Source organism: Punica granatum, chromosome 3, assembly GCF_007655135.1.
Source record: "Punica granatum isolate Tunisia-2019 chromosome 3, ASM765513v2, whole genome shotgun sequence".
NCBI classification, from domain to species: Eukaryota; Viridiplantae; Streptophyta; class Magnoliopsida; order Myrtales; family Lythraceae; genus Punica; species Punica granatum.
The window spans coordinates 13456652-13528740 of NC_045129.1; the positions used below are offsets into that span (position 1 = coordinate 13456652).

A 72089-nucleotide genomic window follows, 5' to 3' on the forward strand; every position below is an offset into this window, starting at 1 on the left:
ATGTTATTGGAATCCCCTTACTCCACCTCTCTAGTTCACGGTTACTTTCTTTTGGTATTGGGCACTTGCCCCGTATCTAACGAAAAGAAAGAAAAATAAATAAATAAATAAATAAAAGGAAGCGACGCGTCTCCTCGGTCTCAGAAGACCGAGTTTTTCTTCCTTCCCAAAAAAAAAAAAAAGAAAAAGGAAAAAACATTAAAAAAAAATTAAAAACTGGAAAAAAGTAAAGGGGGAAAAAAAAAAAACCTCTGTCATGTTCCTCTCTCTATCTGAGAAAAGTTGAAGTCGCCTTTCATCACATGTTGAAACCCTAGAGAGAGAGAGAGATTGAGGCCTTCCGTTTCTCCACTCCCTTATCGTCTCTGCTCCTTCCTCCCCATCCTCCTCTCCCTCTCTCCATCTCCGGTGGTCTTCCAGTTCAGATCTTCGCTTCGATGCTCCATCTCTTCGTGTTCACAGGTCAGATTCATTCTCTACGCCTCTCGGTCGATCGATGTTGCCTCTCTCTTGTTCGAATTAGATCGGATCCCGATTCTTGCATTATTCGTGTAGTTAGATTCCGATCTGAATCGGCCTCGTAGCTCAAATCTGATGAATTCGCGATGATCGCTTGCAGATCTGGTGCGATTGTTGGGGTACTGGTCTCCCTTTGCTCGTTGACTTTGGTTTACAAACGGCCCTCGTTTGAGGTTTATGCGGGATTTCGTTTTCCTTTATAGCACAATTTCAGAGACCTGGGAATGTCGCTCTTGCCCAAGACAGAATCGGTTCAGATCCGCGAGGTATGGAGCGATAACCTCGAGCACGAGTTCGAGCTGATCCGCGAGATCGTCGATGAGTACCCTTATCTCGCGATGGATACTGAGTTCCCCGGGATCGTACTCCGCCCCGTGGGCAATTTCAAGAACTCCAACGAATATCACTACCAGACCCTCAAGTGCAACGTCGACACCCTGAAGCTGATCCAATTAGGCCTCACTTTCACGGACGAGGAAGGCAACTTGCCGACCTGTGGGACGGATAAGTACTGCATCTGGCAATTCAATTTCAGGGAATTCTACCTGGGGAAGGACGTGTTTGCGGCCGAGTCGATTGAGCTTCTTAAACAGAGTGGGATTGATTTCGAGAAGAACAACGAGAGGGGTATTGACGCGGTGCGCTTCGGGGAGTTGCTCATGTCTTCCGGCATCGTGTTGAATGATAATGTGCAATGGGTGACTTTCCATAGTGGGTACGATTTCGGGTATTTGCTCAAGCTGCTGACTTGCCAGAATCTGCCTGATACCCAGGCTGGGTTCTTCAACTTGATCAACATGTACTTTCCGACCCTCTACGATATAAAGCATCTGATGAGGTTCAGCAACAGCCTCCACGGAGGGCTGAATAAGCTCGCGGAGCTGTTGGAAGTGGAGAGGGTCGGGATTTGCCATCAGGCGGGATCGGATAGTCTGCTCACGGCTTGTACATTCAGGAAGTTGAAAGAGAACTTCTTTAGCGGATCACTGGAGAAGTACGCTGGTGTGTTGTATGGTTTAGGTGTCGAGAATTAACAGATAGACTACTTTGTTCAAGTGAATGTAAGAAATGTTAAAATAACGTGAAGTAAGATTATTAATTTAAAAGAAAAAAGGTTGTTTAATGGAAACATTTGTTCGCATTGCCTGCCGGTATTATCCTTGCCGCGGTATATGGTCGGTGAGGATGCCTTATGAACTTTCGACAGTCGCCCAGAGTTCATCCATACTGTAGAAATTGGGCAGGGGATGGGTTTGGGACTGCGAGCCTCTCCTGTCCCGTATCCGCACATATTTGGTACGGTCTTGCATCTTGGATAGTATCACTAGCTGTATTGGGGAAGAAGGTATTACCGTGCAAGGTGTTGAGCAATTTCAAATGTTGACAGCAGATAAATCACTGATGTAGTTGACAACACACTGAGGGTTTGGTGCTTTAAGCATCGTCTTAGTTTGCTGAATAAGTTCAGTGTTACAGACGAACCTCTGTATAGCGGACTCTGGCATTACCGCGCATATGACCGGGGCCGGCCCAAGCATAAGAAGGCCTATAAAGCCCTTGCTTGAGGCCCCCAAAATTATAGGTCCCAATTTGATTTAATTATGGCCCCAAGCAGAGAGTATTATCATATTAGGTAATATAATGGGAACCCTAATGACTATTTTACTTCGTAGTAAACTCATTCTCTCTCATATGCATTAATTAGGTCCCCGCTACCTATTTAATCACGCACTATTCTTACTTTCCCTCTATTAGTCCAATTCATTTTTTACTGTAACAGTACAATTTTGTTGAAAAGAACTTAACAATTTTGTAACAGTAACTGTGCAATTTTGAAACGATCCCTTTTGCAATCTAACGAATGATCAACAAATAGTCATCGAGTGGTTATTTAACCATGAGGATCTCAAGTGATTTTTTTAACAGTGAGGATTTCAGAAAGCATTGGCATTGACACTGTCCTTAAAATATAATAATTGTTGAAATTGATGGTTTAGATTTATTTTCGGAATTAAGGGTGCTATAATCAATTACATAAAAAAAAAACTTGATTCGTTTGGATTCATATATTGCTTGAATAGCGTTCATGATTCTTGTAACTATTGCTTCAGCCGAAACAAGTTTTTCGAAATTGAAATTACCGAAATATTATCTAAGATTTATGATATCTCAAGAAGTTTATTATCAATTGAAAGATAAATGTTAAAATGAATCTGTTTAGATAGTTATTATGCATATTAAAAAATTGATTAAATTGATTATATTTTAAATTCACATCAGTTTGTAAAAGGCCTCATCGGAAAAATTCGCTTTAGGCCACAAAATACTCTTGGGCTGGCCCTGCATATGACTGACAATAGCCTGCTTCAAATTTTTTTTTTTTTATAAATAAGATGGGGGTTATAATAATGCATAAAAGGTACATCGAGCTTTGGATAACCCTCAAACATACAAAAGGAAGGAAAATTTGATTTATTGCCAAGTTGACTTAAGTCATGAGCTTGAGAGTTATCCGAACGTGAAGTCCAAGTACATTTCAAGTCCCGGAAAAGAGCTAATAATCTAACGATATCGGAGACTAAAGGTTTGATTTCCCAAGGGGAGCGATGCAGAGAGATGATAGCGTCGATTAGCAGCAGGGCATCCGACCTAATCCAAATCTTTTGCCATCCTTGGTCAAGCACCACAGAGATTGCGAGCAAGACTGCTCGGGCTTCAGCTTGCAGAGGAGAAGCCGTCTCTGCTTTAGAGATCCATGAGTGTGATATGGGCATGTTTGGTTGGCTTCTAGTTCCTGCAAGGCTAGCATTTTCTGTGGTCCATGCAGCATCAGTGTGTATGAAGTTCCACTCTTCGGAGAGACAATAGCCTGCTTCATTTAGACTAAAGCGAAAACGCTCGAAGTGTTTGATGCTTCAAGCAAAGCATACTGCCCAGTGATGCTTTTCTGAATAAGTTCAGTCTTAGAGACATACCCCTGCCCAGAAGTCTGTGTGGTGAGCCGACTGCTCATACAACCAAGACAGTAGTCTGATTCTTTCAGACCAATTTAGTACGGTTATCTGTGCGGTGAGCTGACTGTACACTTTTCTAACTGTGGACAAATTCTTTCAGACGAAAGTTGATAACACTGGCATGGTTTGATGCTTTAGGTGAAGTACACTGATAGTTGCAATTTTGAATTTCCATTTGAATTATACGGACATGAAATTCATATCTACTTAAAAATTCAAGTTAATAAGTAGTGGTATCCAAATTTTATATAAAATCATGGTATTTCCATTATATTTTCCAAGTGGGATCTAATACGGGGTGCTCTTTTGACTGCACTCGGATATATTGGACCTGGCGTAGTGTAGGTGCGAACACGTGTGTGAACACGCATACGCGTAACTTATGCTCTGATTTGAAAGTTCAAACTAATAACTGTTGATATCCAAGTTTCATATAAATCAATGAATATTAATTTACTTTTTTCACGTGAGATTAATATCCTCAGCACCTTACGAAAAGATCTATGTAAAGTTGGCAGTGTGGTGATCCGACTCCAACATTAAGCGAATCATCATCGACTCCATAGCTACACTATTTCATGGGAGAGTTCAGTAACAGTCCCCTCGAACTTAAGCACACCCGCTAATTGTTCTTCAAGACATCATGGTATTTGAAAAAGAAGGCATACAAATTTGACTCGGCAGTTGTCGCGACAAACAAAGTTGCTGACTTGGTTAGTACCAACACCACCGTGAATGACCTCCGACCTATATATAGATATCTTCCTGTTCTTTTTTACTACGTTACTGTACGTGGCCATTTTTCATCTTTTATGCGTGTGCATTCTGTTGCAAGTTAATTAAATTGACTATAAACTGCAAGACCAATTTGAGGACTCTTGGCAATTTGTTTCTCAGCCTTCTGTATAAATGATTGCAAACGTGGGCATTACACTATATCAACTGAACTGAAACTGAAGAATCAAACCGCCAACTTGAATAAGTCCATAAAACGCCATGCAGAAACACATAAATAACACCAACAACTCAAAGAATGAACTTTTCCTAAGACATGCATACGTGATGGGTTATTGGGGACGGGTCCGGCCTGGAAGTGGTTTTCGCAACTAGAAGGTCTGACTAGACATGATCAAAGGATCCTATCTTGAATGGTGAAAATACCTTCCCCATGGTATCTTATCAATACAACGCCCACAGTGATAACCATGCGCAACCACGACTCTCCCAGCCATCGGCAAAGTCCACTCGGGCCAACTGTTCGTCATCGTTGTACTGTAACATCACATTGACCTTCAAGCTGAATCGGCCATATACATCGTCGATGTGGACCCAGTGAAAGTGGCCCAGCCTACATTCCCAAGCAAACATTAATAGGATGTCATGAAGGAAAAAAGTAAAATTTTTTAAAAAAAAAAAATGAAAAAGGATAGAAGACCAGAAAAGAAAACTTCGAAATGATCGGCAGTTACATAAATTTAAATGTACTAACCAAGGCCCAAGCCTGAGCATATGCGCCATGGGTGAATGTGAGGAAAGGTCTGCCATCAAAATAGCCGAAAAAAAATCTACTGTTCGATGCCAGTGGAATCTTCCTCATCACGAGCAAGGCTTCGACACTGACCACTACCGCTATGTTCAGCATGACTAGCACAATTGCCAAAATGGGATGACACATCGGATGGATACGAGGAAATCTGAACAATTGAAATACCTAAAATGTGTCATCAGTAACCATTTCCATTATCGAAGCTTTCGACTTATATGTAATAAGGAATTGTGGAATAAAGAAGTACATGCATTCACTTGACGAGCAATTGAAATCTTTTCAACGTACGCCGTAAGTGCAATTGAGTCTCCATCCATTATCTCAAGAAGCAATGCTGACCTTCCCGAAGCTATAGTTCTTGCACAACATATGATTATCCCTTACTCAAGTAAAGTGCACCATACACCCATCTCGATGGAACTGGGTCATTCGGCTCCTTATTAAGATGTTCAGCATAGCTGTCTGCGAATGGTTTGGGCAGTTCACGATACATATATATGTATGAAATGACAAATAAGGCAATCATAGAACCACTACTCCAAATATAAGACATATGTTGGACAAAAGAAGTTGCACTATAATTACCATATGCTTGTGCCTCTTGGGGACCACGATAAGATACTTGGAGGAAGAAGGTCCGGGTGCAGCACCAACAGAAGTCATATTGATTGGATAGCAATCACTAGTGCTATGGAAGAAGAATGTGTTAAGTTAAGAGTGACCCCTACTAACCATAATATGACTGGCTTACATAGTAAATTTCTTCACATGTGGCTGATTTCCTTTAGGTGTTTGCTAAGCATACATGTGGTTAGTAGTCTGTGCAGCCACTGATAGGGAAATTGGTTCGTAGCTGAATCAATGAGCACCGACGAAAGAAACTTTTCTTTTTATAAAATAGATACATCTATACATATAGTTGTCATTACAAGACATTGTCTGTTGAAACCACTAGACAAACTACTGACATACTTGACAATTCACACTTATCGACGCACCTTTAATGTACAGACTACTATCTCTTATTCGGAATAACTTCTGCTTTAAAGGGAGTTGTCTATACAGAGGACTATTATTTGGTCCGATTTCACAGATATAAGTGAACCGTGAGTAGTAATGCTTTCTGATTGATGTGGTCAGCTCATGCTGATGTTAGCAGCTCAAAACAAGACTATGCAACTCAACTGCTCCAACACTGATTCAGTCCTACACATAAAGGTTTGTACAACTTACTGTATGGATTTTCCATGGGAATATAAGCTGCACAGCAGGGAGATTCGCTCTGAGCTAATTCACAACTCAGATGGTTGCTGTTCTCGATAATCTTCCAGGCATGATCTAAAAGAAGCACCCATGCAGGTTGGTTGGTACTTTTTCAGGAGCACTGCCGCCTCGAAGATAACCATATGTATAAGCACTACGACGTGATCAGTTATTGGAAATGTGGACAGCCGACAAATCACATTGATGGATGGTCATTTAAGCAAAGCACACTGCCCCATATAGCTTTGCTGAATGAGTTCTCTCGCACAGTGGCCGTCTGGTCATCTGAGAACAGTGGTCAGAATCTTTTAGAGCAAATTGACAACAGTATGATGGTGGTTGTGCTCCAATGCAGCATCTTGTTTAATCCCCATACATATGCACACGCACAGATATATATATATATATACATACATACATAAACTACAGAGTACGCGTGGAATATATGCTACCACATGTCCCTGTTCTCTCATTTATGATAAGACATTCTTAAATAGAGTAAATTGACAAATTGGTCCTCTAAATATGCATGTTACATCAAATCTGACTTCAAGAAATTTTTTACATCAAATTGAATCTCGAGAGATCAAGTGTACATCAAATCCGACCTCAAGAAATTTTTTATATCAAATTGAACCTTAAGAGATTAAATGTACATTAAATCCAACCTCAAGAATTTTTATACGTCAAATTGGATCTTGAGAGATTAAGTGTACTTCAAATCCCTCTTCCGATTGAAATGTGAAGAAATTGTAAGAAATACCTTTTTAAACCAGACATAAATGGGGAATAATAAAAAAAAAATAGAAGAAAACAATCAAACAATTCCACATTAGCTGTTGAATGTCAAATTAGATTTTTTCTTCCATTTTGGACGGCATTCTGACGGAATGTCGGATTTGATGTACACTTAATCTTTCAAGGTTTAATTTGATATAAAAAATTTCTTGAGGTCGGATTTGATGTACACTTAACCTCTCGAGATTTAATTTGATGTACACTTAATCTCTCAAGGTTCAATTTGATATAAAAAATTTCTTGAGGTCGGATTTGATGTAACATGCATCTATAGAGGACCAATTTGTCAATTTACTCTTCTTAAATAATATACTGCAGAAACATAGATGGTGATGGTGTAGTTTGCAAGGCACCTTGCTATTTAACAAGCGGCCTCGAGTTCGACTAAATGGCGTCCTGTTTTTCTTGCTTTTGTGTCGTTTTTTACTTATCTTATGGAAAAATAAGGAAAGGATAAAGAAGGAAGCATAGGACCAAAAGTAGCCCCACTGGAGAGGCACATCAATTTTTATCTCTTGTGCGGAGTTTGCGCCTCTCCAGCACCTTGGTTGGTGTTTGTGTTTTTTTCCCCCTAACTAAGATTCTTTCATTCACTTTTCTTGGCCTTACTTGTTTGGTGTGTACGAAAAAAATAAAATTGAAAAGAAAAGAGAATAGTCGGGGCTGCTATCGTAGATTGATGTTGAGTAGATTATTCTTAAAATTTCATTTTCAAATGGAGCGTCGTTTAACCGAAATGATGTTTAGATTAAATTAAAAAGAACAATACATTAACTAAGAAGTACATCGTAAATCAGCATTCAAAGTGATGTGGATACAGTGGATGGACCAACAGTAGGACCGTACAACGTCAAAAAAATGATAAAAAAGGGACCAAAGAAACACCGACAGAAGAACACAAACACATATCATCGTATACATAGGCAGGATGGGGATAATGGGGTGGGGTCATCGAGATGGGTCATGGATAAGGGCGTCTTCCTCGCATGGCTGTCGAAGGAATGGGTCATTTGGGATAGGGTCTGCGTCCATGCATCTTCTATTCAATGGTAAATACCCCATCTCCTTTGTAAGTTATCATTACGCGGGAGCGCATGAGGTAACCGCACTCAAGAATGACCTGGTCCCGGCCTTGATCAAACTTATAGTGGTCGAAACGACCGTCGGGCTTGAAAACTGACTCTATTTGAACATCCTAGCCAACCCTATATGGGGCATTGTATTTCCCAATTCCAGTCATGTACCAAAGTGACATAATATGTATTTTCTCTGAAGGCCTATGATACAGTCGGTGACACCATACAATCAAGTAAATTACTAAAATATCTAGTAAGTTACTTGGACTTTTAGTAAATTACTAAATAGAGAAGTAAGTTGCACCAATTTTAAAACAAATTACTCATAATTTGAAGTAATCTTTACTCGCATTTTTAGTATTTTACTTGATAATTTCCTAGTATTTTCCACTACAACTGTCAAACCATTTGAGTTGCAATGGAGAGTGGAGTTTATGAGAAATAACATGATTAACATGACAAAGGGGTCATGTTAACACATTTAATACTTTTAGTTCAAGTGATTAGTACTTTAGGTTAAGTGTTCAGCATAACTCCTAATTGCACCAAGCACAATAACAGCCACTAATCTTTTTGTCAAAGGGAAATTCCATTAATTAACATAAAAAAAATCGTAGAGATATTTGAATATTTGAGACCACTTGTTAGGTAGTTTCCCGAACATATTTCATCAGTCCCAAGTAGAGAAGCCATCACCCCTAGAGTATAGATAGCAAATTCACTAATCTTCGATGTAGCAGCACTAGGATCAAAAGCGTATCAAAATCTCTAAAAGAACATAAGGGCTTCCCTTGATTGGGCAGTTGCTACACATAAGCTTCGTCGAATTCCATTTCCAATTTCTATATGGGAATCGGAGCTGATATGTTTGTCGATAGAACCAACCACAGCGCAATCCTAAGCATTCAAAAACTATTATTCCTAATAATATTGGAACAATCCAACTCATTCTTCATTATGTCGATTAACCAATAAATAGCATGTCCAATATTACATGAAAAGGAAACCAAGAAATATTCTAGGCCTAATATCTATGGCTGCCAAAAATATCGAATAGCAAATATATAGGATTCCGTAATATACAACTATTCAATCTAAAATATCCATAATACTCCCCCTCAAGTTGGAGGATGAAGATTGCGAAGAATGAAGCGGAAGCGATCTCGACCAGAGCCTTTGTGAAGATATTTGCTAGTTGAAGTCTTGTAAGCAAATAGTCGGTAGTCACGACACCTTACTTGAGATGCTCATGAACGAAATGACAATCTATCTCAATGTGCTTTGTTCGTTCATGAAATACAGGATTAGCTGTAATATGCAACGCGACTTGATTGTCACATAATAACTGAGTTGGTGTAGTCATATGTACTCCAAGAGAAGAAAGAAGACTTTGTCACTAGATGACTTCACTAACAGTTGCCGCCATTGCTCAATACTTTGCTTCGGTAGATGAGCGTGAGACTGTGGTTTGTTTCTTCATTTTCATGAGACCGGATAGCCTCCAAGCATAATGAAATAACAAGAGGGTCAAAGGACAACTTGCCCAATTCGAATCACAAAAAGCTTCAAGCTCGAGTGAGGTAGGTCGCAGGAAAATCCCCTGACCAAGAGATTGCTTCAAGTATCGAAGAACTCGCATAGCAGTATCCCAATGGTCTTAGCGTGATTCTTGCATATACTGTGCCAAAATATGGAGAGAATAGCTAATTTCTGGCCTGGTGATGGTCAGATAAATAAGCCTCCCAATCAGATGTCTATACTTAGCATAATCTGATAATAAGTCACTAAAACTCGTGGACAATCGATGATCCTGCTTCATGGGAAAAGGTGATGGACGCAATGCCAATATACCACACTCGGTCAAAATATCAAGAACATACTTTCATTGACTTAGAAAAATGTCCAAAGTCCATTTTGGTGACTTCAATGGCAAGAAAAAATTTCAAGGGCCCTAAGTCCTTCACGTGAAAGCACTTATCCCGATAACCCTTGAAAAAGAATCATAGTGGCTAGCACTGTTGCCCACTATGATTAAATCATCTACATAAACCAATATGCCAAGAAAGATGGTACCTCGAGTAAAAGTAAAGAGTGAATGATCCGCGCCTAATTGAATGAACCCATATTGTCAGAGTGCATCGGCAAACTTCGAGAACCAATTCCTTGATGCTTGACGTAGTCTATATAAAGATTTGAAGAGCCTACAAACATTCCCGTTCCTCGAAGTAGAGAAACCGGACGTAATTCCATGTAAACTTCCTCGTCTAAGTCCCCGTGCAAAAAGGCGTTATTGATGTCCATCTGATGGATTTGCCATTCCCTTGCTATTGCAACTGTCAATAGGCATACGCACGATTACCAGCTTGGCTACTGGTGCAAAAGTCTCATGATAGTCTACTCCCTCCACCTGTGTAAAGCCCCTTGCAACTAATCGAGCCTCATAATGTTCTGTGCTTCCATCAGCCCGACATTTCACCTTATACACCAACTTGCATCCAATAGGATGTTTACCAGGAGGAAGCTGGTCAATTATTCACGTTTTATTCAATTCTGGTGCGCAAATTTCATTTGCCATTGCTATTCTTCATCTTTGATCTTGGACGACCTCCTGATATGATGTGGGCTCTCTGTCAGAATCAATTGCAGTTATGAATACTTTGTGATGATCAGAGATAACCGCTTTGATTGCCGCAAATTCACTTCTAGTAAGACATCCTTCTTATCCATGCTTAGTACTTGCTTTTTTTCGTCATTATTCTCCCCGATTCAAATTTGAATTTTCCAAGCAAGAATCCGTTTTAGGCGAGTCTTCCAATAGTGGCTAACTCCCTCTCTCCTCCAGATTTCGGCCCATATGTTTTGCCGAGCCACTCCCCCTCACTTCCAGTTTATGACGCAAATCCTCCTCTGTTCGGCTTGTCTCTGAAATCTTCTGATCTGGACTGGCCCCGTTTCTGGGCCTCACACTCTTCCTTTCTTTTCTAGTTTTGGCCCGTGTGTTCTCCTGTCTGCCCAGTTTCGAAAAATAGTTGGGCTGGACTAAAACCATCTCTATCATTGGGCCTTTCTAGGCTTGCTGGGCTACCGCGTGTCGAGTTCGAACTCCTCATAAGAGTTGGTAGGCAAAGCCTCATTGAAAAACAGTAGACCCCCTTGTCTCATTTGCTTCGGTTTTGCATTTTTCGCGGTTAAGGGAAAAATTGTCTCACAAAAATGAACATCTCTCGACACAAATATTTGTCGATTCTTCAAGTCATAAAGCCGCCAACCCTTCTTCCCATGGGGATATACGATAAAAATACATTTATGATACCATGATTTGAATTTATCCTTAGTCCGTGTGTGAGAATAACATAATGACCCAAAGACTCACAAATTCGAGTAGCTAGGTGGTTTGCCGAAAAGTACCTCGTGTGGGCTTTTGTTGTCAACTAAAGACGATGGGGTGATATTTATCAAGTGAACGACAGTTGACACACATTCATCCCAGAACCTTGTTGGTAACGAGGCCTAACGCATGAGTGCCCGAGCAACATTGAGGATATGCCGATGCTTCCTTTCAACCTTGTCACTCTGCTGCGACGTATCTGTACAAGACTTCTGGTGTACAATGCCATGTGTAGAGAAAAAATCTTGTAGCTCCCTTGATAAACTCTCACATTATCACTTCTTAGAATTTTAATTGTGCGATCAAATTGATTTTTAATTAACTTGTAAAGATCAATGATAAACCGCCAAGCTTTAGATTTTTCTTGCAGTAGATATAACCACACACCTCGACTAAAGTTGTCAACAATGGTTAAGAAATAATTGGCTCCATAACTAACCTTAATTTTTTATGGCCCTCACAAATCACAGTGTATTAGTTGAAATGGGTACTCAATTTTATTCATACTCAAGTGAAATTATGAGGGTGTCTGCTTCACTCTAAGGCATATATCACACTCCCAATTACTTCTTTCGCCAAAATCCAAATTAATACCATTCAATTTCATCGTGCGAGATGGATGACCGAGCCTCTGATGCCATATGTTCGCATATTCCTCTATGATTGCTTGACATATTTGCAGTACGGTGGCCACTCGCCTCAGATAATAGACTCCCCTCGAAATTCACCCACTCCAAGGATCTTCCTCGAGGTGCGATCCTGAATAACACATAAATTGTAGTAGAATGCCATGTAACAGTTCATCTATTTTGATAATTGTGCAATGGAAATTAGATTGCAATTAAAAGTGGGCACATAGAGCACATCAGTAATTTCCATCAAGTCTGCAACCATCACATTTCCCATTCGGTTGGCTTATACCATGCCCCCGTCAGGGTTAAATACTGGTGCTCTGCCCTTGATTGGAACCGATCTTGAAAAATTTTCAAGACACCCTGTCATGTGTCTCGAAGCTTCTGTGTCAAAAATCCATTCATCCTGCAAAACTACAAAATTAAATTCATTACCAACAAGCCGGTTTGGATCCATGGTGTCCTGTGAGAGCATGAACAACAATCGTTGAAATTTCTGATCAAGAAGGGCCTCCAAACATTAAGCCCGTGATCCATTCCCTTGGCCCGTCTGGACTGCATTTGCTCGGTCTGGGCCTCGTTGGAATTGGGCTCTCACTTGTGGTCCACTGTTCTACCTAGCATGTCCATGTCCGGGCCCTTTTCCTACATTGGGTTTGGATTTGGAGTGCCAAGATGGGTATCCAATGAGAGCCCAACAACAATTCCTCATGTGGCCTATTTTTCCACAATGATTGCAGATTGGCTTCTCCTTTGAAAAGCTCTGGAATTACTGTTTCCTCCTCGCCTGTACTATGTTTCTTCCTTGGCGAGAAAGACAGCCGATTTAAGGACTGATTCTCGAGCACGTGAGACCAACTTCTGATTCTTGGCATCGGCTCAACACTGAGAATGGTGGACCAATCGTGTTAAATTCCGGGGTGAATCCCATGAGAAACTAGAAACATTTCTCCAACTCTCGCTGTGCTACAATCGTGGCACTTGCCCCGCAGCTACAACCAAGGTGTTCCAAGTAGAACTCTAGCTCATCCCATAACAATTTCAATTTATTGTAGTAATCCCGAATGCTCAGCCCTTCTTGCTTGAGAAGGCTGATTTCGGTCTTGATTTGAAAAACCATAGATTGATTGCCCTCGGAATATCTCTCCTTGAGATTGTCCTACAAGCTCTTGGCATCCACGGCATATGCGATAGTGGCCTGAAGACTTCCTTCCATGGTATTAAACATTAACGCCAAGATCGTAGAGTTTCACCTTTCTTACCTTTCTCTAAGGGGATTGTCATCTCCCAATTTCACGAGAGACCCACTAATGAACGACAGCTTGTTCCTTGCCCAAAGTGCAATTAACATGACCAGTGACCAAGTCAAGTAGTTGTCGCCGTTGAGAGTGCACCCGATTACTTGGGCTCCCATGCTATCTGACGACGTAAGGCAATATATTAGCGGGACCTCCATATTCCTCACTGAGTTGTCCTCTGCCTCCTTACTCTTAGATGAGTTAGAGTCTAGTCTCGGAATCTTCTCATCATCATTAACATCTGATGTTTTGAAGTCAGAAAATTTCAATCGGTCTAGGAGCGTAAGCGCTCTGATACCATGATAAGATTGGAACAATCCAACTCATTCTTCATTATGTCGATTAACCAATAAATAGCATGTCTAGTATTACATGAAAAGGAAACCGAGAAATATTCTAGGCCTAATATTTATGGCTACAAAAAATATTGAATAGCAAATATACATGATTTCCTAATATACAACTATACAATTTAAAATATCCATAATTATTTTGTAGATAAAAAGGTGGTAAATTGTGATGCATGAGAAAAAATTATGGCTCTATACTTAAGGATATGCCACGAGGAAGGTGGACAAGCTAGAGGACCTGCCTAATCAAAGATTGAGGCCGTCTTTACTTTTGAAGAATCTCCTATAAAAATAATCCAATTATTTAGAATTTTTTTTCAAAATGATAAAAAAACATATTTACCTATCAAAAAGTGGAGCAATTTTAAAAGAATTTTTTCTTCTCCACTTTTCTAGTTCATTTGGGATTTGAAGGACTTCTTTTTTGTTCTCTATACTTCTCACTCGAGTGGAGAAATGGAAAACACGGTCCTCCTAATGAAGGATTGTGATGTCCCTTTTAGTTTTTTTTTCCTACTTAATTTTATTGCATTGAGTTTTGATGATGATGGGAGCTTTAATCCCATGCCAACTTTCCTTTTTCTATAATTGCATTATTCTCTCTTTCCTAAATTGATTTAACCATAATTGAAACTTATGAGTTAGTGATATACCTTATTACAAAAAACAAATCTAAGTTTTTCGAATTATTTCATCTAAAGATCCATCTATTTGTTAATCTGTCCACATCGTTTCTAACCCAACTAGCATTTCCTTCAATAGGGATTTCGATTTCTTCTAACAAGGATCCATAGTTATCAACTAGTGTGTCTTTTTCCATCAATTAGGGATCCAAGTTTACCCCCATATCATACCAGTCCCTAGGCACCACTCGAACAACACCATGCCAACATAATATACTTGCTTTTATTTGAGATGGTAGCACAAATAGATCATCCTTGCTTGTCAACCGACTCAAATTCACCAATATATTTCCAAAATCATCCTTCTTTATTCTTCTTGGATGAACCCTATTACCTTTCAATGATACTACCTTTCTACCATCCTCATAATCTAACTCAATTAATTCATCCAAGACTCCAGAAAAGGTAACATTTCTTGAAATTGGATTTTTATCTCTAGCACTTGCCAAGCATGTCTCCGCAATCATGACATCTCCACTACTTTGAGTTTGTTTAGAATCCTCACAGTTCTTGGGGTAAAATTTACAACCATTATTATGGATATTTCGAATTGTACAGTTGTATATTAGGGATCTTGTATATTTAATAGTCAATATATTTGGTAGTCTTAGATATTAGCCCTAGAATATTAATTGGTTTCCTTTTTATATAAGACTACATAGTCTATTTACTGAGTTAATCGTCATAATGAAGTTCGAGTTGGATTGTTCCAATCTTCTCATGGTATTAGAGTGCCTACGCTCCTAGATCGATTGAAACTTTTTCGACTACGAGATGTCTAATGTCAGTGATGGAGTCCAAGGACGGACACTGGCTCGTCCAAGGACAAGAAGACAAGGGACGGCTCAGTAAGGAGCATGGAGATTCCACCAGTATATCGCATCACATTGTCGGATAGCACGGGAGTTTAAGTAATCGGGAGCACTCTCAAAGGCGATGATTACTTCACATGGTCACGTGCCATGTTAATTGCATTTCGGGTATGGACCAAATTACCTTTCATCGACGATTCTCTTGAGAAACCGGGATAGGTTGATCCTCTAAGAGAAAGATGGGATAGATGCAATTCTACGCTCTTAGCATGGATGTTCAACACCATGGAAGGAAGTTTGCAGGCCACGATTGCGTATGCAGTAGACGTAAAAAGCCCGTGGGATGATCTCAAGGAGAAATACCCCTGAGGGTAATCAATCTTGGGTTTTCCAGAGCAAGATCGACATCTGCCTCCTCAAGTAAGAAGGATTAATTGGTCAAATTATTATGCCAAACTGAAATTGTTGTCGGATGAGCTAGAGTTTTATCTTGAACATCTGGGTCGCAGCTGCAGAGCAAGTGCCACGATTGCAGCACAACGACAAACAGAGAAATCATTCCAGTTCCTCATGGGACTTACCTTCGAGTTTAATACAATTTGGTCCACCATCGTCAGTATTGAGTTGATGCCAAACCTAAATAAGGTTTATAAGATGGTTGCGAATGAGGAACGACAGAAGCTGGTCACACATTCTCAAGAATTTGTCCCTGAATCGGCAGTTTTTCTAGTAAAAGGAGAAATAGAGCAAGGGAATGCGGGAACCAACAGGTTGCAACGCTATTCGAAGGGAAGACCAACCTGCACTCACTGTGGCATGATGGGCCACTCGAAGAATTCTTGTTAGGCCTTATTTGGTTGTCCATCTTGGCACTTGAAGTCCAAGTCCAGTGCGGGAAAGGGGCCAAGATAGGGATAGGCCAAACAAAGCAGTGGGCCGCGAGGGAAGGCCCAAGTCTAGTGAGGCCTAGACCGAGCAAAGATGGTTCAAACCGTGTAAGCGAATGGATCATGGGCTGAACGTCTGGAGGCTCTCCCCGATGAACAATTCCAACGATTGCTGACCATGCTTTCATAGGACACCATGGATCCTCATCGACTTGTTAGTAATGAATTTAATTTTGCAACTTTGCAGAATGAATGGATTTTGGACACGGGAGCTTCGAGGTATATGACGAGGTGTCTTGAGAATTTTTCGACATCTCTTCTAATTAGGGGCGGCGCACCTGTTTATAACCCTAATGGGGGCATGGTAGAAGCCACCAAAATAGGAACTGTGATGATTGCAAAGTCTATTGAGATTATTGACATGTTTTATGTGCCCATTTTCAATTGCAATCTGATTTCAATTGCTCAATTATCAAAGGAGATGAATTGTTATGTGACGTTTTGCTCTAATTTATGTGTTATTTAGGACCACACCTCGAGGAAGACGCTTGGAGTGGATGAACTTCGAGGGAGGGTCTATTATCTAAGGCGAATGGCCACCGCACCGCTAATATGTCAGGCAGTCGTAGAGGAATCCGTAGATATCTAGCATCAAAGGCTCAGCCATCTATCTTGCAAAATAAAGTTTAATGGTATTGACTTGAATTTTGGAGATAGTAGTAAAAAGAAGTGTGATGCATGTCTTCACAATTTCATTTAAGTATGAATAAAGCTGAATACTCATTTCAGTTGATACATTGTGATTTGTGGGGACATATAGAATTAAAGCTAGCCGTGAGGCAAACTATTTCTTGACTATTGTTGACGATTTTAGTCGAGGTGTATGGTTATATCTGCTATGAGAAAAATCTGAAACTCAACAATTTATCATTAATTTTTACAATTTAATCAAGAATCAATTTGATCGCACGATTAAAATTCTGATAAGTGATAATAGGATGGAGTTCTTGTCAAGGGAGCTACAAGATTTTTTATCTACACATGGCATCGTACATCAGACATTTTGTACGGATACGCCACAGCAGAATGGCCGGGTTGAAAGGAAGCATCGGTATATTCTTAATGTAGCTTGAGCACTCATGTTTCAAGCCTTGTTACCGACATGGATCTGGGGCGAGTGTGTCTCGACTGCCGTTCACTTGATAAATTTCACCTCGTTGCCTTTGCTTGACAACAAAAGCCCACATGAGGTACTTTTCGGCAAACCACTTAGCTACTCGAATTTACGAGTCTTTGGGTCGTTATGTTATGCTCACATACGGACCAAGGATAAATTCGGGGCAAGGTCTCGGAAGTGTATTTTTATCGGATATCCCCATTGGAAGAAGGGTTTGCGACTTTATGATTTGAAGAATCGACAAATGTTCGTACCATGCGATGTTCGATTTTGCGAGACAATTTTTCCTTTTGCCACAGAAAATGGAGAACCAAAACAACAAAGAAGAGACAGCTCGCTGTTTTTGGATTAAGCTTTGCTTGCCACTTTCCAATGTCCTTATCAAGAATCTAAGCCTAACACATGGCAAACGGACCGATTTAGTGGGTCACCATAAAAACAAATCAGCCCGAGCCGGTCCAAACGAGCTGGAAAATGAAACAATTCCAGCCCCAGACGACAGCAGCAGCCAAGCCCAGAGACAGAAGAAAGGCCGAACGACGGAGATGGGTCCAGTCCAGCCCATCTTTTTTGGATATAGGCCTAGTAGAGGAACACGTTGGCTAAAGTCAGGAAGCGAGGGGGAGTGGGTCAGCATTGGGAGAAATGGGAAACTCGCCTAAAACGGATGTTTTCTGGGGGAATTTAGAGTCGAATATGGAAGATAGCGACAAGAATAAACAAGTATCCAACATGGATAAGAATAATGTCTCGCCAAAAGTGACTTTGCGGCGATATGAACGGGTTTCTAGTCTTCCCAAACATTTCAAAGACTTCATTGTTCACATTGCCCGCCATGAGACCCATTTTCCTGAATCATCCATCTCCTCCGACTCCTCAGGTATGTCCTATCTTATTGAAAGATTTGTTGATTATCCGAGTATCTCTAATCAACACAAATTATTCCTAGCTGGAATTGATTCTGACAGAGAGCCCACATCTTATCGGGAGGCTGTCCAATATTGAAGATGGAGAATTGCAATGGCAGAAGAAATTCGCACTCTTGAATTGAATAAAACTTGGACAATTGAACAACTTCATCCTGGTAAACAACTCTATCAGCTTTAAATGGGTGTACAAGGTGAAGCGTTGAGCCGATGGAAGTATAGAGTATTATAAGGCCCGACTAGTTGTAAAGGGCTTCACCTAGATAGAGGGAATTAACTATCATGAGACTTTTGCACCAATGGTCAAGTTAGTAAATGTGCGATGTTCATTGACAGTAGCAGTAGCAAAGGAGTGACAAATTCATCAAATGGATAAATAACGCCTTTTTGCACGGGAACTTAGACGAGGAAGTTTTCATGCAACTACCTTCGGATTTCTCCACTTCGAAGAACGGAAGTCTGTGTAAGCTCTGCAACTCTTTATATGGACTTCGTCAAGCATCGATGAATTAGTTCTCGAAGTTCGCTGACGCACTTTGACAATATGAGTTTATTCAATCAGGTGCAAATCATTCTCTTTTTACCTTTAATCGAGGTAACATCTTCCTTGGCATGTTGGTTTATGTGGATGATTTAATCATAGTTGTCAATAGTCCTAGCCACTGTGACTCCTTTAAAGGCTATATGGATAAGTTCTTCCGCATAAAGGACTTGGGGCCCTGAATATTTTCTTGGCATTGAAGTCACTAAGCTGAATTCTAGTCTTTTTATCAATGAACGAAAGTATGTTCTTGACATCTTGACTGAGTGTGTTATGTCGGCATCGCTACCATCACCTTTTTCCATGGAGTAGCGTCATCAACTATCCACGAGTTCTAGTGATTTGTTATAGGATCCAGCTAAGTACATGTGTCTAATTGGAAGGCTTATATATCTGACAATCACAAGGCCAGAAATCAGTTATTCCCTTCATATTTTGGCATAGTTTATGCATGAGTCACGCCATGACCATTGGGATGCTGCTATGCAGGTACTTCGTTACTTGAAGCAATCTCCCGGTTAAGGGATTTTTCTGCCTACCTCTCTCGAGCTTGAAGCCTTTTGTGATTCGAATTTGGCAAGTTGCCCCTTGATCCGCCGTTCTATTAGGGGTTATTTTATTATGCTTGGAGGCTATCTAGTTTCATGGAAAATGAAGAAACAAACCACAGTCTTTCGCTCATATGCTGAAGCAAAGTATTGAGCAATGATAGCAACTGTTAGTGAGATTATCGGGTTGCGAAATCTTCTTTCTTCCCTTGGGGTACAGATGATCGCACCAACTCGATTATTCTGCGATAATCAAGCTGCACTACACATTGCATCTAATCTTGTCTTTCATGAATGAACAAAGCACATTGAGATCGATTGTCATTTCGTTCATGAGCATCTCAAATCATGTGTCGTGACTACCAACTATTTGCCTACAAGATTTCAATTGGCAGATATCTTCACAAAGGCATTGGGTCAAGATCGCTTCCACTTCATCCTCTCCAAGTTGGGCATAGCAACCCTCATGCTTCAACTTGAAGGAGAGTATTATGGATATTTCGAATTGTACAGTTATATATTAGGGATCTTGTATATTTAATAGTCAATATATTTGGTAGTCTTAGATATTAGCATTATAATATTTTATGGTTTCCTTTTTATGTAAGACTACGCAGTATATTTACTGAGTTAATCATCATGATGAAGTTAGAGTTGGATCGTTCCAATTTTCTCAACCATTGATTTCAATTCCCTAGCAAGCTCATTTGGGCCTCATGATAACCATAAAATATCCTCACAAACTTGATCCTGTTGAACACGATCACGAAACCAAGAGGCGAAAATCTTGACTATGTGCTTGTGCTTCAGCCCAGGTTTGATTCCCACTTAACTTACCTCATGTTCCATGCCTGCCTTTTCTAATTAGTAAAAAAGATATGCAAAGTGACATAAACATTTACTTTCAACTTACCGCAGATAAGAAAAAATCTCTTCGCAATTGAACAGGACATATCGACGGGCCTAATCTACCAAGTACTTGTCCAGTGTCAAAAGCTCACCTCTTCCTAATGGATCGACCTTTTGTGAGAAAATCGACAAGCTCGATATGTCAGAATCATTTCGAACATGGGGGCCAAACTCATTCAAGCACTTGGAGCAAAAATTTAAGCATTCTTTTGACAAGCACCCCTCTACAATAGAACCCTCTTGACCACTTTTATTACGCACATAAAGCTTCAATGCTATCGAAAACCTATAAAGTAGAAATAATGTATTTGAAACAAATATGACTGCTTTTAATTACCTATTTATTTTCATACATTTATATATTTATATTATCAAGCATACCTTTCTATCTTGTACATCCATCGGTATTGGATTAGGCAACCAAACTTGGCCTCCTCTACTAAATGAATTGGTAGGTGCACCATAATATCGAAAAATGAAGGAGGAAAAATCATCTTCGATTGGCAAAGGGTTACAACTATATGGGACCCTAACTGAACAAGCTTTTTTACAATTAACACTTTGTTGCACAAGCTCTTAAAAAATATGCATATTCTACTCGAAGCTGATACAACTTCTTTTAGCAACACTTTTCTAACAGCTAAAGGGAGTAAATCATGCAATAAAATGTGGTAATCGTGGGTCATCAATCCTGATATCGTGCAACTTTCAAGACACACCTTTCTTGATAGATTTGAAGCATAATATTAGGGAATTTTACCCCCTTCAGGATTATACAAAATACATCAGCTTCTTCCTTAGTCATGGAAAAGCATATAGGAGGCCACAACATTCAATTTTGTTCAATTTCGATGGGGGTGAAGATCAGCCCTTACGCCCATATTTTTTCAGGCGAGAATTCAATTCATCTTTTGTTTTCTTGTCAATGGCCAACAATGTCCCTATCACCATATCACAAATACTTTTTTCTATATGGATTACGTCCAAATTGTGGCGTCCAATATGGGAGCTCAAAGAAAATACTTTTCTTCTTCGACAGATTTTCTTCTTCCGCCTCACTTCCTGTACGCTTTCCTATCTTTCGTTTCCTCACATTTTGTAGGGTTATTACTATCGAAAAACTTCAAATCTTTCGAGATTGTTGATCATGTTAGAGGAATAAGAACCGGTCTCAATTCTCTATTTCCATTAAAAAACCTTTGGTTATGTCGCCACCTATGGTTAAGTGGCAGAAATCTCTTATGCCCCATATAACAACACTTTTTGCTGTACTTTAACCTCCGAGAACATGTATCCTTATGGCAAGAAGGACATGCATATTTTCCTTTTGTTTTCCGTCCAGATAACATTGAATAAGCAGGAAAATCAGGTCCACAAAAGTGACGCATGCAACTTAAAGGTTTTACCTGTTGATACATCATATGTCTCCACCCTAGTGAACCGTAACTCTTTCATCCTCGATAAATGGTTGGAGGTACATATCAATTTTATCTCCAGGAGACAATGAACCAGGGATGAGTAAGGACATGATGAGATTTTCTTGCTTTAAGCACTTCCATGGAGGTAAAATATACGTGACTAGCATTACCGACCATGTACTGTGCTTAGTGCTGTACATGGCTCTAGAGCAAATTCACAATAGTTTTGATCAAAATGTTGCCACGCTTCAGAGTCTGCTGGATGTCTCATTATACCGTATGTAGTGCGACCTTTTACATGCTATCTCATTGCTTCAGCAGTTTTTGGAGACATATAGAACCTTTGCAGCCTCGGTAACAAAGGACAATGCCACTAGACCTTGCCAGGGATTTTTCTTTTCTTCATTGTTAAAGACCGTCCATTTCTTCTCTTAATTCACTACAATGTTTACATGAATCTAGATCTGAATCTTTTTTCTAGAACAACACGCAGTTGTTTGGACATGGATGAATTTTTTGGTACTCTAATCCCAAGGGCATGTTTGGTTCACTAGAATCCAGTTTTCCTTCCCCACGTATTTCCATGCGGAAATACACATTTCTTAGTTTGGGAAGCCAATTCTGCCGAATAGGAATTCCCAATCGGACATCCCATAGCGTTCATGTTGAATAACCATTCATCCCATGGACATGGAGAATAGCTACTCCCCATTAACCTCTCATCAGGAATAGAGGTGAAGACCCAAAAATACCCTCCAATTACAAAGCTGAAAACCTAAAATCATAATTGTTTGTTTTATCCTCCATCATAGCCAAAGCAAACCCTAGAGCACGATCTGCACAAAGACCTCTAATGGCCTTGACGAAGACTAGATCGATGTTGGGATCGTCAATCTAGTTAATCAAACTGCCGAGTACTCGAGATCCACGGTGGTATCGTCGATGATAAACCTCTGAAGATCAAAATTGACGTTGGGATTATTAGTCATCTTCTCTTCTCATCGATCCAATTTCTTCGAGAACTATCTTTCTTCCTCCAGCATCATTAGCCACTCCTTCAATCCTTGTTTTGCTGACCCCCCACTGCCTTGTCGCTCTCGAGGCTTCAATTGTTCCCAAGTATCTGTTTCTCCGGTCATGATACTGTACATATTGTTTTCTCTTCTTTAGGGGAGGACAAAAATAGACATTACAAATGTATCTTCCTTAATAACAATCAGCATAGTTTACCTAAAAATTTGATCTTGATCATTTTTTCTTCTTTTCATTTGAAGGTTGTATCTTCACTGTGCTGAATTTTTTGTTCTCTGGTTCATTTATGTGTAACACAAGCCAATTCTTGTTCTTTCTCCTTTGTTACTTTTCATGCTTTGTTTACATATGCTAGCTCCAGATATTATGCAATACTATATGGTGTATTTGAATCCTTTTTGCAGTTATGGCTCACTTGAGTTTGCAAAGTAAGAGCAAGAAGAGGAAAATCGTTGTTCTAACTGTGTGTTTCAAATTTGTACTATATTAAGAAATTTGATGGGCCTATTATTAAAATTAGATGCTCTATATGGCCCTAAGCTAAGCATTAAGTCGTACAAGTTAAGCTATTATGTCAAGAGGGATCATATTAGGAGGCTTGCAGATGCGGATGACATGACCTGTGCTGAACAACTTAGGATGTATAGAAATGCATTTTTCAAATTGTGTCATATGCTTCAAGATATTGGGGATTTGAAAAGTATAAGGAATATGAATGTTGATGAGCAAGTGACAATGTTCTTGTATGTTTTGGCTCATCATTTCAAGAATCGAGTTGTTAAACACTAGTTTGGTAGATCGGGTAAAACTGTAAGCTGATATTTCCACAATGTTCTCAGAGCAACTTTACGTCTACAAGCTCATTTGTATAAGAAGCCCCAACCAATAGCTGCTAACTCCCTGGACCAGCGTTGGAAGTGGTTTAGGTAGCCAAACTAATGCCAAATTAGGGAGCTAATATGGTGGTAACACTATATTTTAGTTCTTGTAGAATTGTTTAGGTGCTCTAGACGGGACTTATATAAAAATCAGAGCTCCTTTAGTTGATAAACCTAGATATAGGACTTGTAAATGTGACATAGCAACCAATGTGTTAGGAGTTTGTACTCCATATATGCAATTCACATATGTTTTTCCTGGATGGGAGGGTTATGCAGCTGATTAGAGAGTATTACGATATGCTCTTTCTAGAGAACATGAATTTACTGTGTCTATTGGAGAGTATAATAATTTTTTGACATTAAGAATATGAAAAGGTAAGCTTAATAACATACAAAGTGATATAGCTTTTCCCCCCTCTTAATATAGGTTGTTATTATCTCGTTAATACTAGTTATACAAATTGTGACGGATTTTTGACACCCTTTAGAGGTCAAAGGTATCACCTCAATGAGTTGCATCAAGGACATAAATCGAGAAATGATGAGGAGCTTTTCAATTTGAGACATGCATATGTTCGTAATGTTATGGAGAGATGTTTCGGCTTGCTTAAGATTCGATGGGCCATTCTTAGGAGTCCGTCATTTTATCATGTTAGAGTGCACAATGAAATTATAATTGCTTGTTGTGTACTTCATAATTTTATTAGGAGAGAGGTGGCTTTTAATCCTATGGAAGACCAACTAAATGAAATAGTTGGTGACAACCTTAATGAGGATGTTGATCATATTTTTGAGATTCAAACATCAAATGCCTAAAGTAATTGGAGGAAGCAGTTGGCAAGTGAGATGTTTAATGAGTAAAACTCCTCGACTTCTTAGTTATATGTTGTGGCTGGCAGTTCTAATGTAAACTTTGACGAGTAGTTTTTCTTTTGTTTCGGGATTTGTATGTAGCATTTTGATTGCTTTCTCAAGACGATGTGGATAAACTTGTGCTAAATAATTATGTAGATTTCATAATTATATTTTAAGATGCTTCCGTTGATTTTTATGATGATGTCATGAATCTATTTCAATGCACGTATTTATAAATTTATGAAGTTCTTATTTCCCCTTTTATATGTACATATATATATTTTTCATGCATATATTCACTTAACACAGCTCTTGAATATATTATTATTTAATCATTGTACAACAATTTATAGCATGTATATGCCCTTGATATAGAAAATGAAAGGGAGATCAGCTATGTTAATTTCCAGGTGACCAAGTAAGGCAAAAGAAAATGGACTCTGGCTGAGGATGCATCCCTTATATCTTGCATGGTTAATCTCAGGAATATGGGCACCCACAATGCCGCACAATATTTAAGTCGAGCTACTTGCCAGAACATGAAAAAATGCTTTGGGAAAAGTAGCCAGATTGTGGTATAAAAGTGAGACCTCACATTGAATCTCGACTAAAGACATTGAAAAAAGAATGGGCTATCATGTGTGATATGATGCTAAATACATCAGGCTTTGGATTGGATTCAACACGTAAAATGGTAACAGCGGAAGAAGATGTTTGGGGGGCTTATTTTGCGGTAATATATTTCTTGTTATATTTATCTATATGTAGATTGATGATGTTACTAACGCTCTCATGTTTCTGTTTTCAGACTCACAAAGAAGCCGCTCCGTTTAGACTTAAAAGTTTTCCCCATTTCGAAGGATTATCTTTGATATATGCGAATGATCAAGCTACTGGAAAGAATGCTCAAGCTGTTGATTATTGAAGATATGACAAATGAAGAAGCTGAGGTTGATATTTACAAAACAAAATGAATTTACTAATGCGAATACCCTCACATCAGAAGACATTTCTCGTGCTCATCTGCCACTTAGAGAGGAATCAGGAAGTGCTTCTTCAGATGAAAGAGGAAAAAGAATCAAGCTGACTTATCAACAATTTTCTGAGGCCGTGAACACCATGGCAGTTGATATGAAAAAAGCTTGTGTGATGCTCTCAAAGAGTTTTCACTCTGACATTGTTCAATAAAAGTTCCTTGGACTTCTGAGAGCACTTTGTGGTGTTGATGGCCTTACTTCAGTACAAGTGCGCATGGCCATTCGAAAGTCTGAAAAACATCCGAATGAAGTCCTGCTATTTTTTTGTACTGACCCTGAAGATCACTTGGAAATGGTTCCAGATTTTCTTGCAAATGATTAAAGGAAGACTACAAGTTGAACTTCTTCGTGGAGGTTTTTTGGGCTCTTACTATTATGGTAAAAATAAAATTGCTCTAATGTTGAAATAGTAGTTTAGTTCTTTTTTGCAATAATAATAGCTGTGAAAGTGATTTGGTATTTTTTTTTGCAGCTACCTTTTGAGTGGTGTGATAACTGGTGCAATGAAAGAAGCTATGAAGTTTCTTTGGTGTCACTGCTCCTTTTGTGTTGGTGGAAGAATGGAGTAAAATTGGCAGTGATGCTTTGTCAAAGTATAGAGCGAAGCAATGTACCATGCTGGTGGTGTTGTCGGAATTATGATTAGTATAGCTCCTATACCATTTGAAATGTGTACATAGGTGCAGAAATGACGTAATTGTTTTGTAAACTAATCACCCCTGAGCATTAATTCTTATTATTATTAGGGGTAGAACATTAGTTATGGTGTAAAACATGGTAACAATTTTGTATATAAGCTTTTACAGTTAATTTAGTGTTGTTTTTTTTATCGAAATATATTTTATGTGGAGTTTGTTCTAAGCTAGGTTATTTATCATTAGAGGCACCACCCTTAAGTGATCATTATTTTTATTAATTTATATCATTTTCATAAAAATTAAAATATTAAATTTTCTTCTAATAGTAATTTCTATTACTAATTAAAATAATTATTAATAATTAATTATTTAATTAATAATTTACATTAATTTTTTATTAAGAGAATAATTTTTATTAATGATTAAAATAACTATGCTTATTAATTTATTAAAATAATGTTTTCTAATAATTATTATTAATAATTTAAAAAATAATAATATTATTATTAATTTTTATTAAAATAATTACTTTTATTAATAATTTAAATTTAAATTTTCTTTAATTAAAATAATTACTTTTGTTAATTATTTAAAATGTTTATTTTTTATTAATTTAAAAAATTATCATTAAAGCTATCTATTTATCATATTGAAGGCTATTAGTTTGGCATGGGAGTATTTTTGTCTTTTTGTTGTATTTCTCTTCTTTCCATTCCAGCCAACTAAATTTAAGAATTATAATTCTCAGTTTTATTATTTCCTCCAACCAAACAAATAAAATTTTATCAAAATGTCTAATCTATTCTCTATCTATTCTAATCCATGTCTATTATATTTTGTATCAATTACATTCCAGTGAACCAAACGTACCGTAATGTCTTCATCATGGGTTTTTTTTTTCTCGCCGTAAAGCCGTTTCGAGCCGGAATAACAAATAAAAAAAACCGCCATGGCTTCAACTTGGCTTCCTCATCTTCCTTCTTCAAATCCGCCTCGCCTTTCAGATTCCTTTATGGACCGTTTAATTTTCCAAACCGATTTTATGATTTTAACTCTAACTTTAACTCTACTCACTACACAACAAAAGTTAATAACACAATTATTACATTTTCATTTTTTTCAATTTTTTTAACTATTCAATTCAATTTTTAATAATAAATTCTCTCAACTATTCATTACTTTTTCCACAATTCAACAATACAATCATTACTTTTTTTCAACTATTCATTACTTTTTCACACTTTTTCTCATAATTCAACATCACAATCATTACAAACCAATTAAAATAAAAAATGAACGCAACTCAACTCTAAAACCAAACACACTATTAACTATTTATCTTATTCTTTTTGGTTTGTTATCGGTGTAATAACATTATTATTAGGAGCTCCTTTAGCTCTGGCTCAAAACGTTTCCCTTTTGCACTTTTTAATAAACTTCAACAAATCCACGAATGATCTGTTACTTCAACCGTGCAACACCTTCAAATGATACAACTTCACGAGAAATGAGAGTTTATAGAACTTGCTAAGCATCTTCCATCAAGGCATAAAACTTTTTAGGCTTTGTTTGTGAATAGAGTGGAGTTTAACTCCACTGCATTTCAAGTATAAATAATTATATTTATTTGGGATGTTAATGATTGTGTTGTTGAATTATGAGAAAATGTGAGAAAAATAATGAATAGTCGAGATAATTTAGTATTAAAAATTGAACTAAATGGTTAAAAATTTGAAGAAAAATGAAAAAAGTAATAATTGTATTATTAAATTGAAGATAAGTGAACATAGCCTTAGTATCCCTAATGGGCTCATTTCTATGATATTGTTCGCTATCATAAGAGGCCCCTACTTCGTCAAAAACTCCAAATGCATTATGAACCATTTCAAATATATTATCACGTTTATTTATTTCATCTTATCTTTCAGCACTACCATACGAGTCCCCTTCATCTAAACCTTCCCCATGATATACCCATTCCATGTAATTATCAACAAATCCATCACATACCAAATGGTCATATACTTCTTTCATATTCATCCACAAGCAATTGCATCAATTCTTGCATGGACACAAGATCTTGTCACCTTGACATGAGTTAGTAAAAGCAAATTCAATGAACTTCTTGACACCCTCTCGTAAGCGTCACTCGATCTTAACATTTGCATCCAACCTTTAACCACAACCATTTCACGTCCTTTCTTTAAAACTAAAAGCATGAAAACAAGAGCAATAGTCCATTAATTCCGAGCAAAAATGTGAAGGAGATATAATAAAACATGAACGTGAGCCATTACAAACCTCTAAAAAAGAAAAAGAGAATTCATCTTTCGTTCCGCTAAAATATATCAATCAGCAGCCCCCAAAATCAGATTCATCTTTTGTTATCTCCCCATATAATTCAGGCCAATTTTAGGTGAGAAATTAATAGGCACATGTTCTTATATATAACCGAGCAATTCACTTCCTCAACCTTCATTAGAATAAAACATGTTCCACATATGCCAGATTTAAAGCGAATTTTCGACATGAGATATATTCAGGCAAAATAATCCATAAATGACTTATCAGCATACTCTTGCGGAGAACATTCCAAAAAAAAAAAGCAAGTAAACGAATAACATGAAGATGCAATAAGATCTGTAGAGCAAAAGCAATCAAACCAAATTATAGTATCATGGCATAAGCAATTCCACAAACACTTAAAGTGCATGAAAAATTAGAAATCGAACTACAACAGAACTAGTACCTTAACCTTCATATATGAAGCTCAATCTCTTCAAATTTGCCTGAATTTGAAAAAAAAAATTCCCAGTCGGTACAGCTCTGATTTCAGTGAGATACTGAGAAATTGTACAAATGACGGCAGGAATTGCGAAATAGAGAGTCCAAGAGAGAGAGTGAGGGAGAGACGAACCTGTAGATCAACCTGCTGAGAAGAAGTCACCAAACGACGGTGGCCGTGGACGGAGTTTTGATTGTTAGTGAGAGTCGGACTTTGTTTCAATCAGGCAAGCTCTCACAGGGAGCAATGTGAGTCGTAAGGCAGTGCGAGAGAGAGAGAGAGATGCGAGAGCTAGACGATGAACGGGGAGACACCGGTGAGAGGCTGGCGGCGATGAAAGATCGACGCATGAAACATTTCCTTTTGCATGTCTGGTTGGGCGGAATCCGGATTCGGTTCCGGCCCAATTCCTTCAGAATAAGAGAGCCCGCGATTGGTTTCTAATTTGGATCAGAATTCGAAATCCAATTCCGGCCCAATTCTGTATGGATCCGGATTTAGAACTTCCCCATAAAGGTCAGATTTCGAATTCTAACGAATCTAACCCACCAAGAATAAGTCCAAAACTCGAAACACCCAATGTGCCCTTCACTATTCATTAAATTTACGATTTTCATCACTCTTCTCAACCCCACAACAGCCGCCTGCTACCGCCGCTTCCGATCGCCGCCACCGCACCGTTGCACCTTTGCCTCAACTTTCGATGCTCGACCGACCTCTCCAAACCGGTCTCGACATGGGGAGGCCAGATCTGGCCTCGTCGTGGCATTAGCTCATGGGCATGGGTGAGATTCGACCCCCATGGGAGGGTCTGTCAAATATAGGGTTTTTATCCGAATCCGAACTCATTGTTCCCCGTCACTCCTGCCATAATCATTTCAACCCTTTTAGTTTGCTTTCACGACATCATTTTCTTCACTGGTGCATCCCGAATTTCTTGTTATCTGCTCCATCTTTTATGATTGTGAGTTCGGATTACAGGAGAAATTCTCGTCGATTCTCGGGTCTCTTGCATGTCTGGATCTTGAGTATTTGAGTGGTTTCGATCCTTGCGGTTTCAGTCCTTGTGGTATGTATGGTATGGGATCACCGTCTCATGGCTATATGCCGCTGTTCATCGAAGGAGATGAACAGTAGTTTTTTTTTTTAATTTTCATTATTTTAATTAAAAAGAATAAGGGTATAACTGTCAAACTAAATATAAAATTTCTAGTCTCAGTTTTGCTATTTCATTCATCCAAACAAACAAACAAAAAATTAGGAATTTCAATTCTATTCCGCTCAAATTCTATTCTTTATCAATTCTAATCCTTTTAAAATTCATTCCAGTGGATCAAATGCCACGTGAATTCTTTATGTAGCAAGAAAACAAGGTTCAATTTGAGTAAATAGGCAATTTGTCCCTAACTTTTGAAGGTTACATCAATTTAGTCCATTATATTTTGGTTACATCAATAATGCCCTTGAGTTTTGAATTGTTATATTAATTTAGTCCATCAATGGTGCATGGACATCAAGTAGTGCAATGGTTGCATCAATTAGGTGATTATGTGGTCTAGGTGCATCGATCGGGTCCCAATGAACCATCAGTTTGGTCCCTTGTCACATCAATAAGGTCCTTAGACATTTTGTCGTTAAGTATGAATATTGACGGTGTTAAATATTGGAAATTGTTACATCAACTTGGTCCTCTTGCTACATCAATTTAGTCCATGCGTTATTTTTTAACAAATTGAACTCTCACCTTCCTTCCTCCTTCCCCATACTGAACGAAGCCATCTTGGAGTAGTGGATGACCAATTCATTGCAGATTGACTGAAGCATGAAATTAACTGAATGAAAATACTTGCCAAAATAAAATGGAATTACCAAAATGACTATACAAGAGATTGTACATGTTTTTTTTTGTTACATAAATTTAATAAATGTGCTATTTTTATTTTATTAATGAGATTAGGGCTTGCAATACCTATTGTTCAGTCTTGTTCTCCCTCTTCCTCTCGCGCTCAATCTGTTGAAGCTCATGTTGGGAATTGGTGTATGCCCTAGAGGCAATCTATAATCAGTTTTGTAATATGATATCTATTTCATTATAAAACGAGGCATATCTGTTATTGTGTAGATTGCGCTAAATATGATTTTACACAATAATGTCCTTGGAATAGTAGGTTCAATAGGCATCAAGTGTGACTTGATTGTGAGATCCTATAATTACTGAACATTATTCCTAAATGTCCATAGTCAAAGTATTATCGTTAATTAGGACAACGGTAATACGGTTAGACTAGTGTGAGTGTTGATTGATGACCAAATCTCATAGGTCATGGATATGGAGATATCAAATCACACCACATGTATACATTAAGAGTAATGTGTATTGGACTGACCCGCCATGAGATTGCTACATGGGTTGTTACGTGACTGTCATTAGCATATCTCAAAGTGACTATAGTGTAATGGTCCTTTAACTTGAGGTCACCATGGATTCCTACATGTAATGTCATATATTTTGATACTGTCAAACGCTACCGTAACAGGATGGTTATAAAGACAGTTATTGGGTATATCACAGAGCATGGAAAGGAATGTGAGTAACCAAGATAGGATTTGTCCCTCCTACGAAACGGGAGCGATATCTCACGGCTACTTGGTGGTTAAGTCTAAAAGCGTATGCATACCCAAATGAGTCGATATAGCGATATCAAACTCATTTGTTCTGATAAACTTACCCGGTAAACCAAGAAAGAGAGATATTGAGCCATACAAGGATGTCATCGACCATGCCTTGGGCTCAATAGAGATATAGATGACAAATGGATTATATTACACGGTAACGTAGGTCACGAGGTTCGTCGAGAAATTGACTTTCCAATTACTTGAGTAACAGTGATGCATTGCTAGATGCCGCTCACTGTTTGTAATATTGAAATAGAGATTTCGATATTACTATCAACGTAATTGGGAACCTACAGGGTCACACACGACGACTAAATCGACGGGATATTTTAAAACAATAAAACCGTCTAATAGAGATTAGATGATTTAAGGTGCGACCGATTAATCGGATATTTAATGAGATTAAATTTACCGATTAATTAGACATAATTTATTAGACCGATTTATACATACACATGGGCCATTCATATGTCTACATTTAGACATACACATGGGTCATTCATATGTCTACATTTATACATACACATGGGCCATACATATGTCTACATTTATACATACACATGGGCTAATTAAATGATGCCATTTACCTAGACACATGTCATGTAGGGAGCCCATGTAATTCTAATCCCACATCGGTGGGATTTGAATTTTCTTCCCTTCATGTTTGTTATATATAGGGTACAAAGCATACAAATATAGATATAGATGAGATATATATGTATGCATGTGTCTGTGTACGTTTACATACGCAAATATATAAGATATACATGTATGTATATAAATGGGCATAATTGAGTTGAATTGTTCAACTCATTAGGTCCAATTAAGTCTAATAAATTTCTAGGGTCGCACTAGTGTTTCTTTCGAGTGTTGGTCGCTAGCACCGCCGATCTCGAAGACTCGTCGACAAAGTCGGTGTGGATACCGGTAGAGGCGTCACGCGTGGGACGCTCGGTCGACAATTTTAAATATTCCAGGTACGCTTTTATTTACTCTTATTCTTCTAGTAGGTCTTGGGATTAGTTTCACGGGTAGGAAATTTTGAATTTCTGTTCCTTTTTCGCTTCCGTTGCGCCCCGTGGAACTAGCAGCTCAGAGGGAAGAAATTGCGCTCAATCCAATCCAATTCGCGGCAGAATCCTAGCTTCCGCGGAAGAATTTTCACTCAATCTACTGAAGCGGATGGGAAGGTGGAACGCTAGTTTTCGCGATAGAGAAGAAATTCCTTTCCTCGAATCGGAGGGTAGAAGGAGGAGGGAAAAGGTGGAACCCTAGCTTATGAACATGAATCAGAGCAAAGCAACGGAGGAGTAGAGAAGGAGAAGCAAAGCATCGGAGGAGTGGGTATCGACGTTTCTCAATTTCATGTAAGTCTGCCATTTCAATTTCTCGAAGCACAGCATCAGAGATTTCACTGAATCTACAATTTCAAACACTAAACACGACTCGACTGGGTTATATCAATTTGCTTAACCGTTACATCAGTTCAATCCCTCATAAACTTAATAGGGTTTTAAAGCCGTTTGTTCCTTTGCCACAAAGAACACATCTGAGGGATTAGATTGATGTCACTAGAGATCACTTTGATTTCACACAAAAACACATGGACTTTGTAGTTGACCAGTGAGGCACTAAATTGATGTAACGATGACCAAATTGATGTAGCAGTTCAAAACTCGAGCACATTATTGATGTAATCAAAACTCGAGAGACTAAATTTATGTAAATCTCGAAAGACAGAATCGAAATTGCTTATTTACTCGTTCAATTTTCCACCCAAAAGAAAAAAATTGCATTTGATTTCTTCTTCTTTTTCTGTGAGTTTTATTTTTTATTTAATGGGCCAGTGAATTTTGGTTTTTCGGGCCTGTATTGAGTGAGTTTAGGGTGCAAATCTCCTTCATATCAGAAACGTCAAATGGATGGTAGAAATAAACTGCCGTAAAAGAAGAAAAAGCTGCCGCCACTTGATCTCTTTCTATGGCACTTGTCATTCGCCTTGCAAGTGTCATGAGTTAGAGATAATTAGCGGCACTCTTTTAACCGCCACAAATAATCCGTCGGAAAATATTGAACCTGCAGTAGTGTCCGCACATAGCAAGAGCCATTGTCAATGCTCTTCAATTTTCTAAGCATCTTTTTTCTTTTTCTTTTCTTTTTCATTGTTCACTTGAAGCGCGTGGGTACTTTCCTCTAGTGTGTGTATATATTATGTATAATATAGCACTTTACTTGTATATAATATATATATATATATATATATATATATATATATTGGTTATGGGAAGTGGATGAATCTAATATAAAAAAAAAGATAAATAGATGAGAACAAGATAAACGGACATAAATAATTTCACTGACAACAATTGAAATTGGAACCTTTTAATTTTTAAGCAAGGCTATCATTACACCGTACCCATTTCTCAAATATTTGTCACTATGGCTTAAAAGGGAAGGGCATTTATCACCGTATGACTTACCACATGGGATTGCTAGACCTAATATACGCATATCCTACTACGTAGGTTGGTTCAAGTAATTCGACTCTTGTTCCGCTTAAGTAATATCTAGAGTTTGAGTCATTGTAAATGTAAAAAATTCATGTTGTAAGAACTTTACTCTTTAGTGGACCGATCCGGCTCGACTAGATTAGTCGGGTCCAATTGAGCTTCCGAATACTAAGGTTCTCGAAAAAATACACCTATGCCCTCTATATACAAATACAGGAGTTGCTCACTTTCCTTCAACACCTGCCTCACTGACGTTAATCCCGGCCCAATCCATTACCTTGTGGTAAAACTTTCTTGCTAGCTATCGATAGCTCACAAATCGTGATGGATATGGAGATCAAAATCCAGGAAGGGCTGCAGAAAGCTCGTGGTCCAGCCACTATCCTTGCACTTGGCACAGCCAATCCCGCAAACATCATCCACCAGGCGGACTTCCCCGATTTCTACTTCCAAGTAACCAACAGCGACAACATGACCCTCTTGAAAGAGAAATTCAAACGTATTTGTAAGTACCCATATCCATGACCGGGAAATCTTGTCACCGAATTACCCGAGGTCCGATGATTGAGCATATTCTGTTCTTTTATTTTGATCTTCAATTATGACAATTTGCACCCTTGCAGGTGACAAAACCATGATAAAGAAACGCCACATGGTCCTAACTCGAGACCTGCTCGAGCGGAACACTAACATGTGCGCTTACGGGGCATCATCTCTTAATGCACGCCAAGACATTCTTGTGCCCATGGTACCTGAGCTAGGAAAAGAGGCAGCATTGAAGGCTATTATTGAGGAGTGGGGCCTACCGAAGTCGAAGATCACGCACCTCATATTCCACTCAACCTCAGGTGCGCACATGCCGGGAGCCGATTACCATATCATCAAGCTCCTGGGCCTTCAACTGAACGTGAAGAGAATCATGATGTACCAGCAAGGATGTTATGTTAGTGGCACTCTCCTGAGGATGGCAAAGGACATAGCCGAGAACAATCCTGGCGCGAGAATCCTTGTTGTATGCTCTGAGATAACACTTGGTGCCTTCCACGGGCCATGTGAGGCAGATTTAGATTCACTGGTGGGCCAAGCAATTATTGGTGATGGAGCAGCGGCACTGATCATCGGTGCTGATCCAGATGCATCATTCGAAAGGCCATTGTTCCAGCTGGTTTCTGCTTTGGAAACTATTATCCCCGATTCAGATGGTGCGATAGAAGGACCCTTGAGTGAAATGGGGCTCACTTTCCATCTGTCAAAGGGCGTACCCGCGTTAATCTCTAGTAATATTGAGAAGTTATTGGCGGATCTGTTGGGACCTTTTGGGATAGTAGGGGACTGGAACTCACTGTTCTGGGCCATCCATACAGGTGGGCGGGCTATACTGGACGGGATCGAGGCAAAGCTCGGATTGAACCAAGACAAGCTGCAGGCGACCAGGCATGTGCTGGGTGAGTATGGAAACATGGGCAGTGCATCAGTTTTCTTTGTTCTAGATGAGGTAAGACGACGATCTGCGACGGAAGGAACCAGAAAGGTGGTGACGGAAGGCGGTGCTGGAGGAAGAGGGAACAAATGGGGGATCTTGCTTGCCTTTGGAGCTGGTCTCACAGTGGACGCAGTTCTGCTTCTTAGCATCCCCACTGATCCAATTCCTAACTAGAAGCAAGTGGGGAACAAATCCAAGTTAGCATGTGTGCCGTTTGTGCGTCCCGAGCAACAAGCTCGGTAGATTTTGCTATTACTCTCTTTTTCTTTTTCTTTTCGGTTACAATGAGAGACTCATAACCTAATACAAGGAAATGGAAAGAAAATCTAAATAAAGGGGTACGGGAAGTCTCACCGATGAGAATCAAACCTGAAACATCTAAATTACCAGGTGAGGGTATTAGCCACTGCACTACACCCCATTTCTATTACTCTCTTTTTACTTTGAGTGTAATCTGCGAGCTTTCCTTAACCTGTTGGTTGATACTCCCGTTCAGAAGTCAGCTGTCCTTAATTGAGCTATCCTTAAAAGACGTCAGTGGTTGATGGTGCAAGTGAGACTGCTCTAATTGATGAGTGGCATGAAACGGTGCCCAAGCTTCTATTTAATTATTTTTTTTTTGAGAAAGCCGGCTTATATTCACTTTGTTGGTAGAGACTGATCACGTAAGGCGTTGGCTTTGCCCTGACCACGGGGCGCTTCCAATAGGCATCGAACTCTTACACTATGAATAAAGTCCATCTAATAAGGACTCAATTCGCCTTAAATCACTGATATTACTTAAGGGAAAAACACATTTTTAGTCCTCAACCTATGGCCGACGGTTCAGCCACTTTCATCATAAATCTATTTTTTTTGTCATTCTCATCCTCAACCTTTCGCTTTTTTGGCACTTTAGTTTTGCTATACACTTTTTTTTGTCAAAAGACACACTCTCCATCAAAAACATTGTTTTAATGATTATTTTAAAATTTTACGAGAAAATACCAAAATTTTTTAAAAAATGACACAAAAAAATGCAACAACAACAAAAAGGGTAGTCCAGACGTTGGGGGCTCCCCGCAGGCAATTGCCCTTGCAAGGGAGGTCACCGGAGGCCTCCTATATCTCCGAGGACCTCCCTTGGACAGGCAGTGGCTGATGAGGGAATCTCTACTGCTGGGATTGAGGGGTGAAGTTCTTCTAAAATCTCTCGGATTTGATTTCATACTCATTCCAAGACCCAGCCAAAGAAAGATTTTAAATCAGAATCTCAACTTGTCCTCCCAAAATTCATTATTTGTCGAGCTAATCTCCCTCAACTCTATTCCAACGAACTAAGAAAAGACTGTCAATAGAAACAACCATCGAAGCAGTCCCAAGCATCAAAAGACTATTACACCATAGAGAAAAAGGGTGTGAATTTTGATGCATGACAAAAGACCTATGGCTCCATCCATGAGGAAATATGTGTAACGAGGAGGGTGGACTAGCTAGAGGACCTGACTAAAGATTGAGACTCTCTACAGAATAAGCATCTCTAAGAATCCTTATTGATCGAATTAAGAATACACATCATGTTGGGTTTATCCCTCTTATTTGGAAGAAGAGCAGGGCTTAATTTTATATGAGCTTTAACCGGTTCTTTAATAGGCCCGTGAGGGTTTGCATTCTCGAAATAAAAGTTGAGAAGTTAGAGGGATATTAATGCTGAAATGCAGACTATAGAGGGCAGCGACCAGCAGCAGATGGAGACTCGATCGAGACGTCAAATAAACTCCGATCGGGATAAAATTTAGGCAAGGACCTCACGACTTTTGGGGTTAGGTTTTGAATGTCAGAATTTTGATTGGAGATCATGCTGTTTTTGCTAAGTTTGTTATCCGCCTCTTGTAGGTGACGAATTATTAGGTTGTTGATCCAAGAGTGTTTTCTCTTGAGTTAGGGTCGCTCCAAGAGTTTGCCCTTGATGAAAAACAAAGTGTAACCATTATTGATTAATAAAGTTAGGTCGGAATTGGTCCCGTGATTTTCTTCCCATGTTAGATTTTCCATGTGAAAAATTTCGATGTCTCTCGATCTTTCGTATTGCTTGTATTTGAGTCCTATTTTGATCACGCAAGACGGGAAAGAACAACTCTTTATCCGTAGGTGTTCTGCAATCCTTTCGCAACACATTAAACTATCATCTGCTACGCGCAAATGATGGCTTTGAAATTCAAAAAGAAACAGAGTGAGGAATGTAAGTGGGTTAAGTTTATATTTTGCACCATAATTATTTGTCATTTAAAAAAAACTAAATTGAAAAATATATGCATTTATTGATAGCACCCAAATTTAGGTGCGATCAACCGACTCCACTCCCCAATTTATAGATCCGCCCATAGGGATTTGTTTCTGTACGACCTACGACAAGGGATTGCCCAACCTAACACTGAAATTCAAAGAAGTAGCTGTTTTTCTTTTATAGGGCATGAAAGTTTTCTCCATTTTTCTTCTCTTTTATAAAAAAAAAAATTCAGAAATCATGTTTACATATTCAAAATTAAGAATTTTCAACCTTGTATTTTATATATAATAACTATTGGAGACTTTCCAATTAAAGGGAGAGTAACTGAGATATGATAATTATAGTTTTGGTCCTATAAGTTTGAGCACTTTTCTAGTTCATCCTTTCCCTTAATTTTTTTTTTTATTTTTGTCCTATACGTTTAGATGTTTTTCTATATGTATCCTTCCGTTACAAACACTGTTAACTATTGTTGAATTGGAGCCACATGGCCGCCACGTAGGATACCCATGCCACATCAGTATTAGAGTACGACTAGTCAACTGAGAAAATTAAAATTAGTGGTTAAAAAAATGGAGAAAAATCAATCGGGTAACAAAGATTTCTTCTTGCAATGGAAAGCGTAGTGTCGAGAATGGACCTGGATGCGAGGTCAATCAAGCCGATGATGATTTTTATGATTAGGGCCGACAGGCTTCATCGGCTCCCATCTCTGCGAGGAAATAATGCTCAAGACGTCGGACAAATTGCTCACCCTCAATGTTTACAACGACAAGATCAAGCACCTCCCTGAGGCTGATGCCCTCCTCAGGCTCCGGCACATCCATTCCACTCCCTCAACATCAGGCACGATTGCTGCCTCGAAGGCCCCAATAAAATGTCAGATCTGTTGCATCTAATCCTCATCCTCTCAATCGCATTTGCCTAGTTCTGCATCAGATGTATTGGGTTGCATTCACTTTGCTTGATTTACTTATAATGGAGCTCTATCTGTTCGTTCATAATTTTTGGATGTGACGAATCATTTTCACCACGGTTTGTGTCTTGTTACTTTCTGGAACTTTCGGTGTTGGCTTGATTTTGTAGCTTGATGATTTTGCATATTCCTCTTCTCTTTTCTTTTCTTCAATTCCTGAACATTTGATTTCTCCAATTTTTTTACCACTAATTTTATTTTTTTCCTATTGACTTGATCTTTTCTAATATTGATGCGGCATGGGTATTCTATGTGGCGGCCATGTGGCTCCAATTCAGTGGTAATCAATGGTGTTAATAATGGAATGTCACAAACAGAAAAGCATCTAGACATATATGATTAAAACAGAAAAAAATTAAGGAAAAGGATAAAAAAAAAAAGTGCTCAAGCCTATAGGACCAAAATTATAATTTTTCCTAATTGATATAATTAAAAAAGAAAAAAATTGATAAAAAAAATCTTCCAATTAAAAAGAAGAAACTTGGAAACTATTAAAAATACATCTCTAAATTGCTTTAAATTTGGGAAATTAGGAAAATCTCTTTTCCTAAAAAAATTGTTCTTCATTTTAAGTAAATAAACACAAAATTCTCTTTTCGGAAATTTTTCTCACAGTAAATAGGGTCGAACTACTTTTTTAATAAAAAAAAGAACGACTGAAAATTTAAAAAATTAAATAGGAAAAAGACAGATATCACAAATTGCATGGAGGGAGCAGGGACTGGGGCCATCCGCCGTCGTCGACGGCCATTCCTCAGGTCTTGCGGGACCTAAGCCTGAGTAAGTACAGCCCGAGATTAATAGGAGTAACGGACCCAATCCCATTGTCCATCTCTGAGATATCCATTTCATTTGCCCATTCAGTAGGAATGGGGAAAGGGATGGGTCTGGGACTGTGAGCCTCCTCCATACCGCACATTATACCCATCCATATCAGCGACTTGATTTCCAAATCCGTGGTAAACTCCGTTAAATTTTAGAATAAATTGCATATAAAATTACGTGATTTGTCCAATTAAAAAAGAAAAACACATGTAATATTAATCAATGGGGCGTCATTGATAAGTATTTTCCTTTCATTACAGTAATTTTATGTTTCAATCTTAATGGTCACATATGTGTTTCAAATCAAGCCGTTTTATCAATTTTATAATTTTTTTGATGAATTATCAATTTTATAATTAAGTGAGACTACAAGGAACGAACTTATCTATTTTGTATGATTAAGAATATTAAAAACTATTGATGAAGACAATTCTCTTCTATCTCTTCTATCAACTCACCGAATTGCATGTGATGAAGAAGCGAAGACTTCTCGTTGCTTGAAGAGGAAAGGAAAAATGGAATTGAATTTACATTGAGGAAAGGAAAATTGGAATTGAATTTACATTGAGGAAAGGAAAATTGGAATTGAATTTTCATTTGTCCAGCTAAATTAACGTGGCAGCCTTAGGTCTATGTTATTATTATATTTTATTATATATGCCATAACATAACATTTATCTTTTGTGTCAATTTTATCACAACATTTCAAAATTATGCTGTATAGAGTGTTGTGACAAGATGCCTGTAACACGAGATGAGATAACATAGAAAACACGATCGAACACCGTACATATGTGGTAAAACCCTTCCCAATGAGAAAGGAAAAACGTCCATGGCGCAGAGTAAAAGAATCTCTAAATAATGAACCAGAGATTACAGCTCTCAAATATATCTCTCATCCCCTCTTCATTACTAATTCCATACCGAGAAGAGTCTGACGCGATCATTCAATTCTTTCCAACTTTCTCACTTTTATATCTTAGAGTTACAAAGAAATTTTTCCTGGAGAACTCTATAAAGAAAATGAATAATTTAGTCTTTTTAATGAATCTAAATTTTTCAACAATAATTTTCTTCATTCAATCCCAGATCGGGATTGAAAGCAAATGAGGTTTTGAGAGATGAAAGTTTAACATGTATTACCGTTATCCTTCACTAAATCTTCTACCCAAATAAGGGAAAATAATCCCTTGCCTTCCCTTCCCTTCCCCTCATACCAAACACACACATCGTAGACGTACTAAACTAACGCATCTGCAAAAAATTGACGAACTCTATTGGCTACAATATTTTCAGCCCGACTAGTGATAGTGTCAGTTTATGTGTTGCACATCTATTATTTATAATGTATCATACAAAATATAATATAAATAATATATCATATTTATCTTTAAAAAAAAAGATATGATTTGTTTCTTGAAAAGCAAACATATAACACGTCATATCTATGAAAATTTGATTTAATTTATTTTTTGAAAAGAAAATATGATCTTACGTGATTTGTTTTATCTAAATCTTTTCATTAAATATTTATATTTTAAAAAAATAAAAAAGAGAAAATAATGATAGTTTGCATAAATCTATGTTTATATGTTTTGAAAAGTTAAAATATTTGTTTTTAAGAATATCTCAAAACCCAAGAAAATAACAACCTGCCCCACAAATCTAATGTTATATGGTCTAAAAAATTTCAAAATTAAAAACTGAAAATTTTTTTTTCTAGAAAAGCTCAAATAATTGAGAAAATAACTATTGATCCACAAGTATATATTTATATGTTTTTAAAAATTTTAAAAATAAAAATAAAAAAATGCTTTCTAAAAAACTCAAAAAATAAGAAAATAATCGTCCCACAAATCTATATCGGTGTATTTTAAAAATTTTAAAAATTCATTTTTTGTAAAAAATTTAAAAATCCAAGAAAATTTCATTTAGCAACCGAACATTCTTAGGTTATCTAGCCAGGTCCACCACTGCTTCGATTTATATTGTACAAGTCGTGGAGCCTGTGCGTTGCATGTGTTAAAACACGGTTGATTTTTCTTTTTGTCAATGTTGTTATATATCATACACGTGTTTACTGTTATAAATTGTAATTTACAATAATTATTAAAATTTTATATTAGATATTAGATATACATAAATGACGTTGAATTGAAAAATATTCTATTTTATTCGGATCTTATAATAAAACACAATCAAAAAATTAAATAAAGATCCTGTTTATTTAAAATTATTATAAAAGTTAGAAAAACTAAAGAAAAATTGAAAAATCACTATCAATGATCAATATTAGAAAAATTCACAAAATTTCTAATACTGAATATTAATAATTAGAAAAACTCAAAATCATTTTTAAATTTAAAAATTCAAAATTTTATTATTTATAAAATATTATTTAACTAACAATATCTCATGAAAATTCATAAAAATATTCCTTCTAATTAGGGGTGTGCACGGATACTGGGTATACTCGAAACCGGTTGGAACATATCCGTTAAGGTAGGGTCCTGTTAACTCGTATAGAAAATAGGATAGGGTTCTAGTAATTCTTATAGAAAATAGGGTAGGGTCCAGATATTAAAATAAGGAATTTGGAAAAACCGATTCCGATTCCGGTTCTTGCATATAGGGTACTCAGAATTGGCCTCAAATCTGTGGAATGTTTGCCTCGGCCCATGCATTCCTATGCCCGGCCTATTCCAAATCAAAATCTGAGCCCATTTGTGAAGGCCCTTTCTCCCTATGGAAATAACAATGCCGACTGACGTCTTGTTCATATTGAGAACTGTGGCCCAAGGATTTTATGCTGTGAAGGCCCTCTCTTAATGTTGTAAACTGTTCTAACCAAACTGAAACTTATATGACTCATTCGATAATTTCGGACAAAATTATAGGATTTTTGTTGTAATTTTTGTGTATATATTGCACGTAAGATTCACACCGTCAATGTCTACGTCATCACTTTTTATTGTAATTTTTGTGTATATATTGGAAGTAGGCATTATTGTTATAGTTGAAAAAATTCACGCCGTCAATGTCCACGTCTTCACCTTTTAATAAAAATATACAATGGGCTAGATGTTTTGAAAACTAAGACATTTTCGGTTTTATATAGCGAGACAGAAAAATTTACAGGCTCCAACATGCTACTCGGAACCTATTGTGTAATACAGGTTCCAGATAAGTTATAGTTCCAGAACTCAACAAGACAGAGTCCAGCTCCAAAACCTTGAAACATGTCCCTTACAAGATAGGGTCTAAGTATCGTAAAAAAAAACTGGGCACCCGGACCCGCACACTCCTACTTCTAATCCAGATCTTATCATAAAATATATTTTACAAATTAAATGAAAAATATTTTTATTAAAAAATTGAATTTACTAATTTTTTTGAATATTTTTAATATGAAAATTTATTTTTAAAAATTAGAAAAAACAAGAAGATAAAATTCCATCCACAATCAATATTATAAAGTTCAAAAAATTCTCATATGTTAATTTTAATATTCTAAACATTGGAAAAACTCAAAATCATTTTTGAATTTTGAAAATCAAATGTTTTTTATTTATTAAATATTATATTATATAGTTAACGATATCTCATCAAAAAATTAGAAAAATATTCCATTACCATATTTTATCATGAAAAATCTTTTGCAATTTTTATCAAAATCTTTTTAGGGCAAATTACTAAAAAAAAACCTAAATTTTGTAAAAAGTATCAGTTTTTCCTAAAATTTATTTTATAACAAAAAATCCACATGTTTTGAGAATCGTCTCAGATTTGACATCCCGTTACCATTATGTTAATTTTTTCGTCCATTTGCCTACGTGGACTTTACGGGACCCACAAAGTTTATACATTATCTGATCATCTTCTCTTTTCTTTACAATAATAATCTACATCTTCAAAAAAGTCTCAGTTTTGTTCTAAATTTTGATTTGTAATTTTAAAAAATACATATTTTAAAATTTTCTCATAAATGGTCCATGAGAGGAGATGCTAGCCGGGGCCGACTTTAGGAGCATTGCAACCAAAGTTATTTTAAGATTTGTTCAATTTGTGTGTGCTTTCATTATTCGATACAGAGATGTTGAAATCGTTGATGAGCATTACACGGGTGACATTTTAAATGTTCATAAAAACACTCATAAAACCTTCATTAATAAACAAATAAGATAGGTTAAAAAAATTCAAATTTTCAAAAAAGTCTCAATTTCACCATAAATTTGGTTTGCAATAGAAAAAATCATGTGTTTTATAAATTGTCTTGGAAATATCTTCTCTCCCTTCTAGGTCTCCTTGCAGTGCTATTAAAGTTGGCCCCGGCTAGCATCTCCTCTCATGGACCATTTCCGAGAATTTTTAAAAATATGTATTTCTTAAATTACAAATTTAAATTTAGAACAAAACTGAAACTTTTCTGAAAATTTAGGCTATTTTTGTAAAGAAAAGAGAAGATGATCAGATGATGTGTAAACTTTGTGGATCCCGTAAAGTTCACATAGGCAAATAGATGAAAAACTTAACATAATGGTAACGGGATGTGAAATCTGAGACGATTCTCAAAATATGTGAATTTTTTTTATTACAAAGTAAATTTTAGGACAAAACTGAGACTTTTTACAAAATTTAGGTTTTTTTTGTAATTTTCTCATCTTTTTATGAAAAAATATCTTAAAAATTCCCAAACTCAAAAAATCAAGAAAATTTCATTAAGCAATCAAGCGTTCTGAGACTATGTGGTCGACTCTCCATGTTCCTACTTATATATATATATATATATATATATTCTGGTTCCAGTTAATTATATACTTAGTCAAACTTAATTCACATAAAATATTTATTAGATAGAAGAAAAATAAAATAAAACACTTTGATCACGAGATTAGAAATAATTGGTTTCTTTTATAGTGGAATTTCACAACTAATAAGTTTCAATAATAATAACAACAATAATAATAATAACAAGATCAAAAAATGAAATTTATGAATATATTGGAGTCTTTTAATTTTATTAAAATGATATTTGCATTCCATAAACAAATTTGTCCTGATCTCGTGCAGGTACTATAATTCTATAGTTAATCTTTTTTGTCCTCTAATTTTTGATTTGTCGTTTTGTGCCCTGCATTTTGTGTTGTTTAATTGAGTAAACTATCAATTTGGTCCTCGAAAGATTTAGTAGCCATCACTTTAGTCCCCCAAAAGATTTTTGACAACAAAATGGTCTCCCGTCAATTGGCTGCTATGAATTGATGAGGTGACACCTAACGCCGTTACATAATTTCTTCAAATAAGAAGAAAATATAATAAAATGATTTACTTTTCCTTAAATGCACAGGCAAGGGGGAGGTCGAGGTCCCCCCCCCCCGATCAGTCATGTTTCTCTTTCTTCCTCTTTTCATCTTAGCGAGAGATAAAGAAGAGAGGCTTTAACAAAAGATCAGCTGCTATTCGTCTAATTATTCACCCGATCATCAATCCGTCCTACTTCCAGCAAACCCTAATTCCGGCTACCCCTTGAGGCTATTGTTCGCCCTCGTTCAGTTGATGGTCAAATTCTAATCATCTAACTATTTTAGATGCCAAATTACTTATTAAGCTTTTATATTTAATTTTTTTCAAATAATTTGTTTTCAATTGATAGCATAGCTAATCAATTGAAAATTACTTGTTAAAATTTTATCAAGAGCTCCTTTTTGAGATTGAATTAAACTTCAATTCTTCTCATTATTTTTTTAAAAGTTTTGAATAACCAACTTCATATTTCCTAGTTGACATTTACCCATAAACACTACCAAAAATTCCTATGCATTACAAACAATATAACATACGTATAAACAATTCAAAAATATATACCCATATACAATATATATTTAACAAAATTAAAATTAAAATTAAAAAGAATAATCAAAGTTTAGAACAATAGAACCTATTTAATAGAAAAGACAAGAATAGAGAATTAGTTGTGAGAATAATTAGAATTAAAAGTAAAACAACTCCTTTTACAAGACTAAAATTTGAACGTTAAAAAATTTATTGGAAATAGGTAACGTTGTAGGAGTGTAGATTAAATTACGATATTAAGGAGAGAAAAAAGGAGGAGGAAATAGAAGATTTTAAGTAAATAATAATTAGATATGGAAGTTAAGATTTATCAATTAATAAGTGAGAGAGATAATTTAAGAGTAGTTATCAAAGAGAGTGTAGCCCAGTGGCGTATGCTATCACCTGATTATCAAAAAGTTCCAGGTTTGATACTCCGATAGAACTGTCCGTACCATTTTATTAAATACTTATGATTTCAATTTCATTGTATTAGACCCATGAAAATATCTTGTAACAAAAAAAAATTAAGAGTAGTTGAAGAGTAATTAGATAATGTTGACTAATTTTTTTAGGCTTTGATTGTTTATTAATTTTTGGATTCTTTTTATAATTATAATTATTGAATATAAGAATTAATAATATTATCACAAACCTAAAAATTAGGGGCCTAATATTTTGTGGGACCTAAAGCCATTGCCTTCCTTGCCAAATGGAAGAGCCGCCCCTGCCTCCCTGGTGATCTTTCCCTGCTTTTTAGGAGATTCGGCTTTTGAGGCATGAGCGGCATGACATTGATCCCCCGATTCAAGGGTTTTCTCAAAGGTGTTTCTATTTCGAAGGCGTGCTTATAGTGTTGTATTCCATTTGATTAGTACTGATGGATGTACTCGTTCAATTTATAATGCTGATCGTTTTAGTTTTTAGATTGCTCTGTGGGAGAATACTGCTGCTTTTATTGGGTTGTCTTGCACAATTTTGGCATTCATTCCTTATGAACGCCTATGGGGTGCGGGGCTTTAAGGCAGATGAAGCATTTCGTACCAATTCAGCTGCGTACTCATGGGTCAGCTAAAGTAGGGCAGATCATGGAGGGGAGGTGACTGACCCGGGGGAGGACCGGGGATCTCCCCCTTCCATGTGTATTTTGGTCAGGTTTGCTCCACCAGATAGGATTTTTCAAATCCTTATCCAGTATTAGGTGACCACTAGTATAGGAAATTGAGGAGGATTAGACCGAAGAGTGTGTTTGGAAAATGAAAAATGTTCAACTCTGCTCTGTTCAACTTGCTATAAGACAAAACTGGCCGCAACATTTGAAGAGCAGTGGGTCCCGCATGGATGTGTTTGACTAATCGTTACTAGTCCCGCATGACTGTGTTTGCTGAAATAAGCTTCAACCAGATTTGACCGTGCCCATGTGCTGCAGTTAGGTCCCAAGGAAAGGGAAAATTCCCCCCTTCAGTTGTCGGATAGTAAACAGAGTTGAAAAGAGTTGAACAACTTTCATTTTCCAAACAAGCCCTTAATTTTTTAAGGCTCAAATCTGGCTGAGGGAGCGGGTTGGGATCGGAATTTTAGGAAATGATTTTGAGCTAAATCATAGAATTACTCCTCCTTTGGAATAAAATTTTCTCAAAACTGTGCCATTCGTTCAAACCCACCAAACCAACTTGGAAGAAGGGTGATGGTGCCCCATGCGGCAACCATCGACCTGACCGAGGTCGCCAGTGAGCCCATCTCCAGAGGAGCACTGCATGACGGATTTTCATCTCCGATCATCTGCTGGCGGAGGCCTCGTCTTCTCCGAACTCGAGTTGAAGAGTTTCAGTTTCCTTTCGGAAGGAAATCTCAAGTGAGACACTCTGCATCGGTGGATTGCGGTTTATGTGCAATTCGTGCTTCGAGATTGGGAGGTTTTCTGAGTAAGCTTGCCTCGTTGATTGCTACTGGAGAGGTGGTCGGCGGCGTCGAGCCCACTGCCTCTCTTATTTTGCTATTTTGTTCATTGCCTGGTCTTTTTCTTTAATTTTTGATTTTTTTATAATTAACATTTCAATTTAATTTCAAAATATTGTTCTACTCATTTTGAGAATTGAAAAAGAAAAAGATTGTAAGGCACATGTCATTTCATCTTAAAATCCTAAACCTAATCCTTCACAGTTACCAAACACTTGATTGAGATATTATTTCCTTAGGATTTTAATCCTATCACGTCATCTCTTTATTTCCTATCCTGGCCGGTTGATCAAACGTGCCATTAACGAAAAATAAATTATTTTATTCTATTTCCTTTTTTTTTTTATGAATTTATGTAACGGCTTTGGGTGTCACCTCTGCAATTCGTAACAGCCAATTGACAGAAGACTATTTTGTCAAACGGAATGAACATTTAAGGACCATTTTGTCAGCAAAATTCTTTTGGGGACTAAACTGATGGCCGCTAAATCTTTTGAGGACCAAATTGATCTTTTACTCTTTTTCATTCCTTATATTTTGTTTAATGGCCTTTAGTCTCTAACTTCCATTTTATACATTGTAGTCCCTGAACTTTTATGGTGATTCTGGTTCATGAATGATTTGTTTTACCAGATTAGAGTAATCTTTTAAGCCCTAATAAGTAATGAGCATCGGAAATTACCTATGTTTTTGGTAACATTTATCCTTTAGGCCATAACATTTATATTGCTTTAATAAAATTTGTTGAGCTCTCTAAAATTCTATATCAAGGAGGGTGTAGCGTAGTGGAACAGTAACGCATGCCCTCGTTGGTAATTAAGAAGTTTCAGATTTGATACTTGTTCTAGAACTACTTGTGATCATTTATGTTATTAGAATTTCTATTTCATTGTACTATACTAATGAGCATCCATTATAACTAAAAAAAATGATGGATCCAATTTCACAACTGTAACTGATTAAATTTTCTGTAAAGTTCGATCGAATGAACTTTTTATGAAATCTCACATATCAAAAATACGAAAAAATATTATGAAATCTGTGATGCAAATGATGGACCTTGGGGCCGCCGGGTTCAAGCCCATGTTTTGAGTCGCTTCCGGTAATTTCCCTTTAGTTCGCTATGCAGGAAAACCCATTGGAGCCTTCTCTGCTCGTCACTACACGCACGGAAGACACATTGTTGTCCCTAACAATGTATATACCTCTGTGCAATTCTTCTCCAGTTGCTAGTGAATCGATCCAACAAAGACCATAAAGTTTCTAAAAGTGGTCGTACCGATCCTTCCGTACTTCTTATTTCTTTTTTTAAAATTTAGATATTGAGAAAGATTTCTCAAAAATAAAAAAATCTGTCACTACTAGCAAGCTCGTGCAAAACGTGCGCGAGGCGGTTAATCAACTAACATTTGGGATTCCACCATGAGTTCGGAGTCTGGGCGTAAATGGGCTTTTTATTGGCAAGTTTTGGTTTCTATTCCAGTGATTTACTTAAATTAAAGTGTGTGGCACAGGTAATCTTGCCATGCACCAGACTCTAGTACGTACAAAAATAGTAGAAGTGATCATCATATATAATAAGCCGAGATGGATAGGAAAAACCTTAATAATAAGTTCACCCACAACTATGAAACTTTCTCGTGCTTGATATACACTGATGATCCAAGCTACAATTACTACATCATCCATTTACCCATCAGCTATCATATCATGTTTTAGCTCTGCAGACAGCCCACTTGATCGTCGAAGCATATATTGCATACTGGAAAGGATGCGCAATGAGCATGGAACTATCCCGATGCCAGCTATAAGAAAACGAAAAGCAGACAGACAATGAAGGGCTGGTAAAAGCGGCTAAAGGCGAGCTGCCACTATACGCTATGGTGGGTGCAAAAGCTAAGAGCTTATTTACGTACTCTTCTAATATCGAGAAAGTCATATATATAACGGATGAAGGGTATAACACCTTGCATATGTCGCAATTCAATAAGAATTCTCCGATTCATAAACATAGATTTTTAGAAATATTATAAAAAAACTATATATTATTATTGATAGAAATATAATTTGTTACATTTATTTTATCACATAATATCACGTGATATACTCAATATCTTTTTCTTATTACCGCGCCATTTTTTACCCCAACCCAAGAAAAAAGCACAAAAGCCGACGATTGTAAGATTTTCAACCAAACAAAGGGTGCACTGTTTTGTTCTGCTTGTCCTTAAAAGCATCAATATATATATATATAACGAAGAAAAAGCTCTCTGGTCTGTGGAAGGGCGAAGGAGAAAAAGATATTGACTCAAAACCCGATAAAGAAGGACAAAAATGTCGATAAAAATCAAAGTTCTGTGAGAAAAATAAGGAAAAGTTTGGGCAGGGGGCCGATATTTTTCTCTATCACAGACACCCTCTTGCTGCTTTTCGTGCTTTCTTTCCACCCTTTAAATTTCTTTCGCCCCGGTGTCGCCCTATATATCGCGCGCGATCGGTACCTGGCCTCTCAGAGCACCGTCACAAAGACTACATTGCCCCCTTATGCGTAGATGGTGGCGTCTATCCGGCTAAGGAATTACTTTTGCCTAAAGCTAGCTAGCTAGATAGATCCCACGGGTTTAAAATGATAGTGACGTTACGATGTAGATAGTCCATATTACTGTCGAGGCTAAATACATGGCTAAGACTGCACTGAGGTTGCGAGACTCGAAGAGCAGGTCTAGATATAATTAGTGAGGTCAAGTGACCTTACAGAAGTTTGGAAATTCTATTAAGGTATTGATATTTTTAAATATTTTTTTCATTTTAAATCAATTGGCGATTGAAAGTTTTCAAAGAATTGTGCGGGTAAAATATATATTGAACCCTTCTTTTTCCCCTCTCTCTGATATCTGGCGACAAGTGAAAAAATGGAGAGATGGAAAAAGAAACCCATAAATAGTCAATCTCTATCTCTAATATGGGACTTGTAAAATATTTTAATATATTCAAATATTTGTGACGTGTTCTTTTTTTTCCTACTTATTTGCAACAACTAGCACCATTATGAAATTATAAATTATCGATGTAAAATACTCCATAAGATCAAAGAGATCGTAGTTTGCATCCATTACTTTTCGGGTCCTAGATTCGCCATTGCAGTACACCCTTACTACAAGTTTGGGAATGTAAATATGGTTCATTAGAAAAATTCAACCAATGTAAGAGTATTATCACGCTTATATTGTACCAAAACTAGATGAAAGCCATTTTTTTATAAATAATAATACAAAAATTATTTAAAAAGTAATTATTTTATACAAAATATAAAAAATAATCAATATCTAATAATTGTACTATATTTTCTCAATTTAATATAATTAGCGATATCGTTCACCGAAAAAAGATATGGTTATCTTGTATAAGAAGTTTAATTATACCAATGATAAAATTTAGTTTTACTATCATGTAAAAAGTAATATGAAAAGTTATATATTTAAAGTGTTAAACATAGATAGATTATATGTATGAAGTCATCTATATAGTGATTAATAATTCATGATTTGCAACAAATATTAATATATATACCGCATAATTAATTTTTTAGAATAATTATCCTCTCTGGTATAAATTTATATATTCACTTTGCTAAGTATATACATGTGTATATATGCATATATATTTTTTATTGTTCATAATGACATGAAGTACTTTTATTAGACGATATATATATATATATATATTATTTTTTTGAATTTCAAATGGGATGATCTTGAAATTCTTGAAGTTCTTGATGGTGCATAAGCTTTGTTCACGAAGTAACGATTTCAACAAATCGATTTCAAATTTTCTTATGCTTGCATGCATTAAAGAACCTTGATTTCAATAGATACAATAATAATTAAATGAATATTAAAATTACTTAACTAAAACATACATCTTCATCCAGGAAAATCATATCAAAACTAATGATTTCATTAGTCTTTATGTTTACAGCATCCCACAGCCTTGTTAATCTCACTCCAATTGTTCATGTGTCTTTCTCAGGGCCCAAGTCTTTTATCATGCCATAAACCATTCTAGCATCTCATAATCAACAATACTATATACATTAAAAAGATAAATGAATCAAAAGAAAAATGTGAAGTTCAATGAGAAGGAAATATTGTACTTCGTATAGATCTCCCCAGACTCAATAATAAATCCTACCTGAATAATACGTATAGGTCTTTTTGCAAATTCAACCTAACTTCAAATGAAGTCAAAGTTTGCTCATCCTTTTTCCTTGGAGTAAAAAAAGTGAGATGGAAGAGGGAAGTGGCAAAATTACGTGTGACTGTAATTTAGCAACAACACGATAACAAAACAAAACAAAAAATTACTACAAGGTATAGGTCCCACACTGCTCAAGATATATTGATTCTTATTGAATAAGAAAACCATATAATTTAAACATAAAAAAATTCCTCAATACATAAGTAATGACATGGCAAAGCAAAAGAGCTATGTTTGATGAGGTGGCGGCATGAGAATTCGACTTGTGCTTCATTTTCTCACGCATATATATATATATATCTGTCACTTAACCATAAAAATTCCTCATATAACCTTACACCAGAATGATGTGGTTTGGAAGAATTAATAGTGTTTGTCCCATTTTTCATTTTTCTCTTCATTCTTGTTATTCACTGCTTCCCTAAGCAAATGGCTTTTATGCACTTTTCCTGTTGAGTCGCTTTCCATCTCTCTCTGTCTTATACCTTTAATTGAAGCAGCCGTAGGGACATATATTCCCTGCTGGAAGCTTTGTCCCTCTCCCTCTCTCTCCCTCCCTTCCTGACCTCTTCCCATGGGAATTTCGTGTGAAGGTGACACGGTAAGTAGCTTTCTTCTCAGCCTTTCGTCATCAACAATAACCTACAAATGGCTTCTTTCCGTGCTCAGCCACATATAGACCGTTTCACAACAATTTATTTTTCGCGTTTAATTATAGACTAGCTAGCGTATCCGTAGAGTTGCCCTCAATTTGTGAAACGAGTGTTTATCATGTCATGATATCTCGCAGGGTGAGAAAGAATGTCAAGTCCCTTGGACGAGCGAAGAGAGGGGTAGCACAGATAGTAGTGCTGGGATTCAGATGGAATTCTGGCCGCTTGAACACCCGACAGAGCCATCAGATGAAGATCAGCCGGTGAAATGCCCCATATCCAATTCTTCCGCTATCAATGTACTTAAGAAAACCGCTCATCATCATGTGCTTGTAATCATGTCATAATGTCATTTTACTGATCGGCGCAACAAAATGTTATTGATCTTAAGGTCGCCGAGATGTCCAAGGACCGTTCAACTGAGACCGCAAGGAAGCGAGCGGAATTCACAGTGACGACAAGGGACAGAGAGATGATCACCATAGCAGATGCAGGAACCCTTGCTGCGCGATCAGATCGAAAGAGGCATCACACTCTGACCCATGGTGACATTGTCATAACACCAATCATGAGGCCTACGCCGTCACCGCCACCGAATTCAGCCTGCGAACTCACCTCACTCCAGATGCTTCACCAGACGGACAGTTTCGAGCCCTCCCGTTCATCGGCTTAGATATACATAATTATTTTCACCCCATACATGCTTGCTCCAATTCTGATTTTCGTCACAGCCGATATGCGTGGAGGAGACCTCCCGAACTCTCAGAATATGTACGTAATTGTTTTGATTTATACCAGATGAGCTAGATGAATGAAACATGCCTGTGAGGATGCAATAGATCCCCTTCTATATTCCAATGAGAGCCACTAACCGATTACATATACACACACACATATATATATATATAATATTTTAATCAAATCCCATTATTCACATTGACATCCTGTCTTCACAAACGATAATGCATTTTCCTCGAATTGTGCATTGCTTTCAATAGGTTACAGATCTGATATTCATAATCTAGTACTCCTTTTTTTCTCTTGGTATATCATTTTACTAGTCCCATTAGGCCTCTCTCATAACCAGATAGAAAAATATCCTTGAAATTAGAATTATATGAACTAATTATTATCCATCTCTACTCATTAAACAGTGAATGAGTCCCTCCTGACACTCCACTGACAACTAATTTAGAAGACGCGCCTACGAGCATAGGGGAAGCGAGGTCTTTATGCTATTGCTGACAAGATGTCTACTTGTTTTCAATTATGTGGCAATCAAATCGGATTGTTTTCAGATATGCATGTAAAATAAATTAGTAATACTGTGCCGTAGTATTTCTTGATGAAGATCGATGTAGAAATGACAACAAGAAATAGGAGCTCAAACACAATGGCATTTTCAATTTGTGTAACCACTTTATTGTTTAATAAGATACATCATATTTGATGAACGCAACACAGCCCCAGCTCATGCATCCCCGGACCCCGATATAGCTAAGTTATCCTCAACGAATTGACTTACGCTACTGGCAAAAGGCACCATTTTGTCTTGCACTGTTGTACTGTCGACCATGCTGGGCAATAGTTTCCACAGTCATCGTCGTTCGCACATATGGGTGGCCTTCCACCTTCACTAAGCGATGATCGTTCCCATGACGGACAGCTTCAGCTCCTGGCGACAAAATTGTCACGCTTGACGCCGGAAAATTTCACCATTGCAAAACACTTTTTTATTTATAAGTGTATATAACGTGTATATATATATATGTATATATATTATGTAACTTAAAAGTTCACCTACACCCTTCTTAAAGAGAATTCGTGCTCTATTGTATACAAGTGCTACAACAAATAAACTGCGTATGACACCAAAATCAATACGAGAAACTCTTAACGTGGATGCTGGCAATACAATGCATTTAAACGATAAAAATAATTCAAAATTATTCACAGGGTTCAAATTGGCATGGCATGATTGACATTAATTAGATTAACCTCATTTAGTGTTTCTTCACATTTACTTTTCCAAAATGCTCTTCAAACTTAAAAAATTCTGCATTTATATCTCCGCTTGTGTCCCTTTAATTGTAATCCTTTAAAATATAACCGCACGTACCTTTCTATATGGAATAAGCAATTCCACCAACCACCTCATTCTAAACACACATTTTCATCATAAAAGTGTTAAACGCATCTTTTATTTCTCCACATTTTAATTCTTAGACTACAACCTTATGTTTTTTTATCATATTCAAAAATGCCCTTACCGCTTTTATCTTCTAATATAGCATGGAAAGGCTCTTCTTAACGCCTTTTTTTTTTTGGTTCCAAATGGTGCGACAAAGGCCTGCTAATTAATAGAAATCAATTAGGAAAAGTAATAGAGAAATTCTAGCATGGGACACTAAATAAAATTTCATGGTGGGACACATACTTTTACATCCTTTAAGTATTAAAACTTACATTTTGACCCGCAGTTCTTTTAACCTTGTTACAATATCATCGTGTCCCATCAAAAAACAATCAAATATGTTGGATTAATAATATGTCGTATTTAGACGCCTACATGTGTCACAATCACTACTCTACCCTTTAACTGCTCCTACTCTAGAAACCCAACTCGATATATTTTAATCGAATAGTTTTTCAAGATAACCGATTTAATACAAGGCGGTTCATAATTAAATTGGCTCAGATTTATCGGTCTGATTCGTAGACTTGGTTTAAACATTTAGTTATTAATCTGAAACACCATTGTCGGTCATGGCTTCCATCATTGCCGGAGAATAGAGAGATGGACTTCGGTTTTCATTGGAGAATTACAATTGAACGAAACAATACATAATCCAATGAATCAAACGAATGAATTTAGTTATCTTATGATTTAGTTTCATGAACAGTTTATGTGGCCATGCCCCTATGTGCTAACGACGACCATTGGCAGTTGCCCTATTGTGCAGTTGGACGAAGATCGAAATTCGACAAACGTGGCATGGCAGGACGTAAATTCATTATATGACAACAAGATTGTGGAAAGTAAACGAGATTGTGCAATAACTCTCGACATATTTTAAAGATGATGAAACCATAGTCAATGGCGGCTTCCGGTGAATGAACGACTACCTTTTTTTTTGTCCGCAAAAAAGAGAGGAAAAAATAACTTCCCTAATTTAACTTCCTTAAAATATGGAATGTTAGTTTTTTTATGGGGATCATTATTCCTAAAATTATGGATTAAAAAAGTAAAATAAATTTAGGAAAAAAGGTAAAAATATTTGAAAAGCACGACTCTTTTAAACCGCCATTTTATAATTACTTGTTGTTATCCCTTTATCTTGAATTGCTCAAGCATATTGAAGAATTGGTCAAGGCCAATATGAAGCCATTAGTTTTTCATCCGAGTCCTATGACTTGCCCGAGCGAATAACATAATTTGCCAAAGCCAATATATAAAGACTCAAACTTAGCTATTTTTCATCAGGGTCCTTATAATGGCTTACGTGGATTAAAGAATTAGCCAAGACCAATATATAAATATACGAACTTAGCAGTTTTTCAATAGGGTACTTAGAATGGCTTAAACAGATTCAAGAATTAGCCAAGGTCAATCTGTAAATATACCAATTGGGTAGTTTTTCATTGTGGTCCACTTCAATGATGCTTTAGTTTTCCCTTCTAAAGAAATTCATATTATTAAGACTATATAGCCCAAATAAGCTCTAGTAGACATTACAATTTGATGGAGCAAATATAAATAAATAGAAGAAAAGTTAGTCTTATTCTAAATATTTATTTATCTCAATGGCTGTCATCCTTACTGTGTTCATCAACAACTTAGACTATAAATAGGAACGGAATAGGACGAAAAGTTAGTCTTATTCTAAATACCGATTCGGTTTTAATTCGACTAATCAAGGTCCGGTTGTGCGCAATACTAGATTACTTGTTAGCCGAGTGTAGAACTGTGTGACAATTTGATTGGGCCACCTATCGGATGAGGGAGGGACAAGTACAAACTATTGTGGGCAAATACTGGGAAATTAATAGTTGAAGGACTACTATTTAATGGGCAAAATACGTAAATTGTGAATGGCGAAGATTTCATATTGAAATATCTAATAAATATGATTAGTATCTTACCATGAGACATCATTTAGTGTCCCGCTCTAGAAGCACTCAAAGTAATAATATAATAATAAATCTAAATATTAGTATTAATTAATAAATTAACCGGATTGCATGAAAAACTTGATTTGCTTCCTTATTTCGTGCAAGAATTATCATGGTATCTCTCAATGTAAAAATATCCAACCAATTTCTTCCCAAAAAAAAAAAGCAAGCTATTTCCAGTATTTCATTTTTTTCCTAAATTACCACTGCACCCTTCACTTCACTCTCTTTCCAGTAGTCGTACCTGTTCGTCCCAAAAAAAAAAAGGGAAGAAAATCAACCGACCCTGCCAGTAAGCCCAACCGCCCACTCTCCTCTTTCACCCGCAAAAACACACCCAACCCCTTCGAGAATCGATCACTGGTCACAGCCAAGAGACTCAAAAAGCATCCATCAATTGACGTTCTGACCAGCATCGATCGCGAATCCCCACCCATTAGCCTCCGCTCACCCGCCTTTCTGCCGGTGAGCCCTCCTGCTTGCACTCGCAACCGTTCAAGTACCATTGGTGGTCCTACAAAGTCCACAAAAAGACCTCCATATGGTGCCCAAATTTATATCTCGGAACCACTACGTGCTCGTCCGGTTGCTCGCCGATCCTAGAGGACATATCCAATGCCACTCACCCGCTCCCTGGAGTTAGACCTCGAATTCACCACTTTTCAATTGCAATAAATGTTCTTGATTACTTTTCATGATTAGAGGAACTGCAAAGTCCGCGTGCTACTGTATAGAGTTGCCTCTTATTTTGTTATAATCCAGAGATCGTAGAGTTATGTTCTATGAATATTGATTGTTATGTTCATGCTTCTTCCTCGCAGTAACATTATTCAGCCTATACTGGAATGGCAATTATGCACCTTCTGACGCCTGTAGATGCTTGTACGATTCTATTTCATTTGATTCCTTGGGTTCCTGACACCTTTTCTTCGAAAATTTAGTTTCGTTTTGCTCCATACCAGTATATGTTCTGTTCGTTCGGATCTGTCGCAATTATTGGAGGGTCAAATAGAATTATTCTTATTTCAGAGATTTTTGGCATGATGTTCAGTCTAGGAAATGACAATCGAGATGCTTAACTCTTCTCCTTTTGAACTTCTTGTTTTTTTTTCGGGCATTGAATGCTTACAGCTTGAATTTTTTTTTTCTTTTATTTCTTTCCCTCCAAACAGACCGGTAGACTTGAACCTTGTTCCTACATGACCTGATCAATTCGATCAGGCATTCGCCATATATTTTCATTGTTCAACTCTTTGACAACATGAAAAAACCAAAAGCTCTGCCCTCCCTTTCTATCTATCCAAGGGATGGAAGGGCAGAGGCCTTTGGTGTCCCCTCCAGTCAAGAATTGGGGCCTCACAATCACTATTCAACATGCTTTTCTCTCATGGCTTTCTTCGTTCTTTAGAAGCAAAATAACGTACTTGTGGGTGCCAAAGAAGTTGATGTTCGCCTAATGCCTGAGCCAAGGAAGACTTTACGGCAGTGCTTGCTCGACAAGACAATAAAGTTTTATCGAAACGTCTCTTTTTTCCTTCTGCAGCATCTTTGAGTTTCATTGATCTTGCAAACAGGGTATGCTCTCGTGACCTGGGTTTTGGTTGCTTATCCTAAAGTGTACTTGTTCGTGGTGCTCAATGCCGATTGCTCCCGTCAATTGTCCCTTATGCTTTTCTTTTGTGGTATTTATTTGTCGTATATCCATTGTATACTCGGTTGTTTGTTATTGTAATAGACAATTCTTAACTAGAATGTATTTAAACACAAGTGCCTTTTTATTTAAGTTGAATTTAAGTTGCTTTTGAAGTGCTTTTCATAACTCAACTAAATCTATGCTCTTAAGCGACATACTCATTATTTTGCTAATCAATTTTTGCCCGTCAATTACAGTTGAACATATGAGCCCATGTGTAAGGGTTTTCAAGTTTGGATCTGGTTTAGCAAAGTATGCTGAAGTACTATGTTTGTTTTCATCGGCTCAAAACTTGGACAAAGTTTATTTCCCCAGTGGAGAATGTTCCTACTACTCTTGGATTGTAAATGCGGTCAAACTTCGCTTGGATTTATATATACTTTTTTTTTCATTTTCTTCTTTTTCTAGCTTCTTATATCTATTATTTTGCATTAGTTCATCGACTCATCATTTTAAATTTTTTTTTGGTTTGTTAATTCTTCCACATTCCATGATGGTACCATTTTTGTAGGTTAGTAAGTCGGTTAATTTGTTTCTCCATTTTTCAAGTTGGAAACATATTTAGGGAGTCGCTCATCTTCATATATTTTTTTTCCCATTATCAAGTATTACCCTCGATTTTTAAAAGGGATTTCTACCTCGTTCATTTGCAGGATGAAAGGGGGATTTCTTCCTTTGCAGGAAAGCTAGAGGTAGACCTTGTTCAACGGTTGTCCTAGGGGATTATCAAGGTCTCGGTACGCTAGAATGCAAGAAATGCAAATTTCACTGGGGAGTTGAGTATGTGTTGTATAACATTGTAATATAGTAGCATCCTTGTTACACCATTAAAGAAATAGATAATTATTTTCCACTATTTAACATGAAGGGAGTGAATAGATCCTATGGAGCAATTGTTACAAATAAAATTTTCTTTTTGGCTTATTAATTTACATTCTCATGAATTAGCCTCTTTCCCACTAAAAAATCTGTTCTGTAAATATTATTTATTGTAAGTGAAGAAATAGAGACTTATTCCGCTAAAGAATCTGTATGTAACGTGACATTTGATGATTTTCTGTATTAATGAAGAAATATGATCAATTTCAATATATAGAGGAAATCGTAATTTTGGATGGACCTATAGGTTGAATCCTCTTAAATCTTTATTAATGGAAAGAAATTATTTGAGATGAACTATTATCCTTGATCCCAATAATATTGACCTGAGTGAACATGCCACTTGCGATTACACGATATGATATTTTGGTCAATACGAAAATCTCAACAATTAATCACGAACATATGTTAATTATTATATCATGATTTCTTAACAATGAAATCAATTATTCTTTTAGTGTATGGACCTTGCGAATTTTATTTGATTAATAATGATCGATTATGAAATTTTAATAATTCATATTGAGTATGATCCGTTGAAGAAACAAAAGAAAATTACTATTACGTTAAGAAATGTCAAGGGCAACACAGATCACAAGATCTTGTGAAGATTGTACATTCTTGTTAACAATGGAATATCAATTTTTCAGGGATATATTATTTGAAGTAAATATATATCACTATAATAGAACAATATAGATGAATTGATTTCATTAATTTGATTCATAGAAGAACTTATTATCGTACTAGAAATGCAATAATAGTAACTACATTGATAATGGTGAGGATTGGGTTCAAACATAAATAAAAGGTAACGTAACATTTGCTAGATTCTTTATGCAAAAATGTGAAATCCATATTGAGGAAATCGAACATAAATGATAATGTAAATATTTAAAGGAAAATTTTGATTTGTTTCTATAAATATTAATCAGGTACACGCTCAAATTGTTTGTAAATGGTTTGTCCTCACAAATATTTGAAAGAAGTCCAATTGACAACCCTATTTATTTTACGGAGACAGGTAAAAATACTCGATAGCTTCACTGCCATTATAAGATGGCGAAAAGTGATTTATTTGACAGAGAAAGGACAAATACTCAATAGCTTCACTTTATTATAAGATGGCCAAAAAGAGAGAAAACATAAGCACACACAATATATATATATATGGAAAAGTACATAAACCTCAATTGTCCTTTGCGATCGTGACAAATAGCACATTGTTCTTTTCCCAGGGACATAACACCATGTTCTTTGCTCTGTCAAATGTGGGGGTACTTCCGTTAGTTTTGCCATCAAAAACTAATCTTTTATAAATAAAATATTTGTAAATTCCAAAATTACCCTCGTAAGGTGCGATTTGTTCTAACACAAAACAACAATGGGGCGATGCGTCCCAACGGTGTGAAGACCCCATCGTTGATTATCATACAAGAACCGAACAAAGCCAAGAACAACATCAAGTAGTGATTGCTCTTATACTTTTGAAGGGCCCTCTGAGTTTTCGAATCCCTCTTGATCTTTTTTTCGGGGGTCTCATCCAAATGCATAACTTCATCAATACTCTTGTCGCAGGGCAAGAGGCCAACTTTCGCGTGCCTGGACAGTAACGAGTACAAAGCAAAAGTACCACCTACATAAGGTTTGCGGAAGTAAGTTACTAGTGAAAGTTTCACGAAAGAGTGATCTGAAAGCTCCAACTTTGAATGTATCCATTGCTCGATACTCCTGTCCAAATTTATGAAACTTCAATACGAGATGAAATTTCCTTTGAAATTATCATGTGTTTGACATCAGTAAAAAAGAACTTAAAGGCTGGTTGAGAACTGTTCTAATCAAGAAACCAAGCAAAGGACTTTCGGTGAACAAAAATCGGCAGTTTAATGTCTCGCACATATTCCATACAGCTAGGATCAAGGTTTAGTGCGTATTCATGTTATTGGTGTTACGAAAACCGATCTCGCATCGGCAACATTTGTGTGTTGCAGACAATATTTAGTTTTTGGAAATAACAATGTACTGTTTTCCACATAAACATCCGATTTTCCTTCGAAAGCTCAATGAAAAGGCATCAGCAGACAACAGAAAACCGAAACATGAACTTCACCTAAGTTCCATGAACAACATTCTTACCGAAAAAAATAGTTGTAACTTGCAATGAACAACAACTTTCTTACCGATTATTACACAGTCGAGCACATAAGAAACATCCACAAAGAAAAAGCAAAAATCAGGAGAACAACGAAAGCATCATACAACAACAAGAACAACACAGCCACCGAGAGGGAGAGACAACATGTGTCAGTAGTCTTCCCCTTCTTCCTCTTCCTCACCTCCATCAAGATCAGCTCGGCAATATAACACAACTTGTAAAACCGAGACTAGCTCGGCAACGTTATTAGTTCGATTAAGCGGAATGTGATTAGATATATCAAGTTTAGATTCAAGTGAAATTACCTCCACTGAAATTCATTATGCCGAAATCCACCGATTCTTGATCGGGGAACCTTTCCTTGTCCTAAACCTTCACGGCAGCCTCGTCGAGTTCTTTTTAGAGGTAGCTTTCCTGTTTCATTCCAAATCGCTAAGCAGGAAAAGCTTTGCCCTATTTCAGCAGTTGAAGTTTTCCCCCGATATTTACCCTGAAGCTAGTTCTTAGATTGGAAAACGAAAGAAAAAAAAATTAATTGAAAAATGGCTTAAAGATGTATTGAGGGCAAAATGGTCTATTGAAAAGAAATTTAACGGTGTTACCCCACAGAGTACAGAACATGGTGTTATATGTCTCTAGGAGAAGAACGGGGTGCTATTTGTACTTTTTCTATATATATATATATATATATATAACAAGAAGCAAATGTAAATATTCGTACCGAAAAAAAATAGTCCTACCAAAAAAAAGGAAGCAAATGTAAATATAATTCATCATATTTTTTTTTTAATTCATCAACCTAATATATCTACATAAATAATGAATAAATATCTATAAATATGCGTGCAACGCATGGGCCTTCCTCCTAATAATATATAAAAGTCGAAGAGCGGAATGTGAGAGCTCCATTTGAAAATCCTTAACTTCTGATAAAATGTTGTTACTTTTTCGAATGAATCCATTCGATTCAATAATCCTCAGCTGCACAATCAATTGACTTTTCAATTTTAGTTCAATGAATTTTAATATCTTTTTAGTCATATTCGACATATTTTTGTTATTCATCCATATTATTTGTATGTAATATATATAATTATTTTTAAAAAAATTAAAAGATTTCTTGATATTTTAGAAGAACTCCTCAATATAAGTGATATTTTTCCAAGTTCAATTTACCAAATGCCCTTAAATACTAAATGAAAATTCTTCGTTTGCATCATCTTTTTATACATGACAATTTTTCCTACACTCTAAATCCCTCATTTTCTGTTGTACCAATGCAAATTACAAATTTATAACAAAATTTTCAATTTCAACTCAATGAATTTTAATATCTTTTTAGTCATAATCAACATAAATAGAAAGAGGATAAAGTTGGTAATCAATTCAATTGGGTATTTTATATACTAAAATAAAGAAATTTAACAAACATTAAATTTAAAAAAAGGCAAGAATTAGTCTAAGTCATAGACTAGTACTGTACCCTAACGTTGAAAAATTAGAATATCTCTAAAGAAAAATGGAAAGAGCATACTTAAATTGGTGATCATTTCAATTAGGTAATTTATGCTAAAATAAAAAAAAATTTAAAAAAGCAATTTTTTTTTACAAAAGTGGATGGTGGCTGCGGTTGTGGATGGTGGCTGCGGGGAAAATGTCCACCCACTTGCCACTTCCAAAGGACGAACCGGAATTAATAGTTATCTATTTGGAAAAGCATGATCGCTATGTATTAGGCCTTGTGTAACACCGCTAATTTGAAATAACGAATTTTACTTGCAGTTGCAGTGTAGGGTTCAAAATTCGTTAAAATAAAATTGATATATATCTTTTACATAAATAGATGAAATAAGGATTTGCATCAGAATTGTGGAACATTAATATTCTGCAGATAGTGTTTGGACAAAACTACTTTGTTGAGGTCGTCTCAATTTTATTTTTAAAATTTTTTACTAGAGTAAATTACAAAGAATTAAGTAGTTGACCAATATAAGTTCATTACTAAACCTTTATGAGTTAAACGATAAGGAAAAAAAAAAGATACAAAGAGCTACGACATAATAAGATATTTCTAGAATTGAATTGTAAAATAAAAGGTTGACAAATCTGAAATCTATAGCAATAATTATTAAAAAAATGTTAATAACAAAAAAAAACACAATTTTTTCTATTTTAATTATTCCAGCACCACCTTTTTTTCCTTAACCTAAAAATATATAAACTTTTGAGTTGATAATAATTTTAGTACGGCTTCAAAATTTTTATTAATTTGGACGGAGTCGATGCCACGAAGTGCGCTGGCAACCCCAATCGGGAGAGGGCATTGGCGACCCCAATCGGAGGCACCTGACCCCAATTCGAGGGGGGGGGCGGCGGAGGATGATGCCTCGGGTCATGGCTCCATCCGCCGGAATCGGGAGAATCCCCAATTTGAGAATTCTCCCAATTTCGAGAAGTGGGGGCCTCCATTTTGACCACCCCCTGATTGGGGTCGCTAGTGTCTTTCCCACGATTGGGGTCATTGGTGCCCTCTGTGGCTTTCATTCCATTCAAATTAACGAAAAATTTGACGTCATGCTAAAATTGTTATTAAATTAAAAGTTTATGCATTTTTAGGTTGAGGAAAAAGGTCCGTGTTATAATTGTTAAAATGTAAAAAATTTATACTTTTTTTGGGTAAAAATGCTCAAAGTGTTCTTACACCTAGAGCTACTAATTTTGTCCTCTCAATATAAATCCGACACATTTTCAATTTCTTAATTGTTCTCTATGTAAATTGTTACTCTATTTCACTCGAGATTCTATCACGTTTGACTACAAAAAAACAACCACTGTAATTATTTTTCTCTGGCCGTTGGATTTGATTAAATAAATTTTAAATCATATATGTGTCCAAATTCTTTTTATTTAAAGATTCACCCCTCAATCTTTGACTTTTGATATCTTCGACCACGAATCTTCGGCGTCTTCCGATCACGCCCGTAAAGGAGTCGAATCCGGTTCCATATAAAATGAACCAAAATCTATCAATTTAACGAAATAAATAACAATTTCATATATTTAAAAAGAAATAAAAACATATAACAAAACACACAATTGTCGACAATATCGTTGATTCTCCTCCCCTGTTTACATTGAAACAAGAACACCAACAAAATCATGATAAACCCTAAAAATTCAATATAAAATTAAAGCCACGGCTACCTTCTACTTGTAAAATTTAACAGTATAATGATGAGAGAGAAGAAAAGCATATAAAATCACCTCAGAAACCAAGGCCTTTCGACCAAAAAAAAAATCAAGTCCTTGGAACTCAAAACGAAGGCTCCCCGGAGATTTTGATTTGGTTTAATATCAAATCGGATTCAACTCGTTCACGAGCGTGACCGAATGTTGTAGAGAAGTTGCGCAGTTAAAAATATCAAAAGTCAAAAATTAAGAAGTGAATTTTTAAGTTAAAAGAATTTGGACACATGTACAGCCTAAATGTTACCTAATCCAATCTAACAGATGTAAAAAAAAAAAAAAAAAAAACAATCACAGTGATTATTTTTTCAGCCAACCCTGATGTTATCACGTTTATTTCACACATTTTCACCTTCTACGCATTCCATGCCAAAGGCCAAATTCCAAATTAGAATTTAAACCTTCCCTCACAATGGTCATAAATCCGAAAACGCTATTTCGTCTACACATGCGATCTCCTTACAACGTCTGGTCTTTCGAAGAGAGAGAAAGACATGCATATATATATATATATATATATATATATATATATATATATATTTCGGTGTGTATCTTAATATTCGAAAATTTAACAGGTCCTGACTAATTCTGTTTAAGCTACATCGATCCACAAATAGATAAATTTCTTCGATCAAGAGTTTTCTCTATTACAAAACTCGACATATAATATTATATTTAATTGAGTCACTAATGTTTCATAAGGGAAAAAAAAAAAAAGTCACCAAAAGAGGGTGTGCCTTTTCCGATAAAAAAGTGTAGAGGCCGCGAGAGAGCTCTCTCTAACTAGCCTAGGGCTCTCCAGCCTGGGTTGACGAACCCGGGCCTATGACTCCATGGCCGAGTTTGCGACCTAACCCAGTTATGGGGTCCGTGAACTCTAAGTGGGCTGGCTGCTCGAGCTGCTCAGTGACCCAGCCTCCCGAGTCAGATCTGGCCTGGTGAGGTTAGATATGGCCTCACCAAGGCTGGATTTGCTCTGGCCGGCTCAAGAGCAACGGGGGGGGGGGGGGGGGGGGGGGGGTGCCATGTCTTTGCAGGTGGTGGAATTCTGGCAGCGGAGACAGCCGAAGGACAACGGCAGCAATGGTGGGGCGGTAGTAGAAGGTGGCGGGCTTTGCACGATAATGGATAAAGCAAAGACACTAATTGGAATTACATGCATATGTTACCGTAATCCAATTGCTCTTATGTGGCAACGTGGTATCATACACGTTCAACGTGCCCACGCAACTTAGCTCGAATAGGATTTGGGTTTATCCGCAATCCAAAAAATTATTGGAGTCATTCCTCTTATAAATTCATGAATCTGCTTTCAACTTTTTTAACGTGGAACGGACCTTTATCCCTTTAACTTCAACGCTTTTTCAGTTACTTTTGTATTGTTGAGAGATTGTTGTCATGGTTAGTTAGTGGCTCTTCTCTGTAATTTTGGAAGGCTAGTAATAGGCAGAAAACCAGTAGTGAATACCTATTTGTTTCTTCATCCCATCTCCGGCCTTTGCTTTATCCGTTGCTCGGTTGGGGTCGGTTATCCTTTGCTTCTCATGTGGTGTTATCTGCGTGTGTCATGATTTCTCTATCTAATTTACACCTTATTGTCGGTAGAAACAAAGCTGACTGACTTAAAAGGTAATAGATAGAAGAGAGGATATTGAGTTCTCACTCGATGAGAATTTAACAAATTATTTCTTGATTTCAGACCGAAGCGATGTCACTGCACCAAAGGCTTACTCTTTGGTTGCTTAATCAAAACATAAAAGTTGACACTATTAATTATTTTCAATAACCAAGACAGCTTGTCCATAAAATCCGATTCATTCTAAATATCATGTCATCGACAATATAAATGTCCGTCCGTCTGTCATTGATCCTTTATTCCATTAAATCATTCTAAGAAAATCTTGATCTTTCCCAACAGTATTTGAAATTCCAAATTAATCATTAGCGAGACCAACCCTCGTTTCAATATAGTCTAGCTGCAAAAGCACATGCCTCCGACGCAGCTTGGCTCGGTACCAGGAGGACAGGTCTTACAATCACCATCAACTTTGCAGACACCATGAGTAGGGGTACCTCCCCCGCAGAAGCACTTCTCAGTCTTCATATCACATATGGGAAACTCTGTGCCTTTGGGGCATTCTGCTAGACAGTCGACGTCCCGTTTACAAGCTTCTACCATTGGCAATGTTACACCTGCTCGTCAATTGGAAATGGGTTTAGTACATCAGTCCCACCTACGGACCATGAACCTTTGAATTTGATTCTCATCCCTGACATGTCCATGACATGTCCGTTGATCATGACAGCTTGGGCCTAGAATTTCTTATAGGCCTCCAACGGTTTCGGACTTGGACCGGCTGGCTGGGCCTATTTGCTCGCCTGGCCCATGAACACCACTAATTTAATCTCTTTCAAATATCTTGACGCTTCGTTTGGTTTTACAATCACGTTTTTAAAATTTTAACTCTAACTTTAACTCTACTCGCTACACAACAAAAATCAACAATACAATTATTACTTTTTCCTTTTTCTTCAATTTTTTAACCATTCAATTCAATTTTTAATATTAAATTCTCTCAATTATTCATTACTTTTTTCACAATTCAACAACACAATCATTAATTTTTCACACTTTTTCTCATAATTCAACAACACAATCATTACAACCTAATTAAAATCATAACTCAACTCTTCGGAAAAATATAGACCAAGAAAGACAGAATTTTCGTTAATACATTTACTTGAGACGCATAGAGTAGAAGAGATACTTACAAGATAAAGCAGCGAATAGAACGAACAAAACCAATTTGAGAGAGGAATGTTCCATCAGTGGCAATAGATTATTAGAAAGTCGCGAGTGAAGATATATCGATATTAAGTGTGATTTGGATGTGATATTTGACATGCTACATGAGTGAATATATATGGGGTGAGGGACAAACAATTAATTTTCCTAGATAGTCAACTCATTGAATTGTTTTGCCAATTAATTTGGTGTCACATATATTATTGTAAAGTAAATATTTGATGTACATAATATATGTTCCTTGTACGAGAAAATAAAATTCATCGCCTCTTAGGGAAAGAAAATCTGAAGAGAATTTCAATGGAGAGTGGAGCAAAATTAGAAGGACCATAATTCACCAATACACAAAAGAAAAATAGGTGAGGCTCGTGAGTTAGCGTTTGAGCTGACCCTCCCAGCAGCCAAGTCTTACCTTCCCAGTAAAATATTGGCACGGTGAGGCTAAATCTGGTCTTGAGGAGGGTGGGAGCGACCATGCCGATGGCGAGCAGCGGTGTCAGTTTAATTATCTTATATTTGTTTAATATAAAATATGTATCATCACATTTCCCACTTATTCTGAAGTCCAATTATACAATAAATAAATAAATAAAATATCTATTATCGTCCTTTTCAATTAATTCCAATACTTGCCAACTCTAATTCCATCGGTCTGCATGGTACAATGGAATGGAATATGTTACGAACATGTGACTCGGGTTGAATCGACATGCGATCCTCGTGCTCTCGAACAACCTACAGAAAGGGAAGATCGGGGTGGTGGCCCGATTTTCCTCTTTGATGCTTAAGTCAACTAGAATTCTTACAAGAGTAATAGTACGTAAATTGTGGACAATGAGCGTACCTTGATATTTACATATGATCGTGAAGATATTCGTTACCTTATTTAGTGCGATTCCCAATATATTGCCTAGATATCACATCTCGACAAATCCGGAAAGGAATCTGATTTCCCATACCGACCCAATTAGCCAATAGGCTTCATTGGGCCCTCGCTGGGCTCAGTGAAGCCCAACAGAACTTCACCCCTTAGTGGGCTTCAAAGGCCTTCATGGCCCATTAGGTGTCGGGTTCAAAACCCGATCCCTAGCATAATAGTATGATACGGAATGAAGATTTTGTTCTTTCACTGCATTCGCTTATATGGTGACACTTTCATAAATTAAAATGATTATTCTATTTGGAAGGCATTTCCAAAGTCCTGTTGGATACATGAGAATGAAATGAAATTGAATGATATCTATTATTTCACCCCATTACTCTTAAGAGTTGAAAAGACTATTCCATTTGAAGGACATTTTTTCTTCAACTTGTTGGAGTGCTCTTTCCTTTGTAAAGTTTAAGGAGTGCCCATTCCACCATTTTCTATCAACTAAGTTTTATATAATTATATATTTTCTTTTAATTTATTTTTAATTCTTATATCTTAACTATATTTATATAGAATGATATTTTGATAAATAAGTTCTTTACTTAAATATACTCTTCATATTCTCAGATTTAATTTAAAAATTCACTATTTCTCTCTCAACACAATTGCAGTTTTATTATATGAAAAGCATTCTGCTATCACCAAAGGTGGTGATTTAGTAGTTTCAAACTTACTTCCATGTGATTTGGTAACTTCTAGGTCTCAAGTTTGAATCCCCTCTACGCATTTGAGTTAAAACATATGCTAGAAATGTGTTTTTTGCCTGGGCTTGGGGGACAACAACTTCTGCGAACTATACTAAATCTTTGGTGATGCTATGTTAATGGGGCCAATACTTACGCTGGTTATTTTGTTTATCTAGTATGTTCGCAATTGAATACGAGGATGCGTAGCTAGAAACAGTGAGGTCGTCATTACTGCTGCCCATCAATTTACTTGCAAAAAAAAAACATTATGGTCATTTCTATGCCATTCCCGCTTACCAAGTGGGACAATCAATTTGATGGAATGGGTATCCCGTCAAAATTTTAAGAAATGCCCAATGCATCATTTATATTAATTTTCATATTTTTTTCAATTTTATATATCTAAAAATATAACGTACAAAATATTATATCTTCAAAATATATTCATCTCTAAAAATTCATTATATTTTCGAATATCAAAATAGGTCCAAATTCTTACCACGTAAACCATACGCCTCATTAATTTTTACAATCCTTGTTCATTCACAGCACTTAGTGGTTCCCTTGTTACCGTAATAATTGTTTATTCAAAACCCCATGCCGACACAGGTCACCCTTTACTTGTCACTTTCTTTCTTATCATTATAAAAGCACGAAAAGGAAATTTGGGGAGAAAAAAAGAAAGAGGAAAATACAACTTTGAAGTGAAAAAGAACAAGAAAAGAGATTGTTCCAACTTAGCCATCAAATGTCAAAGGATTGTTTCCTAAGTAAAACTTTGTTTGTTCGTTTTTATATGCATTAAAAATTAAAATCTCACATAAAAAAAGAGAGTATAATTATGAATTTATATGAAATTTAGGTATTAACACTTATAAATTTGAATTTTTAAGTGAATATAAGTTCAGGTTCATATAAACCTAATGAGAACTTAATATGGTATCAGAGTGGGTTACGTTTCAGTGTGTTCACGTGGGCTCACACTATGCCGACCCAATATCAAGAGTAGCCAAAAGAGCGCCTCGTGTTAGTCCCCCATCGGCCAAGCACGGAAGACGAGCCCGGCTTAAAATCAGTTGTTGAGAGCGGATGTTTCAAGACATGTGACAACATGTAAATAGAAATAGACTATACGTTGCACGTGAGGACAGATGTTATGAATGAAAATCTCACATGGAAAAAAATGAAAGAATAACCATGAATTTATATGAGGTTTGGGTACTAATATTTATAAATCTGAACTTTTAAGTACATATAGATTCAAATCCATATAAGATCAGTGAAAATTTAATACTATGAACGATGAACTAAAGCTATAAAATAATAAAACCACCATGTGGTCTAGACTCTAGATGTCGACAGCCGTACAGTAGATTTCTACCTTTTTCTGATTTGGCTAGGAAAATCTAACATGATGTTGCTTGCTGGTTGTTACCAAATAACCCCCAATATGTTTTTTTTTTCGGCACCCCGATATGTTTCCCTAAATATGGCCTTATTAGAATAATTAATTAATACCGGGGTGACAATTTGCCATAAGATTATTGACTTTCTTGCATCAAATTATCAAAAGATTTGTGCTGATTTGATATATGCAATTGCATGATCGGGACGATTTCTCGTCGGCATGCCCCACCATGTTCTTCCATTATTATTGGATTTGATTGATGACCATAATATTAAGGGTTATTTACCTAAAATGACCCATAATTTGTCCGTTTTGTCAAATCTATCATATACTTTTTTTTGTCAAATCTATTCCATGATTTACTTTTTGCATCAAATCTATCCCGGCGTTATCTTTTCCGTCGACATCTAACGGCCGTGCTGACGTGGTGCCTACGTGGCAAGTGTGGCCCACTATCTCTCCACGTGCCACGTCAGCACGGCCGTTAGATGTCGACGGAAAAGATAACGCCGGAATAGATTTGATACAAAAAGTAAACCATGTGATAGATTTGACCAAAAAAAAGTATATGATAGATTTGACAAAACGGACAAACCATGGGTCATTTTAGGTAAAAATTCATAATATTAAAAATCTCAGTAGCCGCATTTGCTCGAAATATGACCATTCCTCGGAAAATCAGTATACCATATATATTCTCCAGCCTCGTCAACACGACAAATTATATTATCGTATAAACCGAGTAAATAATAAAGGGTTAATTGCTCAAAAAAACATAAATTTTTCACATTTTATCAATTCTACCACGAACTTTTTTTGATCTAAAAATGCATAAACTATCAAATTGCTATCAATGTTAGCATGACTTCCATTTTCTCGATCGGTGGGCCTCAACGACAACCACCGCACGCTCAACGGGGTTGCTCATGACAGCAAGGTCTCTGGTGACCGCAATTAGGGGTATAGTGACTGCCGATAATACTCTCACCACCAACCCCGTTCATTCTTTTTTCGATTTTACTTCTTTTTTTTTTCAAATTCGGGCAGTGAGGGCCTCAACGGGGCCCACTGCTGCCTCTATAAAATCACCGGGGACCTTGGCTACCTCGATTGGAGGGTGTGGCCATCGAATCTCGTTTAAATTAAAGGAAAAATTGTGACGTTCGAAAATTGATATCAAATTGATAGTTTGTACATTTATAAATCGAGAAAAAAAGTTCATGCTTGAATTGATGAAAAGTGGAATGTTTGTGTTTTTTTAAGCCATTAATCCAATAATAAACTCCCATGCATGATCATAATCAAAAAAGACATTCAAAATTTGGATTCGAGATTGGTCAAAGATTTTTGGTGCAAGCGGACATATTACAAAAGGACGGGTTGTGGTGGTACATATAAGCGGCTGAAAGTACTATGGTGCATTTGTATTTTCTCTTTGCCCCAGTATTAAGCTCCAAAATAATGCAAGTACAGTTATTGAGTGTCATTTTTCTGATTATGCAGTAACTGCACAAAGAAACAAGCACAGAACTTTGGCTGTGAAGATTTTGTGTATCCTTCCAGATCTGGACGTAATACGTTATGCCCGGGAGTTCCCCGGCCAATCATGAAAAAGGAAATAGACTAAATCAATTGGTAGTAACTTGTTTTATGGAAGTC

The 72089-nt window shown here is 36.8% G+C and overlaps 3 protein-coding genes and 1 long non-coding RNA gene across 9 annotated transcripts; 3 read left to right on the forward strand and 1 right to left on the reverse strand.

Moving 5' to 3' along the window:
* Positions 1-247: 247 nt before the first annotated feature.
* Positions 248-1648, forward strand: LOC116200030 (probable CCR4-associated factor 1 homolog 6). Its single transcript, XM_031530689.1, has 2 exons — positions 248-462; positions 620-1648. Exon 2 carries the CDS (start codon positions 744-746, stop codon positions 1551-1553), a length of 810 nt encoding a protein of 269 aa, XP_031386549.1. The 5' UTR covers positions 248-462; positions 620-743; the 3' UTR covers positions 1554-1648.
* Positions 1649-4410: 2762 nt separating this feature from the next.
* Positions 4411-30305, reverse strand: LOC116200032. 5 transcript variants are annotated; one of them, XR_004155646.1, is made up of 6 exons: positions 29146-30300; positions 28978-29017; positions 6313-6627; positions 5665-5767; positions 5023-5541; positions 4411-4881 (listed from the first exon to the last, which is right to left on the reverse strand). It is a non-coding gene; the product is annotated as an uncharacterized LOC116200032 (long non-coding RNA). The 5 variants fall into 5 exon arrangements; XR_004155645.1 differs by having other exon boundaries at positions 5023-5227; positions 5368-6627; positions 29146-30303; XR_004155644.1 differs by having other exon boundaries at positions 5665-6627; positions 29146-30302.
* Positions 30306-34426: 4121 nt separating this feature from the next.
* On the forward strand, positions 34427-36270 carry LOC116198828 (chalcone synthase 1-like). The gene is made up of 2 exons (XM_031529082.1): positions 34427-34704; positions 34823-36270. The coding sequence occupies exons 1-2, from the start codon at positions 34524-34526 to the stop codon at positions 35854-35856; spliced, it is 1215 nt and encodes a 404-aa protein (XP_031384942.1). The 5' UTR covers positions 34427-34523; the 3' UTR covers positions 35857-36270.
* Positions 36271-52272: 16002 nt separating this feature from the next.
* On the forward strand, positions 52273-53815 carry LOC116199165. 2 transcript variants are annotated; one of them, XR_004155483.1, is made up of 4 exons: positions 52273-52401; positions 52591-52752; positions 52845-53224; positions 53608-53815. XR_004155483.1 is itself a non-coding variant. In XM_031529456.1 (3 exons), the coding sequence occupies exons 1-3, from the start codon at positions 52375-52377 to the stop codon at positions 53124-53126; spliced, it is 471 nt and encodes a 156-aa protein (XP_031385316.1). In that variant the 5' UTR covers positions 52273-52374; the 3' UTR covers positions 53127-53305. The 2 variants fall into 2 exon arrangements, 1 of the variants encoding a protein (XP_031385316.1); XM_031529456.1 differs by lacking the exon at positions 53608-53815 and having other exon boundaries at positions 52845-53305.
* Positions 53816-72089: the final 18274 nt, after the last annotated feature.

What these genes read in the sequence shown, in the direction of transcription:
- LOC116200030 (XM_031530689.1), top strand. Translation starts at nt 744, where the DNA reads ATGTCGCTCTTGCCCAAGACAGAATCGGTTCAGATCCGCGAGGTATGG.
- LOC116198828 (XM_031529082.1), top strand. Translation starts at nt 34,524, where the DNA reads ATGGATATGGAGATCAAAATCCAGGAAGGGCTGCAGAAAGCTCGTGGT. An exon ending in AGAGAAATTCAAACGTATTT is followed by an intron (nt 34,705 to 34,822) that starts GTAAGTACCCAT and finishes GCACCCTTGCAG; the next exon opens with GTGACAAAACCATGATAAAG.
- LOC116199165 (XM_031529456.1), top strand. Translation starts at nt 52,375, where the DNA reads ATGGGAATTTCGTGTGAAGGTGACACG. An exon ending in TTTCGTGTGAAGGTGACACG is followed by an intron (nt 52,402 to 52,590) that starts GTAAGTAGCTTT and finishes GATATCTCGCAG; the next exon opens with GGTGAGAAAGAATGTCAAGT. An exon ending in CCAATTCTTCCGCTATCAAT is followed by an intron (nt 52,753 to 52,844) that starts GTACTTAAGAAA and finishes ATTGATCTTAAG; the next exon opens with GTCGCCGAGATGTCCAAGGA.